Consider the following 61,382-nt stretch of genomic DNA (forward strand, 5'->3'; position numbering starts at 1 on the left):
CCTAGTATTCCTGTCAAGCAGGAAACATGAGGGTGAGGATTTCCAGAATGTAAATTCAGTATTATTGAAGCTCTATGTTGGTTTATGTCACCTTTCTCATGGCGGTAACGAAGAGATAAAGATGAAGGACTGCTATATTTTTGTTGTATTTAAACATCTATGAGGTCTTTGAAATATAAAAAGGAAAATCTATGAATTAAAAGATGGATATGAATAAAATTGTGATTTTTGATTTTTTGCTCATAGTGCAACTCACAGGTTGCACATTTACATTAGTAGGTAGAAATAAGACTCCAGTTAAATCACATCTCGACGATTAAGTGTGTGTTGTAAAAAAAAAATGCCATGGATGTAGCTCTGCACGGTTTTCATGGAATCGTCCTGCGTGTACCCATGATGCTCTCCCAGGAACCCAGACCCACTGCTCTGTCAGGTGGAGCGTGCGGGCTGAAGCCTCTCACGTTGGTGCAATGCTGCCACCACATGGTACAGTCGTTGCACGCAGTCCACCCCTAATGTGTTTTCAGAAAGACCAATTTCCTATATAAAAGGGATATTTAACACCCAAAGACACCGATGCATAGGAGTGCACACGTGCGTGTGTGCACATGCATCATCTTCAGCAGAGAAGCAAGTCGGGCTGATGAAGACACATTCCTTCCGATGTCTTAGGGGATGAGGAAGGCATCATGTGAGGGGTCAAGGTGTATATTGTATGTGCACATACCAGGCCCACCTCTTCCGGAGTGAGAACATGGAAGCTACAATGGGGTGCTAGTGAGACGCCCCTGGGACAGATTCCAGGGAATTCAGGGCCTGAGCTCACCCCCCGCGGCGTTGGGCAGGAATTCAGGGCAGATGCTGCAGGTCAAGGTAACAATAGCAGGAACGTCCTTATGGGAGGACAGCAATAAATTATTAATTGTGATGCAGAAGAGACGCAAGAAATCACGGTAGACACTGTCTTCATAGTCCACTGCCAGGTTAGTTACAAAGTGCTCATGCTTGAGATGCAGTCGAGCAAGCACAGGTGTGGGAATTATTGCAGCGGTGCTGAGACCTTTGCATTTAGAAGGTCACGGGGACTCATGGCTCCTATTGTTCTGTTCGTGCTCAGGACAGTAAAGCCTTTCAAAAAAACAGTAACTAAACAAACTTTAATACCAAGGCTGCTTTCCTTTAGAATTTATCTCAGAATAGAGCCATCAACTTTTCTCTGTAAGAAACTTACTCATTAACTCTTTGATCTCAACAATGTGCATTTTATTCATTTAGTAACAAAGGATGAAGATATACTCATTATTGATAACTTAGATTTGAGAGACTTTTGGGAAATAAAACGAATATAAATGGTATTGGGACAGAACGTACATCCCATGACTTCCAGAGGCCATGTAGAGGGGTAGACGTAGAGACCTATCAGTGTAAACACACATCCTTTTATGTGTGGACTTGCTTTTTCAACATACGTAGGTTTAAATTTCCAGTCAAAAATACAATATGTAAGACATTAAAATTGGTTGTGATAGATCACAAAATGTTTTATCTTCTATTTACATAATTTTCAACACTATTCTTAAAATGTTTTAAATGATAACGTCTGCCATATGTTTTCATAACTGTATGAATACTATTTATGCCTAGACAAGAATTATTGAATTGTTTTGGTAGATGGTATATCTTTAAGTCTATTCTTAGGTATCTGATATTGCCATTACATTCCCCAAGTACATGGTTGAGAGGAAAGCGCAGCCCCCCCTCAAAGGCGATGGTGTCAAGCATATGGGCAACAGAGGAAGTATTTTTGCACCAATAAAAAAAAAGAAACCATAAATCAAATTATTCATAGCCTGTGATTTGTTCTGTCCTTCATCTGAGATTTCCTTTTCCATGTGGATTTGAACCAGCCCATAATGTTATTTTAATTTAGCTTTTTGTATGTAATACATGCCCCCATCAGGTGAATGGACTTGTCATGATTGGATTCAATAGATGGTAATGACCTTTTATCTTTATTGCTGAGCTCTAGATCACGAGGCAGAGGGCTGGAGTCGCTCAAGATTGGGAACCTGCTCTCATTGAGCCCCCATCAATCTTTAATGCGAGCGTTATTGTCATTGTGGGATGCGCTCTTCTGTCTGCCTTTCCCCTCAGCCCCTCCCCTGGTACTGGGGGGGTGGGGGTGGGAAGGGTAAGGAAGTGGTGATCTCTAGGTTTCCTACACCAAAGCAGGTGCAATGCAGCATGAGGGGGGTGAGGGGGTGCGGCACGGAGCACCAGGGCTCTTGCCCCTGGGGCAGGCTCCAGCTAGATCCCAGGACAAACCTTCAGTGGGGATGGGGCCAAGGCATGATGCCGGGGCATAGCCAATCCTGTGGCCACACACAGAATGGTGGCCAGAAGCACACAACAGGTCTGAAAACAAATATGATGACAGTATTTCTTAGATTCAGAAAGAGCATCTGGCTAGTTTTGGTCTTTCTAATTCTTATTTTTGGTAAACATGTGGGCTACACAAAGTAATTAATAGTAATAAGTGTGCAGTTACCTATATAATCATACGTGTGTGTATGCATACATTTGCATATTTATGTCTGTAATAGACTGTAAGAGAGAGAGAGAGAGTGAGAGTGGGGGTGGCAGCAGAATGAGAGAATCTCCAGCAGACTCCCCACTGAGCACGGAGCCCAGTTCGGGGCTTGATCCCAAACCCCTGAGATCATGATCTGAGCCAAAATCAAGAGCCAGGCCCTTAACCAACAGAGCCACCCAGGCACTCCTGGACCACCTTTTTGATTAAAGTAATATTTCTTTAATTTTTTAAAGTATAGACTAATAGAAAACATCATCCAATCTGCTACAAGTATACCAGGGGTCAGAGATGCTTTCCCAATACAGATCTGTCCATCAAGTCTGCCAGGATGCCTCTTTTCTTTGTATTTACAAATTGAAACACTTTTTTTTTTTTACCTTTATCAGTTTGAATTTCACTATTTGTTCTACATTTGGCTGTAATAAGTATTTCCAAGAGCCCTGCTATTGTGTACACTATTGTGAATAATTCATGCAACAGCAAGGCAGAGGTTTTAATTGATGGCGATTAGTGAACTTTCTAAATCTGTAAAACTTCAACAGACCTCAGCTTCCAATAAATGCCAGTGTCTATTTTTATACTCCAACCTCTATTTAACAGAAAGCCAAATGCATCAGCCTGCAGCTGCTGATGGTGCAAACGCCAGAACAGGGCTTTTGTTCCACCTACTATGTCATGGGAGGGCCGTTTCATGCCATCATTTCTAGATTGTTGTTTACATTTTCTATTAGATATTCTTACAATAGGGAGGAAGAGGTGACGTTTTTCCAGAATGATATTCTATGGCTGCCAGGTTCTTATGGCTGGGATAGTGTCAAGATGGAGTGCGGAGGGTCAAGGGAGTCGTGGAGGGAACAATATTTTGTTGATGTCCCACACTTGCCCAAACAACCAGCTTGGAATTTAATAATGAACCGCAGATAATCGCGGAGGATTTCCGCAGAGAGCGCTGTGCTCCGGGGGAGCGGCGTGCTGGAGAAGCTCTGCATGTGTGAGTCACGCGGCCTCCTGAACAGCTTTCTCTGGCACTGAGAGCTTTGGCCTCTAGTTCCGTATTTTATTGTATGGTGTTCGTGCATTTGAGTTTAAAATCCCCGTAATGGAGATTAGCAATACAGGCTTATAGGCATCAATTAATCTGGTAAAATTACTAATTGTGTAAATGTTATTAGGAAAATCACCTCATCCTTAAAATGTGAGGAAGTGACTTCATATTTTAAACCCCCATTTTCAAAATTTACTTTAAGATATTAAAAAAAAAAAAAAAACCAGAATGAGCCTCTTAATGATAAGAAGGAGTTTACCTCTTTCCATGTTAAACGTGTTGGGGGAGTGATGTGCTCAGGAATCGTGGATTCTTTGCAATTCCTGGTTTGATTAATAATATTCATGGATTTGGAAAGTCAAAGACAGTCCCTGGGTTGGAAGACCATCCCGAAGACTGTCTGCCTCTGTGCATGGTTGCTACAGGCTCCGTGCTATTTCCTTTCTCCTTGAGATGTGTGCTTCTCTGCTTCCCACAGTCATTTCTCACCATTTCTTTCCTGCTCGTTCAACACGATGGTCCTTTGAGCAATCTGAACAGGTAAACTTTAACACGTCGGTGTTCAGACTATGAACGTGGACAGGAGCAGAGTAAAAGAGGCAAAATTAAATTTCAGCCTGTGATGAGACTGTACAGAGGAGTCGGTGCTTGTGGGGTTTCTGCTGACTCTCTACACGGCCCCCTCCTGTCCACTGAGGTCACTCACTATCCCAGGAACTGTCCTTGGGGCCCCTCCCACTGAGAATGACACGTAGGGCAGCAGCTGCTGCTGGAGGAGCTCCATCCGGGAGGCTCCAGGCTGGTCCTGTACCCGGAGCTGCCTGGGGTACCTAGTGAGTGCTGGCACCAGAGGGCAGGGACTGACGGACCATACCAACCCCACCTGTGCACCTGCTTTTCCCGTCTATCTGGAGAGCCTGCCTCTGGTTTCAGGCCCGAGCTCCACCTTCATGCTCACGCCCACAGGTAGGGCCCAAGGACGTAGGGTGAATCCTGATGGGTTCTGGTACCTCCTACTCCACTTCCCAATGTGCTTGCCTGTGGCTTGGCAGGTTTGCCCTCCTCAGCTGCAGGTGACTTCCACAAAAGGACCCATAAGTCCAAATCTTGTCCAGCCCGCCTGCTGGGTCCTGAGTTGGATTAGTCAGTCCACTCAACCTCAAACTCAAGGCTTCCTGTCTCCGAGCACAGCCCCTTAATTGACTCTTCTTATGAATCTACTGTTTTCACCGTGATCTCAAATTACCAAATCCAGCTGACTTCACTTGGCCTATTAGCCTCTTTATAGTTACATTTGACATTTTGAGATTAAGGATATATAAGTGCTTTATAAACTCTAAAGCACTCACTAAAATAATAGATTCTTCACCAATCAGATGTTGTAATCAACTACTTAAATAATATCCCAGATAATGTCCGAGACTCCTGGGCCCACTTGACTTTTGTCCTGTTTACTAAATCAATGCCTTAACAACTGGCCAGTGTTTAGTGTCTCAGCTCCCCATTCCGCATCTGGACCAGGGGCCAGGACCCCGCCGACATGTGTACCATGCACAGTGGTCCTTGGCTACACCTGCTATGACCCCGAACACCTTCTCCAGCCCCGAGCCATCTGCTGCACATGGTAGGCCTTTGCAGGCGGCTGAGGCACAAGGCACTCGCTCCCTCTCCCTGGTGCCTCACTCCCTGGCCCACAGGAAGCCATGCTGAGCACCCCAATCACCCCCACGCCACAGCAAAGTCGGTCTAGGCACCAGCCGGGCCTTTCACCCTTTTATCAGCCTTGGCTAAAGAATGATTGTCTTTATTCCAAAGGCCGCTATGTGCATAGACGTGGTCTCCTCTGCGGGCTTTGGCTCCTTCCCTCTTCATCCCATGGTGAGAAACTGATCCTCTGGTTCTGTCCCATCAGCTTCCCCGTGTTATATTTGCCTTCAAAGCTCCATCTTGCACGCTCCAGGGGAAGTTCAGAAAACCTTTTTCCTTACCCCTATTGATCCTGAGATCCTATTGATCTTGCTCCTCCCTTTGCCCAGCAGTTGTTGCAGACAAAGGGCCAATCCTGTGCTTTCCACTCACACACCAGCCAGGGGTCCTTGACTTCATGCAGCCTGGCTCTGGGTCTTTCTCTTAGTGTCTCCTCCCAGAGGTCACCAGATTGCACAGAGAGCACACTGTCTTTCTCAATTCCTACACTTCTTGGCTTCTCTGTAGCCTTGCCAGGTCAAGGCTATGGCCTCTTGCAGCCTCCACCCTGACCCCTAGGCCGTGGGGCCCACAGCCGCTGTCCCCGCTGCCCCCACCCTCTTCAATGCTCCAGGCCCGAGCATGCCCAAAGCCCACTCATGTATATGCTCCTCTCTTGGTAGGAGGAAGCCTCCTACCCCGAAGCTTACACCGTCCCCTTGGTGTCCGTGGGACCCGATTCTCACACTGGAGAGCAGATGCCCGCCTCCCAGGCTCCATGTGTCAAAACCAGACTCTTGATCTCATCCTGAACACCAACTCTTATTCCAAACCCTTTAATTTCAGAGCAAGTTTCAACTTCCCATCAACCACACGGGTGTAAACGTCCATCAGCCATGCTTCTTTTCTTTTCCATGCCCCTCGTCCCCTATGAAACCCCACAGAGACTGTTTCTTCACAAGGGTTCCAGGTGCCCCGTGCTTCCCACAGAGGCCATGAGTGACTATGTCTGGTCTTCCACAGATCCCTACCTCTGCTGTTTGGATATCATCTTAACTACTCTCTGGCTCGTTCTGAAGATCACCGGAAATCAATCCCCCCTTCACATCGTGGTATGACCATGTAATAACCTGGTTGGGAAAAACCCTATAAAACTAAGTCCTTACAGGGAAAATTTTATGAGTCTCCGAGCTCAGGAAGTCCTCTACAAACATTACACCTTTACTTCTCATTACATCTTAACAAAGCCTTCTTTTTGCCCCAGAATGGACCTAATGCACTGCTATCTCTTTCTTTTGCTCAAGCAAATCCCACTGATACGTGAATGGATAAAGATGTGGCATACGTGTACAATGGAATATCATCCAGCCACAGAAAAGGGGATAAAACCTTGTCATTTGTGACATAGTTGTACCTGAAAGGTATTATGCTAACAAGTAAATCGTACAAATACTGTATTCATTTATGTGTGGAGTCTACAAAACAAACAAAAAATAAATAGATATTAAACAGAGAAGATAAATGGTGGTTGCCACAGGGGACAAGGATGGAGGGATGGGCAAAATAGGTGAAGGGGATTGAGACATACAGACAGCAGGTATAAAATAAATAAGTCACAGAGAGGGAAAGTGCAGTATAGGAAATGTCTGTAAGATCGTAGTAATGATGTGTGGTTACTGCCGGCGACCACACTTACTGCGGTTGAGCACTGTGTAGAATTGCCATATCACTATGTTGTACACCTGAAACTAACATATTATATTGTGAACTATTCTTCAGTTTAAAAAATCATCAAGTGAATATTAGATACATGAACGTACATGAATACATTGCTATTGTATCAGTGGAACATTTGGTCTAGTTTTAAAATTAAATGCAGAGCACATTCACCTAAGGGGAAAAAGAAGTCTTGCACCCACGTGGATGCTTCCCTCAGATTAGCCTTCATGACGCATGCTCAGATCACTTCAGCCCACAGCAATCTGTCCCGAGAATCTACTACAGCTATCTAAATCACCCTCTTGCCATCCAGTTGTGTATTATTGTCTTTACGGCTTTTAATTATTCTATTTTTTTTAAAAGAGGAGTGGGATTATTCAATCATGGCAGATCTGGGTTTGGAGTCTGGCTTCATTATTTATTATTTGCAGGAAGTTGAGTGGATGACTTGACCCCATTCAGTTCCCTTTCCAAATCTACAGCAAAAGAGCGTATAACTTCCTGGTGTTATGGAGGGATGAACGGATGTTACCCACAGGGATGAACGGATGTTACTTCAGCACAAAGTACGAGTTTATGAGCTGTGCTCCCTTTCCTTTTCTCAGGAACGAGAACCTGTGTTAATGTGCTTCTCTCTGCGTCCCTATCACCTGGCCCCAGCACAGTGCATGTGTATTGACTACATGTCTACTGAATGTGATCATGAGCACAATCCAAAGGAATTAAATTTTAGTAGGTGCATCAGTCTAGGTGTTTTTCCCTAAATGATGAACTTAAGATTGTTTGGGGAGAAAATACATACACATACACGCACATACACACTCACACAGTTACTCACACTCGACTTAATGGGTATGTAATGCATAGAACAGTAGTAATATGTAATATCACATTATCCACATTTCTCCCATTCAAATGAGTTTTCAGAACACCATAAGATTCATAGGTAGATGCTGATATTTATAACAAAGGCAAAAATAATGAACATGTTAAAAAATAAGCAAAGTATAAGCTTTAGCTCCAAACAATAGGGGATTTGACCTTCACTTGGCCTATTAGCCTCTTTATAGTTACATTTGACATTTGAGATTAAGGATATATAAGTGCTTTAATGATTTTTATTAAAAATCAGACCTAATTTGGTAATGGTGTAAAGTTGAATATGTTTTCATAAGGAAGTTTCATACCTGTGTTCCCCGCAATGACAGTGCTCGGGAAAGAGCTGCTAACTATATGCACAAGTGCGGTATTTTCACTTTAACCTGATTTGGGGGTTCTTAACCTTTCATCATCCCCGAAGCCTCAAAGTCCATTGGAGTCACTGGTAACCACATCTGAGTACCTTCAAATGCAGTTAGCACTCAAGGCATACGTCTACTGAATGAAGATCTCATTTTGAGCAAAACGACCTAGTCGTCCTCTTATCCAGAACTATACTTTTGCATACACGTTATATTTAAAATAACACAGACCATCAGAAACGTAGTTGCAGGACTGAGGTGAGTTGGATCCTGTCTCACATAAACTATTTCTGTCTGCATCCACCTGCTGGAACACTCTTCATAGTAGTCTAGCTTTCCACTTTTACACATTCATAGCATTTGATCTGATCCTTAGCCATGAAAAGTCAGAGTAGGAAGGGGCCTTTTAAGTGAGTTTGTTCACGTCCTCACTCTACAGATGAGAAGACAGAAGTCTGGTTAAGTTTCATTGTTTTGCTTGCGAAAATCCATCACTATTTTCCTGCACGTTTTGTCTTTCTCTCTAGATGGTTACTTGAGGGCAGGGCTGTGGCTGAGGTCATCTCCCCAGGACCTCACAAAGGCCTGTGCAGCTCACTGGAAATGTTGCTAGGTTTGGATCAAAGAAGATAAAAGGGCAGATCGAATGTGGTTGCATCCAACCACAGCAAGGACGCACAGGCTTTAGAAAGTCATATTTATCCGAGTTAAGTTGGTTATTAGTTGAAGTATCTCCAAATCATTAACATATGGTGGGTTTTCACCAAAGGTCCTGAACTGTGTCACTTTGATTCCTAATAAGTTCATGGATTAATTTGGGGATTTCAATAAGTCCTCTGAGCTGAGATGTGATCAGTCCATGTGACAATGTGCTCCTGAGGACTGGTTGAGTCACCATTATGAAATATCTGAAAGGGTGTGTGCGCCAAAATGATTAAGGATCTCTGGATTATGAACATCCATTGTAAGGAAGAGAGGGCGCTGGGACACAGCACTGGGGCAATGGGTGAGTAAGCCCTGGGGCACCCACATGTCCCCCCTGCATCCCCGTTGCAAAGTCCCAGAGGACTGCTGGCAGTCACATAGGCAGGGCGGTACTGAGAGCAGCTGAAATCAAAAGGTAAAGAAAGTGTGGCAAATTCCAAAGGAAGAGATCTGATAAAATTAAAGCGTAATAGACACTTCAAACTGTGCGATCTGACCTAATAAGTTATTAATAGGGACCCATTACTCCCCATGCATTTTTTATTAGGAAGGCATTGCCTTTTTGTCAAGATTAGTGGATTATAAAATATTTGTGCTACACAATATAAATGACCCTACCTATTAATAAGTCTCTAGAAAGATATGCTTAAATTGAATTACATTAGGAAGAAAAGTGCCAACAGAAAATTAGGCATAATTAATGGGAGCACATAAATAAACCAGATACGGGGGAAAGGACGTTCTTCCCATTGATCATTGTGAGAATTAATTGCTGATATGCTCCAATGACATACCAACTATGAGTGTTTGCATAAGGGCTGCTTCGCAGAAGGTGAAATTCCTGTAACTATGAATATATGTGATAATTTATAGCTGGGAGATAACGGAGAGGATCCCACGCCTCTAATTAGTGGATATAATTTTGAAGAGCTAAAAGCTACCACTTAAAACACAATATTGTCATAAGGACTCATTATATTTTGTTTCACTGAAGTGGAATGGTGGCTTCGGTGGAAGCGAAAGCTAGCTGCGCCCTATCAGCTGGGAGCGAGGCCGCACGGGCATTCCTGCCGAACGTGGCTGTGTGGGTGATATCACCTTATTATTTTCCATGGGCCCGAGCCAGCAATCCACTTAGTGCTGTGATGCTCCGAGATACAGGAAATTATTTTTCACATCTCATTCCCATAATGGGCAATGTGAATTGAGTTACATGGTGGATGCACGCCCTAGACCATCTCCATTTGCAAACATATATAAGGTTTCCCGATGTCACAGGCCATGTCCTACATTCGGTGAAGTAAACAGCCTCAAGTCCCTCATTCAGACACGAGGCAGTCACTCTCTGCCATAATTAAGATAGGAATCTCTGGGGCTGCGACAGGCCGATTTTATCATCACGTGTATTATTATAATTTGTTGTGAGTGTAAAGTAGTCAACATCATACAGTATGTCTTCCCTTTTGTTCACAGTAAGCAGCTCTAATTAAAAAAAAAAATGCCCCACATCCAATTTAAAATAATTGCCAATGCAAAACAAATACGGCTAATCAACCTCTTGCTTGCGGGTCCATATTATTAATGCAGAACAAATGCATTAAAGCAAGGCTCATGGCCAGACAGAGGACAAGATAAGCCAAGGAGCTCGGAAGCCCTGACGCCCCAGGAGACTGGTCCCCGGGGACCCGACAGGTGGAGGGGGCTGAGCAGCACCAGGTCTGGAATGGGCCTCGTGCAGGGGTCAGGGAGCCTCAAGATGGAGACCCCATGGACACGGTGAGGAGTCTGCAAGCTCCACGGGCCCCCTGCTCCTTGTGGTTTGGGAGAATGTTTGTTTTAATAACAATTTGAGGATATAGCCTCACCAGAAGAGACGACCTTAATCATGTTACGACCATCATTACTCGGGTATGAGATGACGTTCTTTTCTCCTGGATGGATAGAGTCCACTGACGTGTGTGGGGTGCTCTCTCCATTGGCCTCCTGGGAAACTTTAGCGATCCTCCCGTGATGCCACAAAGAAGGTTAGACAGGGTGGGAGAGGTGACTCCAAAATTTAAAAGAGGTTGATGGACAAAATAGCATTTGGGCGATAAATCATAAAGATGGGTAGATACAGTTTGGAGAACACTGGAGGTTTGCATTCCGTTGTTCAGTCGCGGTTCTTAGTCATAGCAGCTTTATCTCCTCACTTCACATTTGTTTGTTTGTGTGACTTGAGGGCTTCTTGTATTTTTATTCATAAGTCCAGGAAAATGCCCTACCTTTGGGCTTCTGATGGGAAAGCCATGGTGGAAAGACAGTCTATCATGTGCTTGGTCTGCCCTGGGACGTCCTGTGACCTGGCCCGAGGTTTGGCCAGCTTTGGGGTTGGTCACTTGGCCCCCAAAAAACCCCATCTCTCTTCGGACATCACTTCCCTTCTCTGTAAGGCAGGAAACGTGGTGCTATTACCCTACTTAGCTCTACGCCCGACTAATTTTAGCCGCAGCCTTGAGTGTTGTCGGAGGAGGTCCTGAGGGAACACACGGGCACAGCCTCCCCAGGGGAGGCAAAACTAAGTCAGCGCGTCCAGGGGCAGGCTGGGCCCCGCGGGGGATGTGACGCATGAGCACGACCGACCCGGGTGTACCCAGGGGTACCGGCTACCTGGGCTGGGTGCCCCGGGGCGGCGGGGGCGGCGCGCGGCCTAGCCCTGCCTCGGGCCCAGGCTCGGGCGCACACGCAGCGGCTCCGGGCTCCGGGCTCCGGGCTCCGAGGGCGCCTCCGCCCCAGCCAAGAACTGCGACTGACGCGCACGAGGCCCGAATCCCTCCATGTGCTGCGGGCCACGACGGGACTGGGGGTTCTGATTCTGCGCCGGCGCCACCTTTGTGTCCGCGGCATTTTGGTAAGAGCTTGGAAGGAGCGGGAGCGCCCGGCGGGGCCGGCACGGAGGTGGCCCGGAGACCCGCAGCCCCGTCGCCACCCGCGCTCCTTCGGGGCCCTCCTGCGCCCGGGCGGAGGGAGGGAGGCCGGGCCGGGGCGGAGAGGAGGCCGCGGAGGGAGGCCGGGCCGGGGCGGGAGCGGCCGCTGCCCCGCGGCTGAGCGGAACTGACCGCATCTGGTTGGCAGTAGAAGAACGCCTGCTCCCCCCCCCCGTGAACTCGGGCCGCGCGTACCCACAGCGGCACAGACGGAACCCTCCGAGGCCCCTGCCCACCTGAAGCCGCTGCCGTCGGCCTCGGCGCTCTGGCCGTTCCTTCTCTGCCCCTGAGGCCTCGTACGTGGAACACCCGGTTTGCCCTCAAACGCAGAGCCCCCAGGAGCAGCTCCGGGGCCTTGGGGGTGCAGCGTGTCCGCGGGCCGCCCCGTCCTCTGGGCCCAGGCCGGCCAAGCACCCCCTGCCTCGCCCCGGGAGGAGCGCACGGCCGCGGGCTGGCGCGGGTCCTGAAGCGCACGGAGGCCGGGCCGCAGGCTGCCCTTCCTGCCCCGGGACACCCCCCGCCCCGCGGCCCGCCCCGCCCCGCCCCGCCCGTCACCTGCCCCGGGGACCGCGGTGGTGCTGCGGCAGGTGCTCCTCCCCGCTGCGCACCCGCGGCCTCGTTCTCCCGTGGCTGCTCTCATCACGAGGGGGGAAACAACCACTTCCTTTTTCTTAGTACAGTAGGGACCTAATGCCATTTGAAAAATGACTTTATTATAAAGAACCAAAGACCACAAGTTAATTACAGGAAAATGTGTATCACAGACGTCACCATCCTTCCAGTGACAATAGTGTCGCCCGGTGGATGTGCACAGCACCTGGCCGCGTGCTCCAGGGCACACAGCAGCTCCTCGCAGACGGCTTTCCGGCGGCGCCTGCGGCCTGGTGGTTGAGCGTCTGCCTTCAGCCCAGGGCCTGATCTCGGGGTCCTGGAATCGAGTCCCACATCGGGCTCCCTGCACGGAGCCTGCTTCTCCTTCTGCCTGTGTCTCTGCCTCTCTCTGTCTCTGTCTGTCATGAATAAATATAAAAAAAAAAGTCAAAATAAAATCTTTAGGAAAAAAAAACCTATACTTTGCCCACAAAAAAAAAAAAAAAAAATGCTAAAACCCACCGGCTTCCTTCCTTTGGGTTCCTTGGCTGCTCTCCAGAACATTCCTGGGTTCCGCCCTCCATATGGGCCCAGGCGGATGTTTCCAAGGATCCCTACCATGCAGTCTGTTGAACATCTTCAAGAACCCACTGGGTAGGTGGCTATAAAAGATCCCTTTCAAATGGCATCCAGTTGTAGGCGGTCTAAACAGCTTCTATGCGAGAGACACCACGTCCATCTCAGCGGGTTCCTGGGGATCCGGGCCGACGGGGGCCCACATAACCCCCAGCCCTCCGCGAGAGCGCAGCAAGCGTCCACATGAGGGGCCGCGGCTGCCCGACAAATGCCCGTCGGGGAGCCCGACATCTGGGGTCCAGGTATCCAGAGGGTTGGTTCCTCTCGGGGCATCGGTGGGAGGGGTTCCCGGGCTCGGGGGGCTCCGGGGGGTGCTCATCTCCCTGTCTCCGCGGCCCACCCTGATCCAGGCATACCTGCAGGGACCGCATTGTCATATGAGGCCACGTCCCAGGATTCTGGGGGAACAGGCACGAGAGGCTGTTTGCCGGGCACCGAGGACCAGAACTTCCCTGGTTGCGCTCGCGCGGCCTCGGCCCTCGGTCCTGTGTGCCCTGGGTCTTTGCTCAGTCTTGCTGCTTCTTCCTCTCCTGGGGGTTTTCAAAGTCCCTCCTCGCCCCACCCCCACCCTCAGGGTAAGTCCGGTGCTAGGGGAGCCAGGAGAGCGTCTTGCCCTCCCAGCCGCAGTCACGACGCTTACATAGGGTGACCTTGCTGGAAATTCTTTGATAGGATCCACATGAACTGTTACATATTGCAGATAAAATGTCCCAAAAGGGCCCATTAAAGTGAGTGATGAGTAACGCGCCCCCAAGTACGACGACCTCTCTCCGCAATTGGGCGGGATTGGCAGGTTTCAGCCTCAGCCTCCCGAGACACTTCCTGCCCCAGGCTTCTGCTAGGGGGAAGGCGTCTATGACGTCGGTGTACTGTGGTAGAGACGCAGTGGGTTGTGTTCTCTCAGGATAGCGCGGAGTTTCGCCCAGTCGTCTCCAAAGGAGGAAAGAGAGCATCCGAATTCAGTGATGAGAGGCTCCACTTTCTGAATCGGTTGGGCTACTGTTTCCACACGCTGCGTCCTGCCGGATGGAGAAGCCCTGGGATGCAGAAATGCCTGCCCTCCTGTCTGGAAAGCATGAGCGTGAGGAAGTGCAGTGTCCTGAGCGCGAGCGCAGAGCCTGCAAACAGGAGGGTCCCGATGCCTCTCGGCTTGTGGTTTGAGTCGGCCTCCTCTGCCTTTCCCCGTGGAGCTGCTGGGAGAGGGCGGGTTTCCTGCTGGTTTCTGCCTGCATGAAAGCCATGGTCCACGACGTCAAACTCAATACATTAAAAAAAAAAAAATCAATCTAGACGGTAGGAATCTAAAAGAGGAGAAGATTCTATAACACATTTTACGAAGGTTATTGTGGGCACCAAAATCACACCTGATTTCCATTTTCTGTTGGTTTGTCTCTGTGCTCCAAGACTTTTACCATGAGTCAACACAGCTTTGAGCAAGAAAATAAATGTTTAGTTAAAAACACGCAGGACGATGTGCCCGTCAGAACTGACCTCCACGGTGTCTGCACCTCCCCTCCCTCCCGCATCTGTGTCCTTCGGTGACCCATCTCCCAGGTGTGGTCAGCCCTTCTGGAAGATGCTGGGAAGAGGGTCCCTGTGCACGTGGCCAGGCCAGCACCTCCCCCTGGGCCTGTCACCTGGCCATCACTGCACAGCTGGACGCCCGAGGCCACCACGCATCAGCTTTTTCCATGGCATTGGACAAGTGGAAGTTTCCATGGCAGAAACACCAGTGATAACTATTAAATAATAACTTTGCGCCAGACCCCTGGGAAATGAAGTGAGCATTCTGCAGTTTTCCTAATCCCCTTCCATCCCTGCTGTGAAAGGTCCGGCATGAAGGGGCAGGGACAAAGGGGCCAGGCCTCTTGCTGAGCTTTTCGTGCCTGATTGGGAGGTACACCTGGGCTGCTTTATTTAGACTTGCGCATTCCTTTGTTTCCTCCAGCATTTATATTTAGATGGCTCCAAGTGCGCAAACAACATTTACAAGCCTCCGTCAACACACTCATGCAACCGTTCCCAGGAAAAATATCAATTTGTGGGGTGTTTTTTCCCCTCTTTACAGGTATCAGTACCTACGAAAATAACTTTATATCTAAAAATGCAAATGTAACATTCTTCCTCGAAATGCAACATTATTATAAAGGAAAAGAAGCTGGTATTTAGTGGCCTCTATTCAAGCATGCTAAAAAGAATAAAGAAATCGTGGTAATTTCTGGCTTTGCAACTCTGCATACCAGCACCTTGGCAACCATCCGGGTAAATTATCCTAAGTATTTAGACGCCTTCGGGTCGGGATCCTCCCTCCGCTTCTCTTGGGCCCAATGCCCTCTGGTGGCTGTTCCCTGAAGTGCAGCCGCAGGCACCTGCCACCCAGGTGAGCCCTGAGTTTGGGCTGGACCTACAGTTTGCCCTCTGTGCACCTTTTGCTCTGTGCCCTATTCTCTCTGCAGGTGGAGGGTGGGTTCACCTTTCTCCTTACATGTGTTACATGCTTTGGAGGCATCTACAGAGGACACTGCCTTTCTGCTGACAGTTCCCGAGAAGGGTACCCTGACTGTATTAAGATCATCTTTTTAGCAAAAGGACAGAAGCCCCGATGCTACGTAAACTATGTTTAATACAATAAATCATTCTGGGGAAAATATTTAAAATGCAATACCACATGACCTCTGAAAATTTTCATTTTATTCATTAAAAATGAGAGAAGATAACTATATACCAAGGATCCAGCACCTTGTAAATATGTTCCCAACACCTTTGATTTAACTCTTCCTCAGAAGCATTCCTTTTTTTCTCTTAATTCTTACACAAAGCTACACAAAGATGACTGCTTTGGGAAGAGGACTGAGCATCTCTCAAGCCACCAAGACTCTTTCTTGCTAAGAGGAGAGAGCAAAGGAGACAAGGCAATTTAGCTTTCTCCTGTTTCTTAACTTGACATGAACAGAACTCTACTGCATTACTCGGTGCCTCCCTTAGTTTGCAAATACCATTTTCATGGTTCATCTATTGTAAGGCCTAGATCTAGATTCTAGGCTATCTGTGTCCATATTTCTAGAATATTCCAATAAATCACTATTCCACAAACCATACATCTGTTCTACGATATGTCCACATTTGGGTTTTTGCATTGATTTGATTCTTGGCTCTTATATTTCTGTCATTAAATTAAAACATTCATGTATAGAGATGGAGACATGTGCACAAACACACAACTATACAAAATATATACCCTCATCCACATCCGTGTCTAGATCTAAGATAGAAGAGAAATTGCAAAGTTCTAGACCCTCATTTTTACCAAATGATGCCAAGTGATTATCCAAAGTGGTTGTATTTTACTGGTGAATTGATCAGACTATAACAATTCTTCAACATTATTGGAATTTCCGATACATCTGTGAGTTATCCACAGACATGGACCCTCAACAGCCCTCACAGGCACTCTCTCATATTTATCTGGGTAACATGCTTTCCTAAACAAGACCCAGAGGATCCAGGCTCAGAGAAGACTAGAAAACAAAAAAGATCCATATTTATAAGAATTTTGTGTTTTTATTTATTTAAGAGAGAGAGAGAGAACGAGTGGTGGGGAGGGACAGAAGAAGCAGAACCGGGTGCAGGACTCAGTCCCAGGACCCCGGGATCATGACCTGAGCTGAAGGCAGATGCTTTACCAATGGAGCCCCCAGAGGCTCCCAAAAGTTCCCTATTTAAAGGACCTGTGTGTCCGGATCTGCACATGGGTAGTTTGGGGGATTTCATGGACAGAACCTGTCTCAGTAAGCACTAGATGGATCAGGGAATCCATTGGATCCTGGGAAGTTCTCCTGCAGAAGGTGACGCTGCAGCATCACCTCCGGATTCCGCCCTGAAGGGCCACGGCTATCCAGGCACAGCCAGTGGAGGGCAGCCTTCCTGGGCATGACTCAGGTACGGGCTCTTGCAGCACCAGGGGCAGCATTTGGAGAAGACCATGTGAAATAGGACTGGCTAGCAGAGCACCTCACCTTACAGGGTCAGAGGACCCTTTGCACTTGTAGGTAAATTAGACATGACCTCCCGTGACTCCCATGTGGTGTTCCCATTAGCGGCATTGCCAAGACAACGGCTATGCAAGGGACTGCCTAAGGCTGTCAGGCATACACAACAGCACTGACTTGTGGCAACATTAGACTTTGTAGTTGGAAGAAGTTTCCATGATGACTAAACTACATGCTGCAAGTAGAGAGCCTGGCAAAGCCAAGGAATCAGAGTGACTTCTCAGTAAATGCTGGATCCTTCTCCTCTTTTCAGCTTTGATCCCAATCCCACCTCCTTTTCTCCACCAGCTCTTCTATTGCGTGTCTACTGACCTATCTGCATCCATTCCTGCCTTATTGAGCTACGTGGGGTCCACGATGCTCCCTCTTGCCTGTCTTTGGGCCATCAACTGGCTGCCACTGGGCCCAGCACCATCCTCTGGCCCTGCCAGGACTTGTGATGTCCCCACTTGCACTTCAGGTCAGCCTCACCTGGGAGGCTGGCTGTGCCTCCAGGATGCTGGCCCTTGCCGCCTGGTTTCCCCGACACCTGGGCGTCCCTGATGGCACTCTCACACCCTCCTGAAATTTGACATCTCTCTCACCAGCATATAAATCTTTAAGTGCAGTGTTTATCTTCCCATTGGTTTTTACATACCTTGAGGTTACACCAACGCCTTCCCATGGCAGGATCACATTTAAAACACACAATAGGTACAGGACAAATAGGGAAATTTATGTCAGTCTGTTAATAGTTTAAGAAAGCATTAAATAATAATCCCTCCAGTGACCTATAAACACCCTTTGAGATAAGTGCCCTAAGGGAAGGAGCAGAGTTCAGGAGGGCCCCAGAGCCCAGCTTGGGAAGTATGCCCGAGATCTGCAGGTGTGGTAGGCAGGTTAAGATAGCATGAGATGTGTGCCCAGGATCTGCAGATTGGTGGACAGGTAACACAGCTTGAGAAGTGTGCCTGGGTCTACAGGTGTCGTGGACAGTTAAGATAGCCTGAGAAGTGTGCCCGGGATCTGCAGGTAGGGTGGACAGGTAAAAACATTTGTTAGGAGGGAAGAGTTGGCTGAGAGGTGCTGTGCTGGGAGGACAGCGTATGCAGAAGGAGCTAAATGCAAGCTGACTGGGCAGAGGCAGGAAGCACAGAGGGAAGGAGGACTAGAAGCGTGACCTCGTAGGTCCTGAGCAGGACTCGATCCTCAGTCTGAGGGCACAGGGAACAGGGCTGTTTCCAGTCTGCAGGTCAACAGAGGGGCATGTTGGTGGCCTTTGCACTTGGCAGAGGATCACCTTGTCTGTTGCGTGGACATAGAGGGTCTTGCCGAAGGACTGTCTGCGATGGGCTCTGGGCAGGTAGGAGATGGCACCCGTGGGGCGGGCGTCCTGGGTGCGGGACAAGGAGATGGAGGAAGAGCTCTCACATTTCTGGCTTGGATGACAAGTTCAAAGCAGCAAGGGGGAGACAATACCAGATATGAAGGGGCTCTCTGCTCAGATTTGGCTGTTGACTTTGAGTTTCCTCCAAGAGGATGGGGTGAGGATGTCCTAACAGTCATCGAGTGTACAGTCTGAGGCCCATGGGAAAGGTGTGAGGTACAGATAAATCGAGGAAAGCACATTGCCCACATAAATATGAGAGAGCGCCTGCGAGGTGTATTGAGGGTCCATGTCTGTGGATGACCCTCAGATGTATTGGGAGTTCCGGTAATGTTGAAGAATTGTTATAGTCTGATCAATTCACCAGTAAAATACAACCACTTTGGATAATCACTTGGCATCATTTGACAAAAATGAAGGTCTAGAACTTTGCAATTTCTCTTCTTTCTTAGATATAGACACAGATGTGGATGAGGGTATATATTTTGTTTAGTTGTGTGTATGTTCGCATTTCTGTCTCTATATGTGAATGTTTTAATGATGGAAATGTAAGAGCCAAGAATCAAATCAATGCAAAAACCCAAATGTGGACATATCGTAGAATAGATGTATGGTTTGTGCAATAGAGATTTATTGGAATATTCTAGAAATATGGGCACAGATAGCCTAGAATCTAGATCTAAGCCTAACAACACAGATATACCATTTTCATGGTTCATGCATGGGGAGGGGCAGAGGGAGAGTGAGAAGCAGACTCCTCACGGAGCAGGGAGCCCGATGTGAGACTCAATCCCAGGACCCCGAGATCATGACCTGAGCAGAAGGCAGACACTCACCGACTAAGCCATACAGGTGCCTCTAGAAGGTTCCCATTCTTAATTATTGAAGTGCTCTGATGGAGTAATTCTTGTGCAGAAATAATTGTTTTTTCACCTACAAGATGTTGGCATTAGGGTCAAGGTAGCATATTTATCAGAGTTTCTGTGACCTTATTCACTTCTCTTCCCGAAAGGTACGGATCAGCGGAGGCCGGCTTGCGAGCCGGCACGACGAGCAGGTGCGACAAGATGGCAGTGTGCCTTGATGCTGTTATCAATAGCATTTTCCCTTCCAGATGTGTGATCATTTCTTGCATCAGAAGCAAAAGGCAAAATTAGCTCCCCAAACAAAGCAGCTTCTTGATTGTGTGCAATTTAGAGTGACTTTGACAGTTAAACATCAGTGTTAAAATGTTTCTCTCTCAGGACTCGTCCTCCTGCCTACATACTTCATTTATGGTCAATTTGGTAATTTGGGGACAGTTCATCTTTTCTTAGCTGTTCCTACTTCTCTGTTTTGTTTATGCTAATTTCCTTGTTCACTTTAATAGCACTTCCTAAAACTCCGGAGCCTCTCACGGTGCCAAACTATTATGTACAACCTCATTATTTCCCACGTTCATTACCTCCACTGTATAAGGCCTTTTCAACATTCGCCACTTTTGTAAATTTCGACTGACCATTTTTTTTCTGTCAATTCTTTAGCAGCACTTGTATATTTATACCATCATTATAATATTGCTGGCCTTATTCGTTAACTTAATTATGACTTCAAAGCTTCACAATGAGTCAAATTTCTACTTTTATTTCTGGAGTGACCCTGTGAGACAGCAGTGAGTCCCTGGTTCACACACTTAAGAGTTTATGACTCGGCACATGGTGAGGACAGTCAATGCGGGTCCCCAAATTAGAACTCAGAGTGCTGATTTGCAGACCATTGTCACGCCGTGTGTTCCATGTCAGTGTCATCTGCATGTAAAATACGTACAACAATGAGCATAAGCAGTGTCCTCAAGATCCACATTCCCTGTGATACCCTAGTCTTCGATTGGAAGAGAGGAACGCAACACTTGAGTTTCCCATGTGGTCAACTCAGGGATCTTCATGCACTTAAACCGTCCACACCGTGGTCCACAAAAGCTGTTCTCATTCCAGCTCTTGGCTTTGACTGGGTCAAGCTGGATCACAGCTCAGAATCCCGTCATTATTTTTAAACTCTGAAGAAGAAGATTCCCAGACAGACCAGTCCAGTGTCCAGCTCTCAACGTCCTGGCCATATTCCCACCTGTTCCCATATTCTCACCTGTTATCCAGAGACCTCCTTCCTGTTCTCCTCAGGAGAACTAATGTAGTTTGAAGTTGAGTGTGTGTGTGTGTGTGTGTGTGTTTTTAATGTATCGTTTGAAACCTCCACACTCACCTCTCAGCGTAGGTCAGATGGGTTACAGCACTGAATCCTGGTCTATCCTGTGTCCTGTGTCTTCACAGTGGGCTGGGGGCAGTGCTCCCCTTTTCTCCAGCATTCAGGCTGCATGTGTGCAAATGTGGGGTCATGCCCGATTGTGTTGGAATCACCTGGGCTGAGAGCCTTGCATGTTCCCACATCAGAGATATCCGTGCACTCACAAGTGGCTCAGATTCCTAGCAGATGCTCTGGGTTTACCTGAGTTTTGTAATCCATATCCTACAAATTCATGCAGGTGTATCAGTGTCTTTGTGCAATTAATGGAGCAGGCAAGGCATGCAGGAAAGAAGCTGCCTTGTTTCTGTTTTCCAAATTTTCGTTTTATAGTAGTGACGGTTTCAACTCAGCATAAGTCTTATCATTATTTTAGCTGTGCCCTCTTCGGTGTAGGTCCCTGTTATGAAAGCACTTCTTTCCCCGAACAATATTAAAGGTCAGCTTCAAGATGTATATGCCTTTAAGGACACTGTGCCTCTTTTCTTTAGTGTTTTCTAAATTTGGTTAACCCCATTTCCTCTGAGATAAAGCATCTTCACACACTCCTTTAATAGCTTTTATGAAAGCCATAAGCAAGTGTGTATCTTCCCACTAACCCAACAATGCAGAAAATATGGCAAAGGACTTAAGAGACACTCAAAACCTCCTATGATATCTTAAGTCTACATGTTTAAGGTTTGGGCGTTTCAATTGATACTTCAGTAAATTGTTAAAATATGTAAACTTTTACTGTAGTTTTACCAATCACTTCTCAAGTGACTTTAAGAAAGTCAAGAGTCAACTATAGGCTGATGATAACATTTTTGTAAAAGATGAAAATATCTTTTCCAGGCCTCGGGATACCTCCACAAACTATTTTCCTTTGATTTTTCTCATTAGTAAAAATCACTGCACTTTGCTCAAAATGGAAGCCATCTATGATGGGCCCTTTTAGCTGTCTTGACAGCACAATTCTACTTTATTAATTTTTTTCAACTTGTTGATGGATAAAAAAATTCATTGGTCCAAATCAAAAACCCTATTTTAAATGACACACTGCCTAATTATGGGGGGGGAAGTGTTCTGCTAGCTAAATAAAAACTGTTTTAAGTAGCATAATGGATAAGTTAGAGAAAAATAGGTACTTTAATGTTATCTGAGCTGCTTCTTGTCTGATTAGTTTAATGGGATCGGATGTGTTTGTAGACTCATCAATCACACTAGATCTATGTCAAGATTTATGGTCCAGATTTAGGACATGGTGCAGATGCACAAGTAGTCGAGCAGGTATCCTAGAAATGATTTAATTTTTCACATTGAAATCCATGCCCTAAATTTGTTGTATTGAAATTCTGACTTTAAAAAAATGATAATTAATAGTACCTTCCTTATGATGAAGACCTGAGTGCATGACGAATTAGTTCAGTAAGTTCCAGGTGTGTATGTATGTAAGTCTAAAAATAGAAGGATGGTACACATCCATACACAATCAATATTCTTAGATAACTCTAATATTTAGAGTTTGATAGCTTTTATTTTGTTTTGTTGATCATCTGAGACTGACTTGACAGCTTCCATTTAACTAAATGCACATTTTAATCATTTCCCTGGCCCTCGCAGCCTTTTTGTTTTCAAGTTAAATGAAACTTCTCCCTGGCGATTCCTATAACTGCCTCCATTGACCTTCTCTGGGGTTTTTAATCTTAGCTGTGTTTTGGGGACATGGCCCTATTAATTTGTACTTTATACAAGAGTTAGATTATTCTGTCCTTAATTATACTATGTCAGTTTCCTGGCTCAGTGATCTGTAATTATGGAGGTCTTTCCTTATGACTGGGTACCATGTTGGTGTCTTTCCATTCTTGAGAAGCAGTTGCTATTCTTGGAAATGCAGATCTACTTCCTTCAATTTCTGTTTCTTCAGGATATTTGGATGACTTCTTCCCAAACCTAGTAATTTAATGCCCATAGCTTACACCAAAATACATGCTTCAGGACTTCTCACTTCTTAGGTCAGCTCACATCGTCGTAAGTGACAGGTGACAACTGATCTTAGAGGTTGTTCATGATTTCCCATCATCCACTACATCATTGATAAAGCCATGAAATGCAATCTGTGGAAGTTCTTGCTTTTTTTGAGGGGTTCTTTACTATTTTGTTTTATTTTATCTTACTTTTTTTTTTTTTTTTTTTTTTTAAATTTTTTATTCATCTATGATAGTCACAGAGAGAGAGCGAGAGAGAGAGGCAGAGAGAGAAGCAGGCTCCATGCACCGGGAGCCTGATGTGGGATTCGATCCCGGATCTCCAGGATCGCGCCCTGGGCCAAAGGCAGGCGCCAAACCGCTGCGCCACCCAGGGATCCCTATTTTATCTTACTTTAATAGGAATCAGGAGCCTGTTTTCTTTTCCAGAGAATGCAACATCAGGAAGAAAGGTCTTAACTCAAATGCACTTTTTTTCTCTTTCAGTTCAAACTATGTTTCATAATTGGTTTATATATAGGAATAGGGAAAAAAAGATAACTATAATTTGCTTCTTAATTTCTCACAAGATATTTCTATGTGGTAACTTCCCTCATTCAATGCTAAGTGATGTTCAAATAAATCAATGCCCGCAAATGTCTTAAAAGGTCATTTTCACTTTTGAAGATGGTTTCCCAAGTATCCAAATATCTATCCAACATCAGGAAGGAGACTTTAAAATGCCTTTAATTTTCACAACATATTTCGTAGTTAATTAATTTTACAAATACTTTTTAAAAATATATTTCTACTACTTCACACAATGTATTTTTCTGTTATTAAGTGGTGAAATGATAACTACATCTCCTCACGTAAAGAAAGGCACATGATGAAAGATTTCAGGACACTTTAATTTTTGAATTAATTTTTAATAAAAATACTTGTAATTTATTTAACATTTTACTTATTTATTTATTTTTACATCCTGTCTTTACAAGTAATGTTTCTTTTTAGGAAACTGTGTCAATGTTTATATGAAGCATTTATATATTTCTTATATAAAACAAGAAAATGGGAAAATTATGTGAAGAGTTCACTCATTCTTTTGTTTTCGATGGTGAAAGCTTTGTAATTGATCTTAATTTCTCCCTATTTTTCAAATATGAAGTCATATTATTTGCCAGTTTTAAAAATCAGTGTTTATTTTTAAAATCCAGTGTGAGTTAAACACTTAAATAAGGGGAGGTTGGCTTAGGGGAGAATGAATTTATTCAGTGTGCTGCATTAAATGTACATTTTTCTTAAAAATAAATAAATAAATGTACATTTTTATTTAAAAATCTTAATTTTTTTCTTTTTCCTAATTTATCATATTTCAAGGTGTTTTATTGGCTTTATTGAGATGAGAATGTGTCCACAAAGCATAGACATTTTTCAAGCATCCTGAACTACTCATGTACAAGTGTAGTGACTGTGTGTGGCTGTAAAAGTTTGACAACATTACAGTTTTTTCTATACATCAATTTCTGTACCAATGACATTGACTTTTTTGTATAACATTGTTTTCCAGAATATTTATATATTTCCTAGACACTAATGTTACCTCTATTTAATTTTATTCAATAACCTGGTCTTTATGGAATAGGCAAGGATATGCCTTCTTCTTTGTGTTAAAAAATTATTCTCTGGGGCATCATAAACAGGCATCATGCTTCACTGAACAAAATATCTCGAATTAATACTTATCTTCCAAGGAGCTCCAGCTGCGAAGCACAACTTGCCATTTATATTCTCAGCAGGGCCATGAGAAGCTTTACAAGAGAGAAGCTAGAGGTTAAGTGTCCTGGTCACTTTTCCAAAGCATTCTTAGAATTAAGCTTTCCACTGGAATATTTTAAGACTGATTTTGTATTTGTGTGAGAAGTCCAGCCACACGTGCATTTTCACACAGACACACAGAGAGGGAAGTGCACCAAGTCTCCACAGCTACTACATTGGGTGAAAGAGCTGAACTGGAGAGAATAGAATATTAAATTCAGTCCTTATCAAAATGGAGCATAATTCATCTGGAATCTACTCATTCCAAAGTTTTCTTTAGTGAAACAAAGCTGATACATAATCCCTGTTATTATCTTAAATGGTAATGATATTTCAAAACATAAAGAAAGTAGTTTGCTTTCAGAAGTAGAGCAAATAAAAAAATCTATAAATTACCTCTTTTGTATTTATTAATGTCAAACAGCTATCAAACAATGTGGTTAGCATGACTTTGTTTATATTTGATAATAATTAGCTATTTCTGAAACTAGCCTATAATTTAGAAGTTCCTAATTCAGTACTATTTTCCTTTACATATTGTCTTATTAAGGCAAGTTAATTTAATTCACCATTTTAACCCACCTTCAAAAAACTACTCATCCTCACCAGGAGACAGTGACAAAACCTCTGGTGTCTCTCTTGGTCACACAGTGGTTATCAAGGAGATCTTGGGTTATTCCTTTAAACTATTTGACTGTCTTATCTTCGGCTGTAAAGTAAAAGAGATGTTATCTGGATGATTTCAAAGTTTCTCTGAATTCCAGAATTCTATGCAGTCATACCTCACACCATCCTTGTGAGTCCCAGATGCAAAATCTCTTCCTCAATTCTTCTAAGGTGACATGGAGGACAGTTACTGGGATCCAAAGTGAGAGAAGGAGGAGTCATGGTTTTCTTTAAAAAGAAGCAGAAAGAAGAAGGTAAGGATAAATGGACACAGAGAGGGAAGAGGGAAGAAAACATGGCAATGGAGGGAGCAGCCTCAGGGTTTCCAGGCCTGGGGTGCCTGCACTTCCTCTTTAGGGACGTGATGCCACCCAGCATCCACCTACCTCTGCCCTTCTAGGTTTCCAAATGCCAGCTAGGTGCAATGGACTTCTGCAGCTTGCAGCCAACAAACTTTGATCAGAGCATATGGAAACTGTATGAAGTTGCATCACAGTAAAAACAGAAAGCTACGGGTGCTTCCTGCACAGATGGCGCCCATGTGAGTAGCACAAGCCTGCTAACCCACACACCACGAATGTTGCCCATCATGTTCATGTTTCCTGGGATTTACAGAACAGTCGAGTATGGGATAAGTCACTAAATTAATGACAGGGTTCATAAAGGGAGGATATATCACAGTAAGTGTGTCCTCAATTGTAAGATAAATACAGATCCCAGATCCCTTAGACACATAGAGGATATCCTGGGGATGGAGAGACTGTCACTGTGGCTGTCATAGAACAAATGAGAATTCTCAGAACATGGTGGCACTTCTTTAATTTCTTCCTTCCTTTTATCATCTTTCTGAAATTAAACTAAACACTTTTAAATTTTTTTTTTTTTTTTTTTTTTTTTATGATAGTTACAGAGAGAGAGAGAGAGGCAGAGACACAGGCAGAGGGAGAAGCAGGCTCCATGCACCGGGAGCCCGATGTGGGATTCGATCCCGGGTCTCCAGGATCGCGCCCTGGGCCAAAGGCAGGCGCCAAACCGCTGCGCCACCCAGGGATCCCAAACTAAACACTTTTAAATTGAATCATACAATTGGTGAGACTACATCATCCTCTGAGACCTTATTCTGGTTTTGTGTTTTTCATATTGTTTCCTTTTCTCCCCCCAAACAACTCGAGATGGAATTTGTTGAATTCTACAGCTGCTATTAAACCAACCAAGAAGAGCATCTCTTTGGAGAAGCATTTCTACCTTCCTGAACTAATGCTTCTCATCTTGACCTTGACCTCTACACAGACCTTGGTATTTAAGGACACCTGTGGTCTGTGGTTGTACTAACCACAGAACCTGATCTCCTGAGTGGCTGTAAGCCAGTGCATTTCTCCGGTGCTAATGGCATGCTTGGATTCATAAAAGATAGGCTTCACACAAGCTCTTTGGTCTGCATTTTTGTCATTGTGAATAAGAAAACATGAGTGGAAAAACTGAAATGTGCTGAGGGCCCTCAACATACAACCTACATGCTTTGTTATTGCACATCTGTAATAAGTAAGAAGTCTCGCCTTATCTCGTGGCGAAATCTCCCCTGACTCCATGGAAACTATTGCTGTGAGATAATCTCAGGCCTTGATTATGGTTCCAGTTATTTGATGTTGACTGAAATAAAGTCTCCTTATATTTTAACAACTGAAAGACAGAAGCATCACTGACCTTTGAGGCAAGGTGCAGAGACTTCGGTGTGCACAATTTTAAGAAATCCTGTGCAAAAAAAAAAAAAGAAAGAAAGAAAGAAAGAAAGAAATCCTGTGCAACCAGCATGCATGGGGCAGTTACGTGGAAAACATGGACATTGGTGGCCCCAAATGCAAACATTCCTGGGAGTCACTAGTCACAAATGGGAAGAATCATGGACGTGCTCATTGATTTCACTCAGGCTTTCCAATTACATATGGCCTGGTGTGCTATATTATTTTTTAAAATCTATCCAGATAAGAATAAATGAGCTCTTTTGATAAATAAATAAATAAATAAATAAATAAATAAATAAATAAATTCAATCAATAAAAAATCTAATGAGAAAAGATTGTATCTTTTTACCAGGACTTTCTGCTCACTATGCTCATCTTATCCCCTCTTGTGTTTATTCTCTCCTTGAAACTTGAAATAGTGTCTAGTTTTGTTATTGTTATTATTGCTATTTGTTGTAAAGGGGCTTGTGATGAAGGGGGTGAAGGAATGAATGAAGACATTAGTAGATGATACAGATTTCAGACTCTGTAAGCACAACTGCTGGTGGGAGAGCAAACTGGCACAGCCACTCTGGAAACAGAGTGGAGGTTCCTCAAATAATTAAAGATGGAACTACCCTACAATCCAGCAATTCTTCTGAGTATTTATTCAGAGGAAACAAAATCTCTGTCTCAAAGAGGTATCTGCATTCCCATGATCATTGCGAGACTGTCAAAAAACAGCCAAAGAGTGGAAACAACCTGTGTGCATTGATGGGTGAATGGATGGAGAAAACACAGCATATAAATCTATGTGTAGATGTACAGATACATGTATATGTTATATGTATGAGTATATATATATATGTGTGTGTGTGTGTGTGTGTGTATTTATATAGATATATAAACAGAGAGAGATAATGGAATATTATTCAGCCATAAAAAATAAAAAAGAAGGAAGTCCTGTCATTTGCGATGTGGGTAGCCCTTGAGGGCATCATGCTACATGAGATAGGTCAGCAAAAGAGACAAATATTGTATACTCTTAGTTATTTTGTGGAATCTAAAAAGAAATCAAACTCATAGGAATGGAACAAGGTGGTGGTTACTTAGAAGCATGGGGAGGGGTTGGGGGTAACGGGTAAAGGGGTCAAAAGGTTAAAAACTTTCAGTTAGAGGATAAAGAAGTCCTGGGAATGTAATGTTCAGCTTGGTGACTGTAGTTAATGATACTGTATTTATATCTGAAATCTGCTCAGAGAGTGGTTCTTAAAAGTTTTCATCACACACAAGAAAACAAAACAATGTGAGTTGATGGGTTCTAATTAAACTTATTTTGGTGACCAATTTGCAATATCTACACATATGAAATCAATATGCTGACACAAGCTAAGACAATGTTACATGTCAATAAAACTGAGAAAATGCTGGAAAAAAAGTAAACTATGTGAGCACAGTTAAATCAAATAGACGTCCTCCTGATGCAAACACTCGTCCATGTTTTATTTGGTTACGATTATTCACAAGAAAGAAAAATCTCTAAATATGTTCTTTAGCACCAGGTTAGAAGAGCTCATTGTGCTGTTACTTCCTACTATTAAGTCATATTTTAAAGCTGAAGGTTTGCTGGAGATTCTTGCTCCAGAAATCATGTACTCTATTTTCATCAAAAGAAAGATATTTTAAACTTTTAGAATTAAAAAAGATCCTTTCTCTTTCAAAATAGAGTCTCTTGTACTAAATTTTGAAACATATTCCCCCAAATTATGAGCACATCATCTGATATCAATCCTCCAGAGAACAAAACATTCTAAGCTAGCAGTTCTAATAAACAAGGAAAATGAAATTTTTACCAAGTGCAAAGAAATTGAAGGGAAGAAAAGTAGCAAAGAATTCCAGACCAAACATAGATAACAGGCTTGAGAGTGGCCATCCTTTAAAAGTCTATTATAAATAATTGATGATGAACTAATTAATAGTGAATTTTGTGTCTCTTATAATTACTAACATTGGTTAAACCGAACCCTAATAAATATCACATTAGCTGTTGAAAAGTTCATTTTAGTCAGTATCACTAATCCTGCCCTCAAACATCTGCATAAATTATTTCTCTGAAGTGAAAGATTCTTGCTCTATTTTCTCCTGTAAAAAGGGTCATTGATTGATTCTCACCACCAATAACTTTTACATGTTTGTATAAATAACATGAAATGATTCTCAATATTTGAGGTCACATCATTTAGTTATAATTCTATATGAATCTAATTACATTGATAATGAGTTTTTAAAATGACACTTTAAATCTTGAGGAAAATGTGTTCCTTATCATAATGCCATCTTTAAAAAAAAAAAAAAGACTAGGGAAGACCTTTCCTCTGAGTTGATGTTTGAATTAACTTACAGGTAACATTATAATATCAATCATCTCCTTGCTTCCTGGTTTTACCAGGGCATTTATTATTTATATCAGAATAGATATTCCTAAATTCTGATGAGTTGTATTTAGAAAAGCTAATACCAATAGCATAGAGTTAAGACTTTCACATATGACTTGTTTCTGCATGTTCAGACCCTCATTCAGAGGCTTCTGTTCAATATTTTTGCAGGATGAAGTAGAATAACATTGATCCTGGCTAAAATAAATCTTAAACCAAATTATTTTCTAGAACTTAGTAAGTTAGGATTATATACATAACAAAAACTATGCAATTCTTCTTTGATGACTTCTATACAAATTACCTCTTAAATCTTTCAGAGCCATGATTAAGTATCATTTGGTTAATATTGTTGCATGGTGGTTGACAGTGGTTTTACCCTTCTAGTATTTTGAAAAAGTGTGTTTTAAAAATGAATTATATAAAGCCATAAAAGGCATATGGGTAAAACATCTTGAAGAGTCTTCAGATGCTACCAAAGTTGTTCTTGGGCTATTTCTTTATCCATTATGCAAATATTTCAGCTTATAAATAATTAAAATAGCAACACATTAATAATTAGGATCTCCATTACAAATCTGACCTTTAATTTAATTCTATAAGAATAGCCTGAAAAATGAGCCTCGTGATTTATGCTCAGAATAAAGGTTAAACACCGTTTTCCTAGTCGGTGGTGGGGCTCCTCCTTCTTGCTAACCAGAAACACTGAGGACAGGTGCTTCTCTGGGCATGTTTTTTCCCCCTTTCTGGCCCGTTTTTACTAATGAGCTAACAACAATGCAGAATTCAGAAGTGCATTCGCCTGGGGTCTATGGTCATACTTCCCTAAGATGGTTCAGGAAGCTAACCCTTTCCAAAGGTTTAAAAAGCAAAACGAGATATGAGTTGCGTCTACACAGAGCTCTCCGTGAGGCATTTCAAATGAGTTCAGTCAATCCAGACACAGGCCTGGAGAATCCAATCAATCAATGTGACTGCGTTTTTTTCTCATTTAATTAGTCATTGAAGTACAGTGATTGACTTGATCCTTTGTATAGACACAGCTTTTATTATATACACAAATTCATGCCGGCAGAACAGGGTTACAATCTGAATTTAGCCCCCGTTTGTAGGCGGCATCTGGGACCTCACATCTGTACAGAAAGTGGCGGGGAGGGGGAGCTGGTGTCATGAGGGGCCTTGGATTTCTTTGTCCTAGGCGTGGAGAAGCAGGGTTGTCACAGTCCCGAGCCTCCTAATCCCCACATCCTGCCTGCCCTTGGTTGTGCACAGAGAATCACACCTTCGGGCGCTTTGCCCATCCACAGACTCGAGGGAGGGGTGAGGATATTTTGTAAGTGGAGAAAAGGTGATGTCCTCATCCATGACACACACAGCAGATTTGTTTAAAAAGCAGGGCGTCCCGATGAAGACGAGCAGAGGCACCGAGGATGAGGAGTGACAGTGCCCAGGAATTTCCCTCTCGTCACTCCTGGAGGCCGTGCTCACAGGGGACCAGCAAGATGGCCAGGGCCCCTCCTGTGTGTTGCCTGTCTCTCCTCTCCACGGATCACTGGCAAAATCACTCATTACATGCAAACCGATGTTCAGTATGCACATTTCCAGAGCACACAAAATATTGCCACGTGAAAGAAAACTAATCGTGTGCCGAGGTTATGTTGAGGACCTCAGATTTATTCTGTGAAAGAGCTAAGGAAAGAGATGTAAAAATTGTCAGCTCACAAATACGTTTTGTTGGCCTGCATAGATCTTTTTATTAAAAAAACAAACTAACAAACAAACAATGTTTAGGGGTGAAGATTATACAGTTGGGTTTCTTTTTAAAAAAGATTTGTTTTATTTATTTGAGAGAGACAGAGAGATCAGGAGCAGAGCGAGGATGGCAGAGGGAGAAGCAGACTCCCCGCTGAGCAGGGTCCCCGGGACCATGACCTGTGCCTAAGGCAAACGCTGCACCAACTGAGCCACCCAGGTGCCCCTAATGTACATTTGTTTTTTGACTTCTAATCTGGAGCTGCAAGTGAATTGCACAGCACCATTATGATATTAGAGAATCTGCCTTAGACTCTATATTCACTTTTACCACTGAGTTTTACACATTCCTATGCTTCTGTGATGCTAATTATCCTCCTTTAAGAATGCTCTTTGATCCAGCAATTTCACTTCTGTGTATTTATGCAAAGGAAACAAGATCTCAAAGAGACATGGGCCCTCTCATGATCATTGCAGCATTATTCACAATAGCCAAGAACTGGAAAACATCTTAAGTGGCCTTTGACAGATGAATGGATAAAGACAGAGCAGAATACGTATACAATGAAATATTACTCAGCCATAAACAAAGAAGGAAATCCTGCTATTTGCAACAATGTAGATAAAATTTAAGGGCATTGGGCTAAGTGAAATAAGTCACTCAGAGAAAGACAATTGCCGTGTGATCTCATTTATACGTGGGAATCTAAAAAAACAAAATGCATAAAAACAGAGCATTAGTTGGTGGCTGCTGGAGGCCAGGGTGGGCGGTGGGGGGAATGGGTGGAGCGGGTCAGAAGGCACAAACTTCCAGTTGTAGGGTGGGTAAGTTCTGGGGATGCCACGTGCAGTGTGGTGGCTGTAGTTACAATTACTGCTTTCACATTTCAGAGTTGCTAAGGGAGTAGATTTTCCAAGTTCTCAGCACACACATCAACAAACTGGAAACTCCCAGGTGAGGGACGTACCTATAACCTCATGGCAATGATCCTTCTGCAATATGCCTGTGCATAAAATCACAGCATGCACACCTTAAACGGCACTATGTTAGATGTCCACTACACCTCAGTAAAGCTGGAAAAAATATTTTAAAAAGGAGAGAGAGAAAGATTCCACAGTTAAATTTGGACTTCTGCTTTCTTTGAAAACAGTCAGGTCATCTGGCAACATTAGACCCTCATTTCTGCATGTGACTGACTAGGGTGGATGTGTGTCTCCTCTAGAAGGTTCACAATAGGTGTGCTTGGCTCATTTCACACTGTCTGTGTGCTTTATTTAGACACTTGGATTTGGATCTAAAGGTACCTGCTCTCAAGCTCACTGATCTGCTAACATGTGGACCGGTCCCAAACTGCATATGGCAGTCTCTCTCCTATAAAATCAACTAGGAAGAGGTCACTCCTACATCTCCTTTCAAAGATTATCTAGAGGCCTTGGGTATCTATCTACTCACAATGGAGACTTCACTTTGCGTCTCCTCCCTGAAAGTATTGCACTAAATTAAATTCTAGAAAATGCAATAAATTAGTTTTCTCCATTCCCAGTTGTAAAGAGTTACAAAGGTAGCCCTTACCCCAGTGAAAGAGGGAATTCAGAGTTTACTTGAACAAATGATTTGTTGGCATTGTTTGGTAAGGGGGACAAGAAGGGTTGGTATCTTGCATATCATGTGCTTTCTCATCCCTTCTCAGTGTAATTCCCAAATAGGACCGGGCTTGCTCCCAAGGAATTCCCCATCCTGGTCAAAGATCCCTTGAAAATGAGTATTTCCCAGCTTTACACACATTCTATGAATACTTCATTATTATAAAGTTATTAATATTAATGTGGCATTTATTGCACACAATCAACTTTGGATGAGGCCACTTATCTATCGTCCCAGACGAATAATAATTCGTGTTGAACATGTAGATAAGACTGGTAATTTAGTTAAATGAATGGCTTTTCTGATGTTACTCCCAAGAGGGACAGAAGGCTAGATCACGGGAAAACAAGACGTATCTTCTGGTGTGCTCCTCACCTTTCCGGACAAGCATGTGACAGCCCGCACACAGGTGGGGCAGAGGCATGTCGCACCCTGCAGGGAGGATGGCACCTCTGATGGCACTCAGGGAGGCCTGACCTGTTGTGGGAAAAGCTGCTCGGCCAACGTGAAGGCGGTTTCATACTGTGTTCACGTTCTCTGCAAAGCACCCTTTCTTTATTCCTGCAGCGCAGGGACCCCTTTCAGCTGACTGCTTCTCTATCCACTGCTGGCTCACGGCTCCCGGACACGGAGGGCGAAAGGGACTCAGAGCTGGGACTCTATACCCAGCGCTGCACTGCAGGGACCTGGCGACGGTGCCAGGTGGAGGACAGGGCCACTGGACCCTGTGTCTGTGACATGGAGCAAGAATACAGCTCCTGCCTGAGGCTGCTTTGAAGATAAGACACGCTATCTGTAGAGATACTCAAAATTTACAGAAACTGCACAAATACACGTGCTGATATTTTTCGGGTCTGTACAGGGACTTACCTTCATGATTCCTTTCCACAATTAACTTGTTAATCATAACAAGTATCTCATGTGTATTGCAGATGGCACTACAGTGTGTGTGCATTGCATGTGCGCAGGGGGAGAGGGGGAAAAACCATAGGAAACAATTTTTCTATCAAATAAACAAAAGGAGTCATGTGTCATCAAGTTTCCCTTAATATGTTGCAGGACACTGGGAAAATACATTGAAATTGCTTCTGAAAAATCTTTCTTTTACAGGAACTGAGCAGCTCATCCACATAACTAGGGCCAGTTAAAGGGTCACATTGAGGTAAGGAGCTCTGCCCCCGAAGAAGGCTACACTTTGACAAAGCCAGGTGCCCAGCACCCCTGAGGGTGAGCTATGTCAGGTGGGGTCCTTCCACTGTGACCCATGAGCTCCCCTTGCTCCCGCTTCTCCCCTCTGCTGGTACCAGGGGCCCAGCTCTGCTCCTCACTGATGCTTCAAAAGCTCTGGGTTTCCACATAGATGAGGTTTGCTTTTCATGGCTTTTGCACAAAAAACAAAAAACAAACAAACAAAAAACACTAAGTAAAAAAGTGAGAGTGGATAATTAACTGGGTCAAACGCGACTGTGATATGGTTGATTGTCACCGCGCATGCATTTAAGCTTTCACCTTCTTGTCCTGCTTCTTGTGAGTCGCGGAAATGATGTGGCCAGCCTGGAATGATGCAAGTTCACCTTTGTCTTTTCTTTCCTATGTCGAGGAATATTTTAACAGACTGATAGGAGGCCTTTGTTCATTGAGTTATCATTATACACGGTGGCAAGGGAAAAGAGGTTGGAAACTTCTCCAATTTATTACCTGCATGCAGATGGTCCCCGCACAGACTTCTCTCGACCTGCGTTTCCTTACAAGTTCCCTGAGTGAGGGTACAGGCTCTAATTCAGCTGCATAAGCACAAATGTCTTTAGTTTGTGTTTTGTCATGTAATTTGTATGTTTAATTTTTCTTCCTTACTCTTATCAGAAATTCCTTCTGAATAAAATGTAACCCAAATTGCCATGTTCTTTGCATTTTTGAAGCGATAGAAGCAGGAGGTAGCATTTTTACCCCCCAGGATGTGACCCTCCTACTTCTTTTTTCTCAAGACAAGATCATCTGCCTAACTGGGATTCTTTTTGAACAGAAAAAGTAAGTTTCTCCAGACCCAAGCTATCTCCTCCTGCATCGTGCTGGCCTGAAGAGACACAGGGCAGCCCTCCTGCAGGGGTGTGGGCCCTCCCTGGACAGGGCTGCAGTGAAGGGCTCTGTCTCAGGAAGGAGTTCACCCAGGGTCCGCCACAGCCAGAGCCCTCCAGGACATGCTCTGCACATTGCATACTCTGTTGCTTGTCTGTTTTACTTATTTTCCCCTGAGAAAATGTTTAAAATATTTTTTAAAAAAATTTATTTAAAATTCAATTTAATTAACATAGAGTGTATTATTAGTTTCAGAGGTAGAATTTAGTGATTCATCAATTGCATATCACACCCAGTGCTCATCCCATCCCATGCCCTCCTTCATGCCCGCCACCCAGTGACTCCATTTCCCACCCCCACCCCTCCATTGACCCTCAGTTTGTTTCCTAGAGTTCAGAGTCTCTCCTGGTTTGTCTCCTCCTCTGATCTCCTTTTAGTTTATTTTCTTTCTCTTCCCCGATATTCATCTGTTTGGTTTCTTAAATTCCACACATGAGTAAAATCATGTATTTGTCTTTAAAACTTTCTAAATCAGCTAACCTTCGAATTTTAATAATCTATAAACATAGTTTTCATAAAATGAATCTAAAATAGTAAAATATATATTTTATCCTAAATCAGTAGCATGGCTAAGTGGATGTCTAACATCTGAAAATACTTAAAAATACAGTTTTACCATGTAATTTATACAATTTATTCACTTTTTCTTTATTCTTTGAAAATCTATAACTTAATACTTTACCTCAAAAACAATGAACTCCCAAAACATAGCATTCATTGTGTTGAAATTCAGCATTTTCCACAAGCATGGAGTGCAAGATCCGGTGGGGCATGGAGGGAGGGAAAACCTCAAAAGGCTTCTGAGCACATCAATTAGTGGAATTGACTCATGAAAAGCTGAAGTAAACTTACAAATGATATAATTTTACACAGGAACAGGTGAATTTGGAGGAGTACAGATAAAAGGCTCCTGTGATTGGGGTAACAGCAATGAGCATTCTTAATAATCTGGCATTGTTACATATCACCTCGCTGACCTCTCGTAGCCACACTGGGAAAGTACCATTATCATCATCACTGCCTCCAGACGAGGCACCGAAGCACCAGCTACATCTGTGCTTCCCTGAAGGTCATACAACCCAAAAGCTGTGCATCTGAACCTGAGCCCAAAGACTCTGGCTGGAGGGCCCAGGTGTGTAGCGATGAGGCATGGCACCTCTGAGTAGCACATTCATGGCTAGAATAGGTCTCGATGTGTGTGGGGATATGTGGAGAGAGGCAAATATCTTCCTCCTCCTGTATTTTGAAATCACCTTCTTTTAATCACATGAGTAGACTGCTCACATATCCATCCATACCCTTCTTACCTGACTGCAAACTGCTCTGAATAGTTTTTGTGATCTACGCTACTCTCCACGTAGAACAGCTCCCAGCAAGTCTATCAGAAAAGGTCCACTGTGGATACTGGGAGTGGCAACATGACATTTATTATCTATACTCCTAATACCAAGCAGTGTATGCACTTCACATAGTGACTCTATGTAGGATATGATTTTACGGGAAATCAGCTGGACTCAAAGAATAGGTGCACACCAATAACTCAGAGCTGTGATATCTCAGGTTGGCATGGAACTCCACCTGCTTTGATGCCAAGACCAGGACTCTTCACTCTACTTTCTTGCAATTGCATCTCATGATATTAAGAAACACTTGTCTGTGCACTCACACATGAGCCCAGCATCTTTTCCCTGGATCCTTTATATAAAGTGTGTTTATAGGGACTTTCTTCACTAAGACACAATCTAAACCAACATGTGATTGTCAGTAGGACAGTTGTTGAAGGAGTCCCTTTGTATGTGGACTCTATTTTTACATAAAGGGTTATACAAACAGAGTTTAAAAATAAGCTGTGTTTCAACAGTCACCTAGTTGAACAATATCACTTGTCTTGAAGGCCAACCTATACAGAAATTCCAGAACCGTGACCTTCATGAATTTGCGCAGCAACTGTGGATTAGTGTGTTCAGACTGACACACCAGAATTGTGTTAGGTGTTGGTGTGGGCGAGAAATAAAGACTCAGGGCCTCTTTGATTTGTGTTTTTAGGCAAATTCCAGCTATTTGATTAGGCAGAAAAGTTGCTAGAAGGAGGTGCGATTCACTGAGACTTCATAAAAGTAGATTATTTTAGATCGTTGGAGGAAAGTGATAAGTAAGAACAAAGCACAGTGCTGGGCATGATGGTGGCAGCAGCTGCCACAGGGGATGGAACATGGGTGGAGGGGAACACCTGCTGGTTGAAGAACAAGCAGTGTGGACAGGAAGTTACATGTCCATGGGTGAAAAAATGTGAGAAATGTCCATAGATAGATAAACCTAGGGAGTGTTCTTCACCATGGTAAGTATAGCATTCTGATTGTAGTTTTAATAAATGGCCACAATAGCCAAAATGTAAGGAGAGAGAAATTGATTGAGTCCCTGATGTCCAGGGAAGGAAATTATTCCTTGAAAAAGGAATTGGAGGACATTTTGTCAAGAACCTGATGGATGGATGTACAACTGAATTTAAGGGACAGGGACTTAAGAATAAGCAGAGATGTGGATTGTATTAACTGCTTCATTTTAACCTGTGTTTATCAAGATTTGAGTGCAGCCATCTGCTGCTCAGCTCACCCTTGCAGGCTGTTCCCATGGACCCCACTTCACTCACTCAGCACCGAGCACCCCCATCGCTCCTTGCACTGGGTCACACATAGCCTCTTGCTGGAGACGGCCTGAAGCACATTCTCTCAGAGCTTCTAGTCTAGCGTTACACGGGGAGCAAAGAAAAGGAGACCCCTCATGCTCCCCAAGGTGCAACAATTACAAGCAATCAAACACATTTTTGATATGATTTTGGATCCTTTGAGCTGAGAGAATTGTATGAGTGTGAGTGTGAGAGTGTGTGTGTGTGTGTGTGTGTGTAGGGTTGTTCAACAGTCGAAAGACAGCCAACAGGGTAAAGAAAGCCCAAGGTTTTATGATCCTAGCAAGTGATTCCACTCTGCTGGGTCTCAATCTTCATCTCTCAAACGGAGACTATAGCAGGAGCTACTTCATGGTTTGGGAAAGACTAGATGAGTTCATCCATGACAAGCCCTTGGGACAGAGCCTTGCAGGGGCTAAAAGCCCAACATTGGTTAGTTTTTGTTCAAAATAAGTTCTGAGAGAAATTTGAGCACCCATTTCTGTAGATCAGACAAGCCATCGTGGTTCCGGTAAACTTGCATAGGAAACATATATGAAATGCATGTGATATGTGTATATACAAACACACACACACATACACACACACTCCCCACTGGAGTCCAAGTACCATTTCTATCCCAATTTTAAATGTAGTATCACCTGTAGCTTGTAAACAGCAGCTGGCACCTAAGCTGATACAGTCGGATGTTAAAGTCTCTGCCTTTCTCTCTTCTATAAATAAGAAGATATAATTATTAATAATATCAGTACATGTTTTAATGACTAATTTGTACAAGGCAATTTTTTCATTTTCTTTCGAGTGTTTCTGAGATTTTTATCTTACTTGATACAGCTGAGAAAATAATATAAATGTTTTGAAATAATTTGATATTTGGACAGTGTAAGGTCAGTTCTGTGAGTAAAACTATAGGTAGGACCCAAACATAAGTTATCTGAATTTTGCATTGCTGTTTCTGGTCTGCCTTTTTCCTACTACTTACCTTTGAGCCATTTCCTGTGACAGAGGAGATATGAGGAAGGGAAGATAGGGAAAATCTCAGACTTTATAAATTGCACTGATAATGGTTCTTCCTAAAAGCAGACTTGGTTGCTTGGCTCAGGGATTCTTATTTGTGTACCTATTGTGTTCATGACATGGTACTGAATCTCCACATTTCCAGGCTACGAGTGTCATCCAGTTCTGATATTTCCCCTTGTCATGGTTTCTACATTTCTTTTAAGAGTTATTTTTTATTTATTTTAATTTTAGAGGGAAAATATGTCACTTTCTTTGCCTGGTTTAAGAGCGCCCAAGGAAACTAAGTTTTCAAAAACCATGTGAGTATAATATGCTCCTACCAGAGAACCGAAGCTTTCATTTTATATCAATAGCTCTCTGCTCCTTTACTGGTCTTGAGGATTGTAGCCACCTTGAGGACAGAGACTATGGTTTCTTTCTCATTATATCCTTAACCCTGAGCGGAGTGGTCTCTAGTGGCTCTACATGTGTGTATTTGAGCTACAGCCTATCTGAGGAGGATTATCCTTTCTATGTTTTGATAGAAGTCAATACTGAGAAATGAGATCAGATATCAAACCAGTATCAGGGGAGCATGAACGTCAGGCTCATGTTCTGATCTCCTGAGATTAATAAAGAGCAGAATATGTTTTAAAAAAATGTTTAGAGCTAACAGATGATTGTTTTATATGTATTAATATCGCATGAGTCCTTCTCCTCAAAGTAAAATATAATCAAATACGTAACCTCAGTGGTAACTGAGGTAGTCATAAATGAAGTTCAAAAAGGTATTCTTTCTTTTAATCTCTTCTTATCACAGTTATGAAAGCTGGGTTGTTGTGGGGGGATTTTTTTGTCATCTGTTTTAGAATTAAAGTTGCCTGGCACCTACAAATTAGCAAAAGTTTGTTATCTGCCTTTCCAAAAGTTGCTTTTTTTCTAAATGTGGGAAAATCCTGAGTACTTGCTGGGAATGTATTATATTTAAGTGGTTACCAGTCTTCAATAACTTTGGATAATGGTATTTGTCATGAAAAAGTATTACATGTGCAGAAGGAGGACCCTACAATCCCATAGTGCTAAGGCCAAATAGAGCACCTCAAAAAAAAAATGTACTAATTAGCAAAAGATGGGTGGGGAAGGTAGATGAGCATGAGATGCACTTGCAGATTGATGACACGTTCACAACCACAAATTCAGCAAATGCATCCTGACTTAGAGGTCATGATGGGAAAGAATTACCCCCAAGAGAGTGATGGCTATTTCCTGGAACTGAGTAAAAAAGAAGCCTTTGATTTAGTTGCTTTATATATTCTTATTCCTTCATTTTCTTAATTCTAAAGGCAGATAGTTGTGGGTATGGCCACAGACCATTCTAGAAAGAAGTAAGAATTTAAATTTGATTTTTTGGATGTTTGAACATCCTTTCTACCTTCTCTGGGGAGACTTTCATTTAAAAAGCAACTTAAATGACATGTAGTGTTATTTATTATTGTTGAAAATAATAGTGACAGAGCCAAAGAATTTATGACTGAAGGTGGGGTATGTGCCATAGAAGATTTGCTACCCTTCATAAGTGAGGTCAAATGGAACTAAGTTTTTTTTTTCTTGTTTTAATATTAAAATTAGAAGGATTATTTAATTTGAGGCAATGTGACTTTATAAGTACAATTCCTACACCAGATGCAAAATCTTACATGTTTGCAAGTGATCTGAGCAGCGCCTAGTGTGTGCTGAATTATAAGTTGGAGAAGCAGATTTAGTCATTCTTCCACTTTGATCTATCAATTTCAGTAAGCTTTGTAGCAGAGAGAATACAAAATAATATTTTAAGGAAATTTGATTCTTGAGGCTGTTGTGCTTCCTTATACATAAATTACCCTTAAACCACAGTGGTTATTGAAATAAAAAAAATCCATTTCTCTTACATTGACAGTTCCTTTGGGGGGCAGGGAAGTTTCCTTCACCGAGTTGGATAAGCAAAATTGGCTGTGACACCAATGTGATTATTACAGTCGTGCTTTTTATTTTTAATATTTTCCTCTTGACAGATTTATTTCTTTTCGAATCAGAAATATTTCTTCTTAGGAAAGAATATATAGCCCCCTTATATTTTCTGATACTGAAAATTACCAGATGCCAAGCTGTGAACATAAGGAAATTGAAGACCTTTGAGGGTGACCTTAAGAACCACAAAGGTGGAGAATTGTGATATAGTGGTTTAGGCAATTTCATTGTAGCTGCTTGGTTCGTGAAAAATGAGAAATAGGTTTTCTATTACTAAATATAATGAATTTCCTTTCTACCCTGTCACAAATTGTCAAACTTCATTAAATGGAAGAAAGATCTGGACCAAACATTTATAGAGGGGTGGTATGAATATCCATGTGGTACAGTGGATAAAAGCTATATAATTTTAGATAACTATTTTATTTTGGCCTGAAATTTTAAACTAATGGAATTAGTCATTGAGGTCATACTGGACACACCTTGACCTATAAATAGAATATTTTTTAATGTCCCACACTAGCATTATATATGCATATATTGTGTCACATATATTAAATATCACATCCAAGTGGTTCCATGAAGAGGTTAATCATTTTCTAGGCAACCACAGGGGTTTTATTGAGTATCTGTCATGAAACAACACCGGCAATTTCATGGGTAATTACATATGATCCAATGATCCATAATACCATAAGGAAGAAAGAAATGACAATGTTAAGTACCTGGTCACCAGATGATATATGCCATTTTACTTAAAGGTCAATAATGTCCAGTGAGTTAAAATATTTGTATCATCTCTGTTCTGTATGCTCTAAGGGCTTGCAAATTAGCTTTAATGAAAATAAGCCTCTGTATTTACTTTTGGTCACTTCATACTTTCAGAAACATTACATTTTGCTGTTAACTTTCCATCTCTTATGTGATCATGTAGAGGGAAAGAGTGGTGCTGGAATCAGATGACCAAATTCCCATCCATGGTCTGTCTGTGACCACTGTGGGCATGTGGCCAAGATTCTCAGGGCCCAGGTTTCTCCCATGAAACATATGGGAATGACGATACCTTTTCTTACTTGAAGGGCAAAAGAAATATTGGCAGAAGCTCCCCAGAAAGTTCCTGGCACATAAAAAACATTCACATGGTTGTTGGGTATATACATGTTTAAACTGAAATCAGAAAGAAAAGAAGAATTTTACCCAAATAGTACTTCTGAGAAGCAGATTTAATGGACCAATTAAGATAACCAGGAACTCTCAGAAGACAATAACACAGAAGACTATTGTTACTCTTGGAAAAATAATAACCAAGTAGTGTTTGGTGATATGATAGCCACAAGAGACTTGGAAGAAATTGACGATGTTCCCCAACTATTAGTTATACATGTAACACAAGTACATGAGCATTAGACTTTCCTAAAAGCTGATGGTAAAAAGTCTAGAGAAAATATCAAGTTGGCTTCATATCCAAAGGCTGTAAAAGAGAGGACAACCTATGAGCCAAAGAAAGAGAGAGAGAAAGACAGACAGAGACAGGGGTTGTAAAAATTGAAACGTTAGCACACACACAACACAAATGGATGAAAAATAAGAGAGATGGTCCAAAGAAATCAACTAGGCAATAGAAGGACATTTATTTTGTACACAGACTTACAAAAGATATATCTCATAAACATTGTTTCATCTGATCCACAAGGGAGACACGAGTATTTTCAGCACACAGAGATTCTGTGAAACTTGAAATCACTCCAAGGCACACAGATGAGCCACAGCTAGAATAGACTATAATGCACTCATCTGGTGCCAGACCAAGTAGTCTACAATGTGTTATCTCCAAATTTAAAAACAGAAGGTACAAAATTAAAACATGTATTCCAAATTTTTATACTAACATATCCAGTACTGCTATCCATATAGTTCAGCATCCAGTAAATTCTAGAAAACCCAGACTGTCAATTAGCAGCCATTTCAGGAACTGGATCTATATTTGGATCCTGGTATTTAAGGATTGTTATAATTTTTTAGTCCTATAATAGAGTCAACTAATTAGCATTTTAAATTTTTTTATTGATTTTATTTTATTCTCCCTCTCTCTCCTACTAGACCCTAAAACACTCTTCATTTTTTTTTGTATATTTTTTATTGGAATTCGATTTGCCAACGTATAGAATACCACCAGTGTTCATCCCATCAAATGACCTCCTCAGTGCCTGTCACCCAGTCACCCCATCCCCCCATCCACCTCTTCCACTACCCTTTGTTTATTTCCCAGAGTTAGGAGTCTCTCATGTACTGTCTCCCTCTCTGATATTTTCCACTCATTTTCTCTCCTTTCCCCTTTATTCCCTTTCACTATTTTTTATATTCCCCAAATGAAAGAGACCATATAATGTTTGTCCTTCTCCAATTGACTTACCTCACTCAGCATAATACCCTCCAGGTCCATCCACGTTGAAGCAAATGGTGGGTATTTGTCATTTCTAATGGCTGAGGAATATTCTTCATAAATAAGAGCCTCAGATAAAGGGCTCCGAAACTCATGACCCTATCTCTCTAGTTCTCATTCCTCACTGGCCTACCTCACTCTGCCAAGCAACCATTTTTTAAACCTTGAGATCCTTCTCTGTTCATCTTTGGTGGTTGGCTTCATAAAATGAGGTTGGAGGTGTTCCTTCTCCTTCAATATTTGGAAAGAGTTTGAGAAGGATTGTCATTCTTCATTAAATGTTTGGTAGAATTCACCTGTGAAGCCAACTGATCTTGGCTTTTCTTGTTGAGATGCTTCTAATAATGATTCAATCTCCTTTCTTGGTATTGGTCTGTTCAGGTTTTCCATTTCTTTATGATTCATGGAATTATCCACTTATTAGTGGATAATTAATTCCTGGATTTTCCAGGAATTTATTCATTTCTTCCACATTATCCAGTTGGTTGGCTTGTATATATTTTTCAGAATAGTCTCTTATGACCCCTTGTCTCTCTGTCGTGTCAATTATAATGTCTTCTCTTTCATTTATGGTTTTATTCATTTGAATTCTTTGGGTTTTTTTTTTCTTGGTAAGTCAAGCTAGAAGTTTGTCAATTTCACTTATTTTTTTCAAAAATCCAACTCTTAGTTTCATTAATATTTTCTGTTTTCCTATGTTCTGTTTCACTTATTTCCTCTTTGATCTTTGTTTTTTCCTTCTTTCTGCAAATTGTAACTGTATTTGTTCCTCTTTTTCTAGTTCTTTAGGTGTAAAGTTACATCATTTATTTGAGATCTTCCTTTTTTCTTGATGTAGGTAGATATCTATAACACTAAACTTCCTACAACTGCAGTTGCTGCATCTTATCAGTTTTGTTACACTTTGTTTTCATTATTACTTATTTCAAGATGATTTTTAATTTCTCATTTAATTTCATCTTTGAACCATTGGTTATTAAGGAGTGGGCTGTTTAATTTCTATGTATTTGTGAATTTTACAGTTTTCTTCCTGTTACTGATTTCTAGTTTCAGACTGTTGTGATCAGAAAAAATACTTGATAAGATTTCTTATTAAATCTTATTAGATAAACTATTAAATAATAAGATAATCTTACTAAAATCATTACAAATTGTTTTGTGCTCTAACATTTGATCTATCCCAGTTAACATTCCATCTGCACATGAGGAGAATATGTATCCTGTTGCTGTTAGATGAGATATTCTATGTATGCCAGGTGGCTCTGCTTGGTCTAAAGTATAGCTCAAGTCCAAAATTTCCTTATTGATTTTTTGCTTGGATGGCCTTCCTTTGTTGAAAGTTGGATGTTAAGGTTACCTACTATTATTATATTGTCTTATTTCTTGCTTTAGATTTGCTATTATTTGCTTAATGTATTTAGGTGCTTTGACATTATGTACACACATTTTTAATTGTTATATGCTTTTGATGAACTGAGTTCTTCATTATTATACAAAGACCATTATTGCCTCTGGTTACAGTTTTTTACTCAAAGTCTATTTTCTCTGGTGTAAGTATAGCTACTCCTGCTCCCTTTTGGCTTCTCTTGAGAGGGCTATCATTTCCTATCCCTTCACTCTGAGCCTATGATCCTTGAAGCCTAAGTGACTCCCTTGTAGGCAGCAAGAGTTGGATCTCGTTTTTATCCACTTAGCATTCTGCCTTTTGATTGAAGAATTTAATCTATTTACATGTAAAATAACTGATAGGGAAGGAACTCCTACTGCGTCTTATTGTTGTCTGGCAGTCCTGCAGTTGGTTCCCTTATTCCTTTCTTCCTCTTTCGCTTTTCCTGTTTGTGATTTGGTGATTTTCCATCACGGTGTGCATGCTTTGGTGCCCTTCTATCTTTCTCATGTCTCCTTGACCTTTTCCTTTGCGGCTGCTATGAGTCTTACATAAAGCATCTTATAGAAATACCAGTCTATTTTAAGCTGGTAACAACTTTGCATACAACGATGCAACCCATTTATGCCCCCTACCTTTTATCACAGTTTACATCTTTTTATGTTGCATATCTATTAAAGTTACTGCAGCTATAGTTATTTTTAATACTCTTGTTCTTTAACCTTTACGCTAGGCATAAGTGATTACCACACTGCCATATGGCATTATTGGAGTGTTGTGAATGTGACTTTGTACTCACTTTACCAGTGTGTTGTATGTCTAATACGTTTTCATGTCACTGGTCAGCATCCTTTCATTTCAACTGGAAGAGCCCCTTGAAGCATTTCCTGTAGGGCAAGTCTCATGACAAACTCCTTTAGCTTCCATTTGTCTAAGAAAGTCTTTTCTTCATTTTGAAATATTACTTTGCCAGGTAAAATATTCTTGGTTGGCAGGTTTTTTTGTTTGTTTATTTTAGCACGTTGAAGACATTGTCCTTCTCCCTCCCACCTGCAAAGTTTCTGCTGAGACATCTGCTAATACCCTTTGGGTGTTCCCTTGTATGTGAGAAATTAATTTTTCTGTTGCTGCTTTTAAATTTTTTTTCTTTGATTTTGGATGCTATGTCATAATGTGCCTTGGAGAAGATTTTTTGGGATTGAAACTTTTTGAGGTCTCCCCATATTTAGGACATTCTACATCATTACTTCTCTTTTCTAATATTTTATTTATTTATTTGAAAGAGAAAGCAGCAGAGACAGTGTACATGGGAGGGGGCAGAGAGGGAGGGAGAGAGACAAGCCAACTCTGTGCTGAGCATGGAATCCTATGTGGGGCCCAATCTCATGACCCTGAGATCACGGCCAAAGCTGAAATCAAGAGTCAGGCTGCTTAACAGATTAAACCACCCAGGTGCCACTCCACCCTTCTTTCTTCAATTATGCTTTCTATCCCTTTCTCCCCCACTCTGGCCCTGGAATTCTAACAATAAGTAAATCGTTTCTTTTATTGGTGTCTGTAGACTTTCTTCACTTTTTTCATTCTTTCTTCTTTTTGCTTCTTTGATTGGTTTTCTTTATGAGTTTTCTTCAATTTCACTGGTCCTCTCCACTGCTTGGCCAAGCCTGAAGCTCTCTGTTGAATTCTTCATATCAGTCATTGCATTCTTGGGCTCCAGAACAGTGTTTGGTTCCTCTTCCAGTTTTGTCTGAAGTTGAGAGATGCCACTGGCCTGACTCTATGCCTTGATTGGTCGGTCTGGCCAGGCTTCCAGGTCAGGCTTCCATTATTTCTTTTTCAATATTTTTTCTGCAACCTCTCCTCTCAGCTCTCCTTCTGGTGCTGCTAGTACATGATGTTGCTGCACTAACCATGCCCCATGTGTCTCTGAGGCTTCATCCATTTTCCTCTCCTTTTCTTTGGATTCTATACCTATTGATCTATCCTCAAGTTTGCTGATTCTTTTTTTTTTTTTTTCTAATTCGAATCTACCGTTAAGCCCCTTAGTGAATTTTTAAACTCAGTTATTGTGCTTCCGAAATCTGGTATTTCCATCTCTTATGTTTTTTATATAACTTATATCTCCTTATATTGGTATTCTCCATTTGATTATCATTGCCATCATATGTTTCTTTTTTAATTTTTTTAATATCTTAAGTTATTGGGATATATTTATAAGTTCTGCTTGGAAATCTTTGTCTCTGAAATCTGGAGTCAGATCGCTGTCCCAGGCAATATGCTTCAGCCCTTCCCTGTGTCTAGGAGGGGCTGTTTCTTTGTATGCCTCATACTTGTAATTGAAAACTTGATGTTTTAGAGAATATATGGTAGTGATACTGGGTGATGGCTCCTCTCTTCTTTCCGTGGAACTCGTAACATCAACACTAAAAATTCAAAATCCTTCTTGTTTAAATACATTGATGGATATAAACATATGCTGATGTTTATGTAAAAAACAAATACCTCTGAAATTCACTCCACATTTTCCTCTGCCATCTAAAATTATATGAGAAGTCAATATTGAAATTTGTAGGACTGGGTGCAGATCCCATCTAAATTCATATTCTGTGTGTCATACGCTGCTATTAATGTCTTTCAAAGTCATCTTGGATTAGTATTGAATTATGAAAGATCTGAGGTTTGAACTATCAACAAGGCATTGATTCATCAAAAATTTTCAAATCTAAGAATAATTAGATTGTAACTCCTAATAAAGAAAAGGACAAAGATTTATTTTAGTGTAAACATTTTTCAGAGTAACTATTAACAATCAGGCAAGAAATAAGAACACACATAGTATCTGTAGATATTTAGACTTTACTACAGCTTAGTTCCATAAAAGTAAGTTATCTCTGAGTATTAAGCCAAAATCTCCAAGAGATTATAATTGGCAAAATGGCATATGTTTGAAACAGCTTCAAAAGCTATGATTTTAAGAATTTTCTCTTATCCACAGGGCCCTCTAGTGGCCACCAAACCTGAATCTGCAGAAAATTAGGCTTTTTTTTTTTTTTACTTATTTTAACAGCTTTATTGAGATATAATTTACATGCCTTATAATTCACCCATTTTAAGTGATTTTTACTATATTTACAGAATTGTGCAATCACCACCAAATCAAATTTTAGAATGTTTCTATCACTTCAAAAAGAAACATGGTGTTCATTTGTAGTCATTTCCATTTTCACTCTTAGCTGTAGGAAACCACTAATCTACTTTCTATTTCTACAGATTTGTCTTTTTTGACATTGCACAAAAATGGATATGTATAGTATCGTGGTCTTTTATTTTTGACCTTTTTCACTTAACATAGTGTTTTGAAGTTCATTCGTCTATATTGTAGTAACATTCCTTGTAGGTTATATACTACATTGTATTTATGCTGGATTACTTCTTTTTTCCCACCTTTTTTTTATTTTTAAATTTTATTTAAATTCAATTAATTAACATATAATGTGTTATTGGTTTCAGAGGTAGAGGTCAGTGATTCATCAGTCTTTTATAACACCGAGTGCTATCCCATCACATGCCCTCCTTCATGCCCATCCCCCAGTCACCCTATCCCTCATCCTCTCCCCTCCAGGGACCCTTAGTTTGTTTCCTATGGTTAACAGTCTCTTGTGGTTTGTCTCCTTCTCTAATTTCATCTTGTTTTATTTTTTCCTCTCTTCTCCTGTGATCTTCTGTTTTTTTTTTTCCTTAATTCCACATATGAGTGAGATCCTATAATTGTTTCTCTGATTGACTTATTTCACTCAGCATAATGCCCTTATTTTATTTCCCATGAACACAAAATCTGGGCTTGGGAGACCTCTCTAGAAGTAAGCATCTCCTGGTGTCAACCCTTTCCTTAACAACAATGATTTCCTTAGAAAAAAGATGTTAATTTAGATAAAAATTGATATCATTTAGAATAAGAGATACTATTGATATAGCACATGAACATATAATAAGAAAGATCTTAAAATATTGTTTTACATTTCAGTTTTCCTAGAAATCTTTAAGTTGTAAGATTCCTATTGATAATTTTTCATAGTGTTTTTTAAAAACAAAGGATATTCATGGCATTGAATATGCACAAGGCACCTCTCCTACATCACCAGGCGATAAATATTCTGACCCTTTTAAAATTATTGAGTTAATATTTGAATTTCCTACTAGAATTTTTTCTTCTAATTTTTTTTCACGTATTTATTTTTAACCTATTATCATGGAAAACTTCCAGCATGCAGAGCATTCCACATACTCATTAACCAAGTTCAAGAATGATTAATTTATCCACTCCATCAGTCCATAATAATTTGAAGTCCTGTTAGAATTTATCATAAGCTAATTAATGAAAAATATTTCCTCATCTCCTTCCCCCATGTATGTTGTCTGAAGACAGAGCGACACTTATTCCAAGCTCTGGGAGCCTTGCCAATCCCTCTGGCGGTGACTCGCTGGGCCTGCAGAGTCGGCCTAGGCTCCCCGGCAGTATACACCTGCTCTCGGTCAGAGTTGTTTCTGTAAATGCCTTTCTCCTTTGCCACATGGGAAGGATGGAGGTGGTACCCTGTACTGTCCTGCATGCCCCCTGTCTACTGATGTCCACAAATATTGGGCATACAGGGAATTACCAGAGAAACTTGGCCTTGCCTCAGGAAGCCAATAGAAGGCATTTCTCATCTTGCTTTAGAGCATTTATGGGTCTACTCAAAATAGAACTCTTTTCTCTCTGGAATCCAATCAGGAAGAGACACTTCTTGGCAACCAGGCTTCCTTCACCACAGCATGAACTCACTGACTCCAGCAAGGGGACGCACACCTGTCTACCAGACCCTGGGTGCAGGTCCCGAGGGCACAGAGGACCTGAAGGGAGCTATAGGGTATCAGAACCTTGTCCGCCACCTACAACAGCTTAGACAGAAGCCATGGGGGGTGGGGAGGATTCAGCAGGGAGAAGATACACGAGTACGGAACATGAGTTTGCTAGAAGGGCCCTTATGTGGGAGCTGGCCTCCTTGCCCAGGTGTGTGTGTGGGGGGGGGGGGTGCACAGCAGTCCCAGACTATTCCCGAAGCTGCCTCACCACACTCGCCACCAGCCCATCATTGACTGCAGACCAGCCTTGGGGTTCATGGCATCTTCTGAATCATCCACATTTTCATGCCATGTGTGGATTCATCACTCTTAGCAAATTCTTCCCTCGTCTTCACCAAACTCCCAGTTAAAGAGCACTTCTGGGAGATGATCATAGAACAGAGCAAATGCCTGTGTAGGTATCCCTCTCTGCTCTCCCCTCAGGGACAAAGCTGGTGACGCATTCTCTCATGGCCCCAGGACCAGGCTTCAGGGTGATGGCGTGTGGATGTGGTAGGGAGGCAGGCTCTGGCAGCGGTCAGTGAGCTCCACCACCAGGGGTGGCTGTGGTGCACATGGCACTCCCCACAGCTCCCTGTGGGGACCCAAATATGATCTATGTGACAGCAGCTGCTTTCAGATATCCGGGTCACCACAGTGTGGATTCGCCCCAACGTCTGCTTTCCAGGTTTTGCGACAATCTTGAAAGAACCTAACTCTACATTAAGCCTCTTTTGATGCTTGTGTTCTGCTCCTGTCATGGTTCCTGGCCTAATAGATTCCATTTTACAAGGATGATTGTGGTGTGGAGGGCAGAACTGAGTGGAGGTGGGTAGGAAGAAAGGGAGAGAGGCCAGTTAGGAGGGTCCCTAGTGTCCTGGTAGGAGACCATCACAGCCCATGTGCAGCGGGTGGCAGCAAAGCAGAGGAGGTGGACAGATTCCCAGGCGGGAATCCCAGATTCCTGGTGGACACAATTAGCCCAAGGTGGGGTTGCCTGGGTGATTGAGGGAGGGCCCAGCTCCCAGGACACGTTCTAATGAGCCAGATGAAGCGACTGAGCGGGTGATTGCTTGTCACCCAGATAACAGATGATGAATTCAGTTAGACAGAGACTCTGCATTGAAGGTTTTGTTGAGTCTTAAAAGTAGAAACGTCACACAGATGGTGCAATATGCCTATTTTTGTAGCTCAGAGGAGAGGTCAATATTTGATAAACATCTGAGAATTTTCAGCAGTTAAGGCTGGTGTCATGGAGCAGGTAAATGCAGACAGAGAGACACTGGCCAGTGGGCTGCTGTGTGACCAGTCCGTACCTGCCACTCTGTCTCCCTCCACCCTCACCTCCACAATCAGCAGTCCTTACCCTTGGCCAACAGACCTTCTGAAGTTTTTTTCCTCCTCCTATCCCTCCTAAGCAGGCAGTGAGTCTACCGACTGTAATTCAGCAGTTTTGCTTGCTCTGCTCCCCCAGAAGGGCTGGTATTGCTCTGGGTCCCGAACAGGGTGCACACCTGCTATGGCCTCCAGACCAGTACCCACCCAGCTGCCTTCCATCTCCACTGAGTTTACTGGCTCGCGTCTGCAAGGACAGAGCACGGCCTGAGGTGCCCAGTATGAGGCTGTGAGCAGGGCTTGTCACATACCCTGGCTTGTCGGTGATTCGGGGTGGGGTGGACGATGCACAGAGGTGGGCACCGGCACCTATGGACTGCCTCTCCATCCTTCTACCTGGAGCAGAAGGACTCCGGCAGGGCCCAGGTGGTGAAGAAGGGGTTCCTAGCACCGGCCAGCAAACAGAGGCCATCTGCCTCACCGATGTGGCCTCACCTGGGCTGATGCTCGGGGTGTCATACTGCCCTCACCAGAGCAGCCCCAGCTCACAGGGTGCCACAGACCTGGGCTCCACTCATCCAGGCTCACCCCTCCTGGGGCTTACCTGCCCTGTGTGCTCAGTGTTCTGAAGCCACTCCCAGTGGCTGCCAGCTGCATTTTGCAACTGCCCCTCCCAGCTTGGTGCTCCCAAACCTGTAAGTCTCAGAGAGAATGATTCTCCACAGATACTCCCCAGACTCTACACACAGGGCTCAACCCTGCAAGGGCAGCCTGCAGATGCTCGCTCATCTGGCTTCCAGTTGCCCAAGCGTGGTGCCCGCCCTCAGACTCCATGGTGTCTGCAACCTCCAGCCTCGCCCGGCCTGCTTGCTCCCGGCCTCTGTCTGGGGCACTTGCTCCCAGCCTGGGTCTGCAGAGCTTGCTCCCGGCCTCCTGGCCTGAAATGCCTCCACTCATCTCACAGGACCCGGTCTCACACACTTCCTGCACCCATGTTCATCCACACACCAGGGCGAGTCAACTACTTCCCCTACAGTGGCCCCAAGTGCACAGGTCTGCACAGCTCCTGACATACTATTACATCTGTCTACCTGTCTACCCAGGCCTGCCCTTGGGATGTGAGCCCCCCAGAGGTAGGAGGGAGGTGCAGGGAATGGAATTTAGAATACCACCTAGCTCTTGGAAGGTGCTGAATAAAATAAAATTGCTCCCAACAGAGGATGCTCTCATTCAGGATTTGTTTGTGAACTGGTTCCACTGGGTCAAATGAATCCCAATTTCAAACTCTATGCATTTGCCCCAACCTGCCTTTCTGGCTTTCCCCCCAACTTCTCTGCAGGCACCCCATGCTCTGCAAACCCCAGCCCCCCTTGTTCCCTAGCTCCCCAATCTTCAGGACTTTTCTCACGGCATCTACCCTGGGGGCCTCTCTTGGGACTCAGGCCCCAGCCCATCACCACTGTGCCCAGGAAGCCCTCCCAGCCTGAACACACCCTCTCCTACCATCCCAGGCAGTGTTGCCTTGGGATGAACCCTAACTTCCCCTGTTCTCCTGAGGTCCTCTTACACCTTTTTGCCTCGCAGTGAAGAAATAGACTGTGTCTAATGAGTCCTGCTATGTTTTACAATATTTAACCCTGGTATTTAAGACATATTAAGTGCCTAAAAAGTACAATACTTCATTCTAGGGGCATGTCCGTGCATTACATGAAATGTCACTTCTTTTTTTTTTTTTTTTTTTTTGAAATGTCACTTCTGATCCCATCTTTCAGCCTGTGTGATGATAACAGGGCTTCATCAGGGTAACCTCGAGTCTACTGGAAATACTGAAATAGCTACTCCGTCATCAAAAAATGGCACTGAGAGCCAATATTCCTGCATTTTTTATTTTATTTTTGGATACACTTTATGTTTATATTCTTAGAAAAATTAAGGCCACTGTGTTTAAGACCGGGATTAGATTTTTCTGGAAGTTAAATAAAATCTAAAAGTGTGTTTATCAAGTGCTCCCAAGCCAGCAGATGGCAGTAGGTTCACACTGTTTTGGAGTGAAGACCCTGCTCTCCTTGGGATCAGACCTGAGATGAAGTTGCCTTTTCCCAGAAAGTTTCAATGCCATTTAGACTGCAGCTAATTTTTCTAATGGAATTGTGTAGCAGCAAATTACAGACCAGCACCTGTCAAACTACACGGCTGTTTGTTATGTGCTAAATTTCCATGATCTCGGAATAAAATTAAATGATTAAAACCCACCTATCTTCTAACTTTGCAATATTTACTATTAGTGTCTGCATGAAATCATATTATCTATCAAAATAAGCAATTGCATTGTACGCGATGGTGCATGCCAGAGTTGTTTCCAAATCTGCTTTTTATGCAGCTGTAGGTCATAAGCAATTTAGGGAAATAATCATTAAAAAAATATGTCCTGAGTATTCAAGAGATCTAGACAGCCTTGCTGTGATCGATTGTCTCGTTAATGATGTCTTAATATTCAAAGAACCTTGACAAAGTATAAGATTTATTATAGCGGAGCAGTTAATACATATTCTAAAAATAATTAGTAACCGTAGCACTGCTGTGCCCTTGAAGAACTCGCCCGTTGGAGTGACAAGATCACAGAACCAGAGGAAGTTCTGGTTTTTCAGGGCAGACAATGCATTTTCCCTGGAGTGTGCTGGACCATCATTCATCCTCAACTTCCTGGAATTGCACATGCCACCCCCCAAATTTGGCTCTCATTAGCCTTTAATTCTGGGCATTATTTCTCCTCATCTGAGTGCCTCCTCTGGTAGATTTTATTTACTTCTCTAGATTGGTTATCAGGTTAACTCAAAACAAACCCATTTTTAAAAATTTGTTCATATTTTCCCCCCAGCAATTAGGAGTATTCTGTATTGGAAAGGGTTCAGCATACCTCTAGTCGCCATATGACCTGACACAGAAATCCTTGTTATTTTGAGCCTGTCAGTCTGATCAGAGATAAATCTAAACCAATTGTCTTTAATTTTATATATTTTGTCGTGTAGGAATTTGACATCTTTCTATGTGCTGACTGAGCTTTTATCTGTATTAACGCATATAGGTTTTACTATATCTTTGTCACATCAAAATTAAAACCAATGGTTGGTTAAACAGAAGATGAATCTGAATATGTTTCTAAGACTACAAAGCAAAAGAAATAAATAAGGGGGGGGGGACAATATAAAGTTGAGATCTGAAGACACAGAAGACAGAGTAAGAAAGTCCAACTCATGTCTAATCAGAGCTTCCATAGGTGCTGATGGGGAAAATGGAAGTGGGGAGAGGTCATCTTTAAAAGAATAATGCTGAGAGTATTCCAGAATTAATAAAAAATAATTGATTTTCAGATTTATCTAAGATCCCTCACTGGATAAAGCAAGAGAAATCCACAGCCAGAAGACTTGATGCAACTTCAGAAGATGCCAAACTCAAAGCAAAGGTCTTAATAACAGCTTGAAAGAAAAGATGATTTTCCCTAAAAAAGAAATACCTCACAGCTGGCTTCTCAATAGTAGATAGGGAAATTAGGGAAATTAGATCCCAGTGTAATAGTATCTCCAGAATACTGAACCGAATAAACCAGCCTGCTATTCTAAACCCATAGAGAGGGCAGCCAGGGTGGCTCAGCAGTTTAGCACAGCCTTCGGCCCAGGGCCTGATCCTGGACACCCAGGATCGAGTCCCATGTTGGGCTCCCTGCGTGGAGCCTGCTTCTCCCTCTGCCTGTGTCTCTGCTTTTCTCTCTCTCTCTCTCTCTCTCTCTCTCTGTGTGTGTCTGTCATGAATAAATAAATAAAATCTTAAAAAATAAATAAATAAATAAATAAATAAATAAATAAATAAATAAACCCACAGAGAGACGATGACAAAAATGAGTGTGAAATAAACATATTTTCTGGCGACAAAAATGGAGATTATTTCCTGCCATAAACTTTATAGAAGTGTGAGTGGTAACTCCCAGGAAGAAGAAACAGACAGGCTGAGACAGACAAAGTGACTGTGAACACGGAAGCAGAAAAGCTAGCAGGTGAACAGAAACCAGGTACAAAGCCATGCTGGCATCTGTCCACCGACCAGAGATCTCTGTCAGTAGTAAGTCCTGCGTTGGGATTACTACCTGTCTGCTCCCCCTTAGGAACATGACTGCCATTGGGAACCACTCCTGTGAGCACACCAGCCAACATACACAGAAGGGGCACAGCCGTCCTGAGTTAGTGGGGTCATGGCAAAACCAATGTGTACAAAACGGAAAAGCATGTCCATCGGGCAGCAAACATAAGCAATGCTACCCACGGTCCCTGTGTGAGCGAAGAGGAGAGATCCTTCCAATGGGGGAAGAGTCAGTTCCTGGATTTGTAGATCCTCTTCCTTGATGGTTTAGGTTCAGTTCTGCCAAGGACAGACAGCCATGTAAGATCTGGAGCGCTAGTGTCCATGTGGTACCTCTTCTTTGAGTTCCATATTATTTGTGTGATATTATTTGTGTGGCTTACATTTCAACTGGTTTTAAATATTCCACTTCTGTCTTAAATATGCATTTAAATAAATAACAAAATATAATTATTAAATAAATAATGAAATACCTAGTTTCCGTGTGTGTGTGTGTGTGTGTGTGTACTTATAAATCATATAAAGTGGTTTGGAAATCCATTCTGATTCACTCTCATTGTTGATAAATGTGAACTTCTTTCTACAATCAGTGTTGTATTCTACATTTGCCCCACTTAATGCATGTTTTTTTTTAAGATTTTATTTATTTATTCATGAGAGACACACAGAGAGAGAGAGAGAGAGGCAGAGACACAGGCAGAGGGAGAAGCAGGCTCCATGCAGGGAGCCCGAAGCGGGACTCAATCCTGGGACTCCAGGATCATGCCCTAGGCCAAAGGCAGGTGCTAAATCACTGAGCCACCCAGAGATCCCCGCTTTATGCATCTTTTTAAGCTCATTGTTTGCCTTTTTAAAAAATCAATTAGCTAAAAAAAAAAAAAAATCAATTAGCTATCTTATCCCTTTTTTTACCCTTTAGGCTTGAATGCTGTATGTGATGTTTGTTCCATTTGATAGACACACTATGTTATTTCACCACATATAAGATATTCTTTAATCAATCATCATTCTCTTCCTGAAAATATAATCATCTAATCACCTGCTCCCAGCTCATAACCGAAATATGTTAGCATTTCAGCTCTCTCCTTCCCAAAATAGAATGTATCGGACAGTATTACCAAATACAGATAAAGGTTCTTTAGATTTATGATCTATTTCCTAATTTCGTTTCTCATCGTTTCTCTCCTTGTCTCCCTGGATCACCTCACTGCCATCAGCTGCTTTCTTTTTCAGGTAATATCTTTAAAAATTACTTTAGAGAAGATTTCTTTTTATGAACTCAGCTCTTATTGAACTCAAACTGTTTGGTGACCCCCTCGGGCTCTGATTTCTGCTTCCCCTTGCTGAGTCCGCCCGTTGCTTCAGCCTCTGGGGCTTTTCTGAGCCTTCTCTGCTTTCTCTCCGGTAGCTGTAAAGTTAGGTTTCTGTCATGAGGACCATGAAACTTCGCTACAATGTGTACGATTTGGGTTTGTTTGGCCTTATTTGATGTCTGCCCTTTAACAGCCAGGCTCCCAGGAACATAGCGGGGCCCGACCCTCTTATCGCACCGCAAGCAGGTGTCGCCAGCCCACCTTCCTTCATCTTTCCCCGGCGCCTAGTTGGGAAGGATGCTCTGTAACTTACATCCGTGCCACTCTGTAACTTGGGGCGGGGTGTTTACTCCTTACTTCCCCCCCATTCTCTATTCCAACTTTGTCTACTGTGTTTTTATCGGGGTTCCAGTTTCAATAAGTGTAGACTGAAGATTGTATAAATCTTAAAATCATCATTTAAGATTTTTATTTCATTTTTTTCTGATCTTCTTCCTATGTTCCTATGTTTTTGCCACTGGCTCATTTTACAGATTCCATCTTTCCCTTCTTTAGCTATTTTACATAGTTTCTTTATACCCTCTATCTGAAAACGGAGAAACTGGAGGTCGGAGGGTGAGTGTGATGCTCGGCATTTCTTCTTCCCCTAAGAGCACCGTTGCGCGGCCATGTGGCCACCTTGTCTGTGTGCTGAGCTGCCAGGGAGGCTGCAGGATGGACTGCAGGGTGGTGCCAGCCCAGAGCCACTGCAGCCCCAGGAGTGCGAGCAGCACCCTCAGACTGGGGCTCACTGCTTCTGCATTTCCACCTGCACCTGTCCACAGGGTAAACCTGCTGTGCTTTCAGTGGCTCAGGCCCATGGCACAAGCTTCTGGGCTATTCTATGGTTGGCTGGGCCGGCACTTCTGTGGACTCAGTGTTGCACTCACCGTGCCCATTGCTGAGGTCTGCTCTTCCTCATGGCTGAAGGGAACGGGTCTCCGAGCACCACATGGCCCTGGGTCCTTCCACACAAGCTTTATAGCTTGCTGCTGGGCTCAGTTTCATTCTCTCTGACCTGTACCCTTTTGTGATCCTTCAGGGAGCATCTGTGCACATAACACACCTGAAGATGTCTATGTTTTACCCTCAACAGAAGAGCATGGTGTTAACTTTGAATAAGGCTTTGTCTAGAATGACAGCTATTTTCTGCAAGTATCAGAACACAATTTTCTATTTCTTCCTGCCCTTAGTGGTTGCACTACAAATCTTAGTGCTGCAAATGTCCTCCATCTCTGATAACAGACACGTTCTCATTGTGCGTACTGACCTTTAATTTATCTTTACTCCTCCCTTTTGGTTTTCATTATGCTATCTGGATTATCACATCTCCCATCAATTCCAGAAAATTCTCAAGGACTAGCTCCCATACTCTGACTATTTTTCCCTTCTGATTCTCTCACTAAATTGATTTTGGATCCTTTCCTTGTATTCACTGTTGCTCTTAAACTGTCTCTCCTAATTCAATCTCCAATATATTTTATGGTGATGCACTTTGCTCTAGGCTGTCTTTGCCTGCTCGAAGTACAAAATATCACAACTGGGGGGCTTGGACAATAGGAACATGTTTCTCACAGTCTGGAGGCTGGAAGTCCAACATCAAGGCTCTGGCACACTTGATTCCTGGTGAGGGCTCTCCAGCTCACCTGCACACGGTCACCTTCCATTAAGGACATCAGTCCTGGTGGAAGCCCCTACCCTCAGGACCTCATCTACACTTAATCAGCTCCCAAAGGCCCTACCTCTGAATGCCAGGGCACTGGGTTTGGGGATAGACACTGAGTCCGTGCATAGCTTGTTCCCTTGTCCTTCTCACTGCTGGTCTCTCCAGCGGTTTCTAATTGCCCTGCTTTATTTTAGTGACCATACATGTATTTATCTCTAGAAGGCTTTCTCCTAAGGCTGTGTGTATACATGTATGTGCATGGTGCACACGAGATGATCTTTGTCACAGAGTCCTGTTCTTCTCTTCCTGACAAGGAGCACCTGTTTTCTTTCTATTCTACCCTTAAACCAAGAGTTCACAGGCCGAGGTGGAGGATTCTCAGCTCTAGCTTGGTTCTAATTTCTGCAATCACGCAGGCTCCAAGCCCAGTGTTTTGTGTAACACCAGAGGCTACAAACCAAAAGCTCTGGGGTGTGCAGTCCTGGTGCACTCCGTTTCTGCCACGTGCCCGTGTGCTTGCACACACAGGGGAAGCCCAGGAGTTGCTCATCAGCTCTCAGGTCCTTCTGCTTTTGTGGCTTCTAGAGGTGTCCTTTTATGTACCTATGTACTAACATGTGTTTTTAGATGTGTGTTTTGAGTATTATTTCTAAATATCTGTAATAGAAAGTGACACATCACAGTGGATTTTAAGCTTTGACTTTTGACTTTGCTCTAGCGTAAGAAATCATTTTTACACTACAATTCAGGACATAGGTGCACACACATACACACAATGTGGTACATTCTGATGTTTTACATTTTCTTCCCCTTCATTTGTATTGATGTGGTTGCTGCCAGTCAACCAAGTTTTATGACCCATTTATAGTTCTTGACCGACAAATTGAAAACACTGATCTCTCTTGCTGTTCTGCTGGCATTGTTCTTAAGTAATTAGCTTGTTTGCTATAGGATGGAGGGTCTACCAGGAAAAATGGAAGATGGCATTGGCTATAAGGAAGAGTTAGCCAGTCTGGGAATCAGTGTAGAGGAGCAGACAGGGAAGCCCTTGTTTACAGTGTAGCCGACGTTGATCAGGATGGGAACAAAAGGGGATTGAATTCTCACATTTCTGTGAGTGAGGCCAGTGCTCAACCTGCAATCTTCACTCAGCTTTGAATAATAAATGTATAAGAAAAGTAGAGTTCTAACTAGATCTTCCTGAATAGCTGAGATGCAGCATTGTGACAGAGAGGACTTGAGGTAAGAATCGCTGGATCTGTGATTGACGAGGAGTCATGGGTCTTCACTGTGCAGATGATACTGGTCCTCTGGTGCCACATGACCTTTTGATCTTATAACACATGTAGAAAATGATCACATTTGCAGCAGGTACTGGGTAACTAGAAAAGGTTGCTCAAGATGCAGGGAGATCAGGCATGGTTTGGGGAGCCCTAAGCATGATCCAACTGCCCTTTGAGCTGAAAAGATATATATCCACCCAACTGAAGCACACTCAAGACTTTGGAATGTTGGATGGGAAGTTTTGCCAGACTCCAAGTCTCATAAGTGCCAGATTTCTGAAAAGAAGTCTATCCAAGTTCTGGGGAATGTGTTTTTCTTGTCATGAAGTTAATGACAGTAATTACAATTATTTATTTTATGTAGATTTGCTCTATGTGCTTTAGTAGCATTCCTTTATTTAGTGTTTACAATAATTTTATGAAGTTGTTACCGCTACATCTCTATCTTACAGGTGGAGGCATGTCAAGGATGAAGAATTTAAGATAGTAAATGGTATAGATGGGATTAAAATGTGGGTAATTGGGAACTGAGACAGAAACAGAATCCCAGGCTAGCTTCCTCTGATGGTGTATACTTCTTAAATCAAAAAGTCTGCATGGGAAACGTGTTCTTACATGTTCAGAAATTTACAAATACTCTATTACACAAGTGACCTTGAAAAGAAGGCTTCTAGGATACATTTATTGGATGTGGACTGATCTACTGCTCCCTCCTGGGGGCTGTACCCTTCCGGGGTGGCTAGGAAGGGAATTAGTTGAGTCTGGAAACAAAAGACTTATGGTTGAGACAGTGTTTCCCGCAACCTCTAGGGGGCTTTGTGTTTGTTTGGGACCTGAGGAGGGTCTACAGTGGCTTGATGTGCCCTAGCCCCTACCAGAACAGAGTTTTTCATGAGATTATACCAAACCAGGATCACAACAAAAGACTCAAATCTGACTGAGAGTAAAGCCTGGACAAGGGCTTTATGGAGACCCTAAAATGGGCTTGTCAGCCACACATGGGGGTGCTTGTCACCATGCAGATTGTCTTGGATTTGACCTTGGATTTGACATTTTTAATAAAGTCCCCAGGTGAATTTGATAATGGTTTACAAAGCTTCACACTTTGTAAAACAAGGCTGGAAGGTGTTGTTATTTATCCTCAGGGACATTAGAATTACCCAGGGGCTTTACAGGCTTGGGTCCTGGGGCTCCATCCCACAGGCTGACTCAGATGGTCCAGAGCAGACCAGGGACCCTTGTTCAGAAATTCCCCAGATGCTTAAGTGGAACCCAACATTGAGAACAATGTCCTAAAGACTTCGTGGTTAACATCCATAATAAACTGTATTACATCAGAAACTATTAGAAAAAAAATGAAATAGGCCATTAGAAAGAGAGAGTCAGCTTGTCATAGCAGTGCAACAGCCCCAATATTTACAATGTTTCCACGGAGCAGAAAGGAGGCAGAAATGAAGCACAGACGAACAAGTTGCCATGATGTCGGTGGGGGTGGGGCCAAGACTTCTGCCAAATGAAATGGTTGGGGGGAGGGGTGTCAAGCCATGGTGTTTGACCAGTCGTGGACTAAAAGGACAGAGGCCACAGAAACATCTGCAAGGGGGTGGATTATAGAGGGTAAGCCTGGGGTCACATAGGGATCCTTCGGCTGCTTTTGCATTCCTCAAGGCTCCTCTGTTTACCTATGTTCCTCAAGTCACTCTGGCTCCCCAGTGAGTCAAAAGAAAGCGGCCAATAGGTGTAGCTCCCCGTTACCGGTCATTATGCACAGTAGTGGAGGGGAAATCATTGGTTGCCTTTATAAAGAACCACCTTCCACAAACACACAGGTATTTTCACAGAAGGGCAGCTTGGCTTGTTGCCACCATGAATGAAGAGAGATGGGTCCCAGCCCGAAGGGTCCAGGGCAGAACTGAGACAACTGATGACCTTGGCCTCCACAGGGGGCAGGCCCTATCCTGAGGCACCCATCCACATCTGAAAGGTGAAGAGAAACAAAATGGTGCATTCACGTCTTCCATTTTCCCACCAACTTTGTTAGCTTGATAATGTTGGGAAGGAAGTGACAGACATAATTGCAGATGAGACTTTAAGTTTTGGTTTTATTTTTGTTTTGAATGGTTGTCTGTTTCTTTTTAGTATTTTATGCTGCTTAGTGTAATGGTGCCTGAGAGCTATTAAGACAGTCATTTGTGTCTAGATGTGAGGGAACATGG

General features: G+C 42.7%; 3 long non-coding RNA genes across 3 annotated transcripts; 2 read left to right on the top strand and 1 right to left on the bottom strand.

The window, feature by feature from the left end:
* The first annotated feature begins 11,758 nt into the window (after nt 1-11,758).
* Nucleotides 11,759-12,959, top strand: LOC144299643 (uncharacterized). The gene is made up of 3 exons (XR_013366298.1): nt 11,759-11,879; nt 12,107-12,251; nt 12,720-12,959. It is a non-coding gene; the product is annotated as an uncharacterized LOC144299643 (long non-coding RNA).
* LOC144299589 (uncharacterized) lies at nt 12,682-14,072 on the bottom strand. The gene is made up of 3 exons (XR_013366289.1): nt 13,539-14,072; nt 13,069-13,261; nt 12,682-12,965 (listed from the first exon to the last, which is right to left on the bottom strand). It is a non-coding gene; the product is annotated as an uncharacterized LOC144299589 (long non-coding RNA).
* An 11,635-nt stretch (nt 14,073-25,707) lies between these two features.
* LOC144322595 (uncharacterized) lies at nt 25,708-27,099 on the top strand. The gene is made up of 2 exons (XR_013388281.1): nt 25,708-25,845; nt 26,477-27,099. It is a non-coding gene; the product is annotated as an uncharacterized LOC144322595 (long non-coding RNA).
* The last annotated feature ends 34,283 nt before the right edge of the window (nt 27,100-61,382 follow it).

The sequence above is a fragment of the Canis aureus genome, chromosome 1 (genome assembly GCF_053574225.1).
Source record: "Canis aureus isolate CA01 chromosome 1, VMU_Caureus_v.1.0, whole genome shotgun sequence".
NCBI lineage: Eukaryota > Metazoa > Chordata > Mammalia > Carnivora > Canidae > Canis > Canis aureus.